The sequence below is a fragment of the Henckelia pumila genome, unplaced genomic scaffold (assembly GCF_033568475.1).
Source record: "Henckelia pumila isolate YLH828 unplaced genomic scaffold, ASM3356847v2 CTG_525:::fragment_3, whole genome shotgun sequence".
Lineage (NCBI taxonomy): Eukaryota > Viridiplantae > Streptophyta > Magnoliopsida > Lamiales > Gesneriaceae > Henckelia > Henckelia pumila.
Window position 1 is genome coordinate 29,708 of NW_027331857.1, and position 72,089 is coordinate 101,796.

At 36.5% G+C, this 72,089-nt stretch overlaps 2 protein-coding genes across 2 annotated transcripts; both read left to right on the top strand.

Annotated features, from left to right (window-relative positions):
- The first annotated feature begins 24,799 nt into the window (after positions 1–24,799).
- On the top strand, positions 24,800–25,327 carry LOC140873069 (uncharacterized). Its single transcript, XM_073276054.1, has one exon. It carries the CDS (start codon positions 24,800–24,802, stop codon positions 25,325–25,327), a length of 528 nt encoding a protein of 175 aa, XP_073132155.1.
- A 9,557-nt stretch (positions 25,328–34,884) lies between these two features.
- On the top strand, positions 34,885–35,881 carry LOC140873282 (major pollen allergen Bet v 1-G-like). The gene is made up of 2 exons (XM_073276369.1): positions 34,885–35,175; positions 35,445–35,881. Exons 1-2 carry the CDS (start codon positions 34,989–34,991, stop codon positions 35,744–35,746), a joined length of 489 nt encoding a protein of 162 aa, XP_073132470.1. The 5' UTR covers positions 34,885–34,988; the 3' UTR covers positions 35,747–35,881.
- Positions 35,882–72,089: the final 36,208 nt, after the last annotated feature.

Below are 72,089 nucleotides of genomic sequence, written 5' to 3' on the forward strand. Positions count from 1 at the left end.
TTCTTTACGCTTGTAGTCCAACTGAAGTCGAACATAACTTTTGTTTGTCAGTTGTCACCCTCTTTGTGAACATATCAGCTGGATTTCTTCTTCCAAGAATCTTCTCAAGCCTCAAGATTTCATCTTCCAAAACTAATCTGATGAAATGGTACCGAACCTGTATATGTTTCGTCCTAGCATGATAAACAGGATTCTTTGCCAAATGAATAGCACTCTGACTCTCACAGTGTAATGTGCTATCCTCAAGCTTCTGACCCAACTCCTCAAGGAATGATCTTAACCATATCATCTCCTAGCTAGCTTTTGTCACTGCAACGTACTCAGCTTCAGTAGTCGAAAGATCAACAATCTTTTGCAACTTGGACACCCAGCTTACTGTTGTACCACCCAATGTGAAAACATATCCAGTAGTACTCTTCCTGCCATCTAGGTCACCACCCATGTCGCCATCTACAAAACCTTATAAGCCTGAATTTGTCTTTCTAAAGCATAGAGATGAATTAACAGTACCTTCAAATATCTGAGAATCCACTTCACTGCTTCCCAGTGTTGTTTCCCTGGATTGCTCATAAACCTACTCACAAATCCCACTGCATGTGCTATGTGTGGTCTGGTGCACACCATTGCATACATGAGGATTCCAAAAGCAGATGCATAAGGAACTTTATTCATATAAGCATTCTCCTGCTCCGTCGATAGTGATTGGGCTTTGGTTAGTTTGAAATGACTAGCCAAAGGAGTACTCACCGATTTAGCTTCATCCATGTTGAATCTGCTAAGCACCTTTTTCATGTACTCTGCCTGAGATAGCTTCAAGACTCTGTTCACCCTATCTCTCAAGATCCTCATACCAAGAATTTGTTTTGCAGCTCCCAAATCCTTCATATCAAATTATTTTGATAACTCTCTCTTGAGCTTATCAATCTCTTCCAGACACGCTCCTGCTATCAATATGTCATCCACATATAACAGTAAAATGATATAGGAACTATCAATATTCTTCACATAACAACAGTGATCCAACTGGCACCTCAGGAAACCGTTGTTATTCATGAATCCATCAAAATTTTTGTACCACTGTCTTGGAGCTTGTTTGAAATCGTACAAGCTCTTCTGAAGTTTGCATACTATTTTCTCCTCACTCGTACTTCAAATCCCTGTGGCTGCTTCATATAAATTTCTTTATCCAAGTCACCATGAATAAACGTCGTCTTTACATCCAACTGCTCCATATACAAATATTCCTTAGCCACTAGTCCAAGTACTGTTCTGATAGTGGTTAACTAAACCAGTGGAGAGAAAATCTCGGTGTAATCAACGCTTTCTCTTTGTTGAAAGCCTTTTACAACAAGTCTTGCCTTGTACCGTTTGCTGCCATCAAATTTTTCTTTGATCTGGTACACCCACTTGTTGTGTAATGTCTTCTTACCTTTCGGAAGTTTTGTCAACTCCCAAGTTTTATTGGAAGACAGTGAATCCATCTCGTCTTTCATGGCTAACTCCCACTTGATTGAATCATAATTTTTCATCGCCTCTTCATAGGTCTCCGGTTCACCTTTATCAGTCAGCAAAATAAAGTGAAGTGCGGGGGAGTATTTCTGATGTGGTCTGATTGTTCTAGAAGATCTCTTAAGTTCAATTTCCAAAGTTTGCGGGTCATCATCTTGTGCAACGGTTTCTTTATCCTTTAGGTTACTGGTTTCCGACTCATTCGCAGGAATATCCATCAATGGTACTTCATCCGTCTTCTTGACTTCAGTACATTCATCACCAGCTCCAATTTTTGACATGACCTTATACATCACATACTCATTGAAGATTACATCTCTGCTTCGAATGATCTTCCGATTTTGGTCATCCCAGAACCAATAACCAAACTCATTATCTCCATAACCAATAAAGAAACTCTTCTTGGATTTAGGATCAAGTTTTGTTTTGCTAGTTGAATCAATGTGAACATATGATAGACATCCAAACACTTTCAAGAAAGAAAGGTTTAGTTCTTTTCCGCTCCAGACTTCTTCAGGTATTCTGTAACCAAGCGGTACCGAAGGTCCTCTGTTGATCAGATATGCTGCAGTGTTAACTGCATCATCCCAGAATGATTTCAGCAGTCCAGCGTGCAATCTCATGCTTTTGGCATGCTCATTCACGGTCCTGTTCATCCTCTCAGCTATACCATTCTATTGAGAAGTACCGGGAATGGTTTTCTCCATCTTGATCCCGTTCAGTGCACAATACTTCTTGAACTCATCATCTTCATATTCTCCTCCGTTATCAGACCATAAGCACTTCACCTTCAAGTTGGTCTCATTGTCCACCATGACTTTCCACTTCTTAAAGGTTTCGTAAACATCAAATTTATTTTTCAAAAAATAAACCCAAACTTTCCTGCTCAAATCATCGATAAATGTGACATAATGTCGTGAGCCTCCAAGGGATGTCACAGGAGATGGCACCCATACGTCAGTATGAACCAGCTCCAACTTTGATGCCTTTGGTTCTCTGCCGCCCTTTGAAAAGCTCACCTTTTTATGATTTCCAAGTATACAACTTTCACATAGCTTGTGTTCGACGGACTTTAATTCCGGCAGCTTCCCATTTGATAACAGCAACTTCATTCCCTTTTCACTCATATGTCCAAGTCTACAGTGCCATAAACTTGAGTTAGTTCCAGCATTCACAGCTGCTAACGTATCTCTGCAACTGGAAGTCATGTAGAGGGTTCTAGTTTTCTGTCCTCGAGCAACAATCATGGCTCCTTTGCTCACTTTCCAGGAACCATCACCGAAGGTAACATATGGCCTTCGTCATCGAGCTGTCAAACTGAGATCAGATTTCGCGTCAGTCTTGGTACATGTATGACTTTATTGATTTTCCAAACAGATCCATTTGAAATCTTCAACCGGACATCTCCTATACCAACAATCTCCAAAGGTTTTCCATCTGCCAAGAAAACTTTTCCTTAATCGCCAGCAATGTAATTATCGAATACATCGCGATTACCCGTGGTATGAAACGAGGCTCCAGAATCCATAACCCAAGAGTCAACAGGGCTTTCCATGGATAACACTAAAACATCGTGTACTTCCTTAGCTTCAAGATTTGCATTGTTTGTTGATTTGCAGTTTCTTTTCAGGTGGCCAATCTCACCGCAGCTCCAGCACTTCAACTTTGTTTCAAATGTGATTTTATCTTTACCATTCCTTGCATTGGACCTGCTCTGCCATTTGTTAGAATTATTTTTGACATTCCTGCCCCTGCCTCTTTTATCCAGATTAAGAGCAGAACTCGATGATGCTTTTTCACTAGAATCCATCCTGCGAACTTCTTCGGCAAGAATCTGGTCTCTGACATCATTGAATTGTAATTTTCCTTTGCCAATAGAATTGCTAACTGCTGCCCGCATCGGCTCCCAAGTATTTGGAAAAGACGCCAAAAAAATAAGTGCACAAATTTCATCATCGAAATTTATTTCAACCAATGTCAATTGAGAAACAATCGTGTTGAATTCATTGATATGTGCTGCTATTGAACCGTCTTCGCTCATCTTCAAGTTAAATAATTTTTTCATCAGATGTAATTTATTATTGGCTGATGGCTTCTCGTACATGTCTGATAAGATGGACATCATCTCCTCCGTGGTATTTTCCTCCGCCACATTATGTGTCACGTTCTTTGTTAGGGTCAATCGAATAACCCCTAACACCTGTCGGTCAAGAAGCTCCCACTCATCGGCCTCCATTTTTTTTGGCTTTTTTCCCATTAGAGGTTGATGTAGCTTCTTGATATACAGATAATCTCTAATCTGTAAGCGCCAGAACTTAAAGTCTGAACAATCAAACTTGTTGATGCCAGGGCCATATCCATCATTTTCGATCATCATTTTGCCTTAAAAAAATTTCAAAAAATCTTTTCTGATGTGTAATTAAGTTCAGACAAAGCTGCAACCACAGAGCATACTCAGAATTTAGGAAATTTTACACCAAGGCTTTGGTACCAGTTGTTAGAGATTACAGCCCATAATATCCAATGACCGACGAATAATAAATTCCCAAATAATTGCGGAATAAAGTAATCAACAAGAAAACGATATTTTTACGTGGTTCACCCAATATAGGCTACGTCCACGGACCTGCTGCAAATATTTATTACCGAAGAAATATTACAAGTGTATAAAAAATACTATATCTCTCACCACACCCAAACCTCGAGTATTACCAAGAAAACAATTCTCTAACTCACACAAGAGAAACACTCAATAAACTCAAGAAACTCTTTTCCTTTCTTTTTCTTTTTTTTTTCTCTCGCTTTGGAATGGGATGGTATGAATGGGGGAGAGGAGATCAATTTATAGAGCTCCTCTCCGCGTTCAATTAAGTGCAAGTGCATTTAATTGACTTCCCAACTAGGAACCCTCCATCTACCAACCAATAGCCACCTAACATTTGGCATCAAAATTTCCAAGAACTCGTGAGTTTAAGCTTGAGTCTATCGCCCCTGTTTTTGTTAAAGCTGCGCGAGCTCTTGTTCTTCGATTTTTAGGTGATTTTTATTTGATTATAGGCTGTGGTGATTTCTTGTATTAAAATTATTTCATCTTTAACTATATATGCATCTGTTTCTTCAAGTCGTAATGCTTTGTTCCTGGGGGAGAGAATAATATGTTATGTCTTCCTCGGCATCTTCAATCTGCAAAGCTCTTTATTGTGTTTAACAATTCAAGTTTCCTGGTAGTTTTTTTGAATCATGGTTGTTTTTTTTTGTCTAATAATGGGGTTTCTGCTGCTAGGACTATCGTAGGATTGGTTGAGGTTTGATTTGTTAAAGTTAGGTTTGGTGATCAATAGTTGGTGTTATATGTATGGCTTCTGGCTCCTCTGGGAATTTCAGTTATAATTATTCGAAGTGGAGTACTATTTTATGGCGTGACATGCTACCTATAAAATTGTTGGATTCTTACATTATTATTGTTTTGTTCATATTCCTTAACATTGATATTTTTGGAACTTTGGAGCTTGTGTTGTGCATATAGCACCCAGTATTTTTTCTACGTAAATTCGCATGCATAATTAAGAAATTAATTATTTAAAAATTTAGAATTTGGGTTAAATGATGATTATGTGATATTATGTGAATTATGTGCATGGTTTAAAGTTTATTTTAGCATTTAACCCGTAATTATTGAATTATTAGATTTGAGAGTAAATAATTTATTTTATCACGTAGACGGTACCGTGGACGAACGAGATGTTGGATTTTTTGCCCAAAATATTTTATGAGATTTTTATAAGCCTTAAAATATTATCTTAAGGTATTATTTCATAACAAAAATTAGTATTTATTAGTATATATTTTTATATGTCAATTTTTATAAAAACAATAAGCCATTTTAATGACTTTTAAAGACCTTTTTAAATCCCTTAAATCTTCATTTTGGGATTTGGGAATTTTTATTAGATTTATATTTTTAATTATGAGTTTTAAATGTATTTTAGGGTATAATAAATTAATTAGCTTGATTTATGTAATTACCCTTAATTATATTAAAATTTCTACCCTAAACTCCTGCCCTAATCTCACGTCTCTTTCCCCTTGGCCGACACCCCACTTCTTTCATCACCTTCCCCATCGTTTTCCAACAGTAAACCAACCCCATAGCCGAAAGCTTCAAGTTTTTTTGAGTTATTTTGGAGATCCGTCGTTCCGGAGCCCGTACACGCGATTAAAGCTTCAAAAAAATTCGTATCTCGGTGAAAGGCATGTCGAATTCTCTCTTTCAACACCATATAATCTATGTACACATTTTTATGTCAGACCCATTAAGTTTTATACTGACCTTTGTGAATTCATAAGAGATATTGGTTTTTATTGTTGAGTACCTCACGTTTTCCATGTTATATGTCATTTTCTCACGTTTTTCTTGGCATGGGACGTGCATGGCTGCTGGTTCGAGGTTATGGGGTGTGTTAGGGTCCTTTTTGGGGATTAGATGGTCTCATAATTTTGATAAAGCAGGAGGCCAAAGCGTTGGGCTGTGTGGTGATCGGTTGGGACCGTGGTTGGTCTCGTTGGAACCACCTAGACGTGGGTTACGTCTGGGAGGTGGAGCTCCGGCCGGGGGGTGGCCGGAGCTGGCTGGCAGCAGGACATAAAGCCTACTGCTCATGGCCGAGAGGAAAAGAAGAGAGGTGATTGGATGTGCAGGTTTTAGGCGTGCCGGGTTGTTTATTTCGGGTCGGTCGGGTCAAATTAGTTGGGTCCGGGTTCGGGTTGTATTATTCGGACTCGATTATTTTATTTTTAATTTAATTAATAGTTTAAGAGTATTTATGGGCATAAATTGGGTTAATTAATTTATTGGGCTTCATGGGTTTAATCTATTGGGCTTAAGTAATTAATTAAGTATGTTTAATAATTTTTATGGGCCTGGGGCCTATGTAAATTATTGGGCCAATTTTGGGTAATTGGGCTCATTGGGTCAGTCTAGGTGATTAATGGGCTTGAGCTTCGATATTGGGCCAGATATGTCTTAATGGGCTTGAATAAATTATTTGGGTTTAAATGTAAGTTAATGGGCTTAAGTTAAGTTATTGGGCACCTAATTAATTTATTTTGGGGCATAAATATTTATTTAAGTGAGTCCAATAATCTTCATGGGTTTGGGAGCCCATGAGAATTGTTGGGCCAGTGTGTGAATACTTGGTCTAGGCAGTGATTATATTGGGTTTGGGCTAGTTATTGGGCCAAGAGTTAAGATTAGGACTTAAATGTGTTAATTGGCTTAAATTATGATATTTGGGCTTAAATTAAGCTAATGTGTCAGTCTTAGAATTTATTGGCTTAATTTTAGGGGACCAGCAGTCTGGACAATCCCATGAAAAATCAATAAGTCCGGAATGTATATTTAAATTATTTTATGCATGACATTTATTTTATGTACAAGTATTAATATTATGAAAATTATTTAAATATATATTTCGGGCCAAATTTTTAGTACATGCATACAAGAAATAATTTTATGATGAATGATATGTTTAATGTGGAGCATGAAAAATATTTTATGAAAATTGAAGTGATATGGCAGCATAGAGGTGGTTTACCACCGAGCACAGAGGTAGTTTACTACCATCATAAGGGTGGTTTTACCACCGAGCACAGGGTAGTTTTACTACCAGCATAGAGGTGGATTTATCCACCGCCACGTACGATGATTCTTAGACTGATCAATCACTCATGATTACGAGTCACACTCATGGATATAATCTACAATGTTCTTTATGATTATGGCATGCTCAAATTATGTTATCTATTATATGATATAGAGAATGGATATTATTTGATGATGAAATTTATGACATGGAAAACTTTATTACGATGCATTATTTTAAGATCATGCATACATGTTCATGATGAATATATGTATTACTATGATTATGTGCTTATGTCTCCTTCAAAGGGAGCTATTCGATTTTCAATAAAGCACAAACAAGGTACTAGGGATAAAATAGTAGTAGGTAGCTTGAAAGGCTCAATCGAATTCAGAAAAATCGCCTAAATCATTCCTAATCTCAGTTTTGCCCGTATTTCGCCTCGAATAGTGTCCGAACTAGTTCTAGACAAGTCTCAATCCACAATTAAATCATACAAATTTAATCAGTGCAGAAAAAGAATAATCATCAGCAGTTAAAGATGATTTTCACAACCAATTCAGAATTTTCGTACCTCAAAGTACTAATATACGTGTAGCTCAAATGGGCAACTAAAGATAAATTCAATGAAAAGTAGGCCCAAAAATTTCAAACAATGCCTCAATCATATCTATGTCTGTATGTTTCAAAAATCAGATTCAAGCATTAATCACAGAGTATATAAGAAATTGTTCATCTAATTGGTTCCATTTTTTCAAAAATATTTGTCAGATAGGTAGACAATCATGGATTTCAGTTATAGCACAAAAATATTTTTCATTGGCCATGCATCCATTTCTTTCTCAACTCAACTCAATTCAACTCAACTCAACAAAAACAACAATTAAAAATTTTATCTATAAAGCACACAATAAAATTCAACTACTCAAATGTCAACCAAACAACTAAATCACTAAATCAAAAACTAATTCTCCCCCCAAACTTAATGTAATCATTGTCCCTAATGATTAAAAACAATAAAAAGAACAAGGGACTCATACCTTCGACACCGAGCATCAGGACTCGGCGTCATCATCATCATCTCCATGGAACGAAGGTGCAGCAGCAGCAGTGTCATCAGAAGACCACTGCGGAGGAGCTGGATAAGGCACAACAGTGGGCGGATAATTCTGGGCAAGAGCGACAGTGAAGTCATGCATATATGTCATATGTGCTCGCATCATCCTCCACTGCTTCTTCATCTGAGAAAGCACGGCCGTAGAATCATCACGAGTAGAATACTCAGGGGCCGGATGTGTCGATAGTGACATAAGTCCTTCCAAATGGGAAGGTGCTGGCTCAAAGTGTGGTAGTTGCTCCGAGGGTTGCGGTGGTTCAGCTGCCTGTTCAGAAGTACTGGCTACTTTCTTTTTCTTGTCCCGTCTCAATGCACCAGTAATTCTTATAGGACCTCAAATTGGAAGAATTTGCTCTGTATCATCCCACACAACACCAGCTAACCGGCAAAGTTGAGTAATCAAGGACGAGTGGGGTAAACTGATAGTCGAGGAACCCCTAACTGCAGCAATAATAGACTCCTGAATTACTCTCCCAGCATCAACGGATTTCCCTGTCACAATGCAGTACACCAATCCAGCTCTAACCTTAGTCACATCGGATGTATGCCCAGATGGCAACATCCTGGCAGCCACAAACTCATGCCAATTATTCGCTTCTCGTCGAAGAAATATGGATGGAAATGTAACAACTTCATCCTTCGCATTCTTCTTCCATTCCGCCCCATCCTTACACAAGGTCTGAAGTAAAATGTTATCTGGATATGACTGATTCTTAAATACCTCATACTCATCATCTGCAATGTCCAGATCCGGCATTTCATAGAGACGGTTAATTGTACTCTTATCAAAAGGCACCAATTTCCCTCGAACTCGAACTTTCAGATTCACGTCTTTGACCATCAAATTTGCATAAAACTCATGAATCAATGATATAAGAGCATCTGGTGGACTCCTAACAAATGTCTCCCAACCTCTTCTCTTTGCTTCAATTAACGCCGGTGCACTATGCTCTCTCAAACTCATTCCTCTTTCTTTGTGCATCCCTCGCTCCATTACATCAAAACAATACTCCTCCGCTGTGGCGTTCCAAAATCTATGTCTATCGTATGAAGCAGCAGAGGACGACGAAGAAATTGCTCCTTTCCCTTTGGTTTTCGGTGGCATTGTAACTCAATAATTCAACTCACTTCAAATCAAATGCCTCAAACAATGCAATAAACTCCCAAAAATTCCAGCAACCAACGTTCAAATATAACCCCAGCAATTCAACAAAGTTCAAATATAACCCAAGCAATTCAACAAACACTTGGTAGGCACTAATACAATGATATAGAATTTCACTGCCACAAACGTACTCCAATCTACAACTCAGACAAAACTCAGACAACCCAATAGCCTCAAATCACAACATTTATCAAGAATCAAATATAAGAGATAAAATTCCAGCTTTTGTACCGTTCACGAATACATTTTCCAAATTCTTCAATTTCCCCTTTCTCGTCAAGCTTAGATGGAGCAAGACCAATTTTGAGAATCTCTGGCTTGTAATTAAGAGCACAATCCTTGAGAGGATGATATTTTGTTGAGTAAAAGATTTATGATGATCGTGCCAGTGCGTGAGATTTAAAGGTAGACTCGAACGAGGGATCGTGATTTTAGTCTGGAGGAAGACTCTGGAATGGCTTTTAAACTCCTGAAGTCATGCGTGCGCGATAGCGCTGTTCAATCGCGCGTTAGCGCTTGATGTTGCGCTAGTGAAGAGCGTGATAGCGCTTATGTGGTGGTAAAACGTAGCGCGATAGCGCTTGATGATGGCGCTATAAAGGAGCGCGTTAGCGCTTGATTGGAGGGTGAAGGAGCGCGTTAGCTCTTAAGATAGCGTTGTTGGTGAGCTTGGAGCGCGTTAGCGCTAAGTGAGGCGCTAATGGGTAGTGCGATGGCGCAAGGCGTAGCGATGTTCGTGTAGCTTCAGTGCGTAGAGTGGAGGCGGGCGCGCATAAGCCTCTGATTTCAACTCCCAAATCTTGAGCGGACGCCTCCAATCTTGGGAGAGCGCCCATAATGCGCTGCAAGAAGACCAAAATCCTGAAAAATAATTCAACAATTTTAAAATTAGGCCTCCAAAATCATCAAAAATCATAAAATTAACTAATGAGCAAAAAAATAAAAAAAAAATTAAAGCAGAAATTTAAATAAAAAAAAAATTAAAATAAATAAAAAAATAAAACAAAAATTTTGGGTTGCCTCCCAAAAAGCGCTTGGTTTAGAGTCGCCAGCCCGACTTTCAAAGTATTAATTCTTCCCTTTCTCTTTCATGCGCCAAATAAATTCCACGAACCGCCTTTTAAATTTTGCTTTTTTCGTGGCCTTCTTTGGTGGTTTTGGCGCTCTCTCATTCGATGAATCAACCGCAAAATCAGATCTTTTACAGTTCTCCCGGTTCATAACCGGTTCAATTGAGCATAAGTCTTCGATGGATGGATTAGATGTCTTCATGAATAAGTTGAACATCACTCTCTCGCCTTCCACACCCATCGACAACGCACCCTTCTTCACTTCTATCTTGGCATCAGCCGTGGCCAAGAATGGTCTTCCAAAAATGAGCGGAGCACCATGATCTACTTCTATATCCAATACCACAAAATCCGCTGGGAAGATGAATTTATCCACCTTAACTAGAACATCTTCAACAATTCCTAGTGGATATTTAATGCTCCGATCCGCCAATTGCAATGAAATCTTAGTCGATTTCATGTCTCCCAACTCCAAAGCCCTGTAAATAGATAATGGCATTAAATTAATACTGGCCCCTAAATCACAAAGTGCATTATTAAAATGAGAACCACCAATAGAACAAGGAATAGTAAAACTCCCTGGATCCTTAAGTTTCTGTGGCATCTTCTTTTGTAGCACCGCACTGCACTCTTCCGTCAGATTGACCACCTCGTTCTCTAGCAGTCTCCTTTTCTTGGACATCATCTCCTTGATGAATTTCGCGTAGTTCGGCATTTGTTCCAAAGCATCAGCAAAGGGGATGTTGATGTGAATTTTCTTGAAAATCTCCAAGAATTTGGAAAACTGCTCGTCCAATGTTTTCTTCTTGAACCTCTGCGGGTAGGGAAGTGGAGGCTTATACATCGGTTTTGGATCCTTCTCCTCAACTTTTTCCTCAATTTTCTTCTCTTCAACAGTAGGAATTTGGACTCCAACGTCTTTGGCACTCCGCACTTTGATGGCATTGCACTGCTCCTTGGGATTCACCTCAGTATTGCTAGGGAACTGGCCGCGGTTGTTGTCTTTCAGTACATTTGCCAACTGCCCTATGCTGGTTTCCATGGATTGCAACACAGCACCCATGTTGGCCATGTGCGTCTCCAAACTGTCAAGTCGAGACTCAGTTCTCGCCATCCTCTTACCTGATTCCTGCACAAAAGTACTAACCACATCCTCCAACGACTGCTTACCCTCATCCTTGTTTGTATTGAATCCCGAAGTATTCAGCACATTTTTATTGTTAGCATACGAAAAATTTTCATGATTACGCAAGCTAGGATGATAAGTATTTGGGACAGGGTTACCTCTATAGCCTCCATATCCTCGGTAGCCATTTGGATTTATATAATTGACTTGCTCTATGGTCGATGATCCTTCAACTCCATTTGAATCTGCAACATTAATTTTATTCAAAGAAGCTACCTGTGTAGTCAGTGCAGATAATTGAGCAGTGATGGACGTGAGAGGATCCACTGCATACACTCCAGCTGGCTTCTTGACTCCCACACGCTCAGATGGCCATTGGAAACTATTGACCGTCATCTCCTCCAACATATCATAAGCCTGAACATGATCCTTCGCAAATATAGTACCTCCAGCCGCTGAGTCCACATTCATTCTCGTAGGCGCATTCAGTCCGTTGTAAAACCACTCAATCTGTTCCCAATCTGCAAAATTGTGGTTAGGACAACGTCTTAATAATTCTTTATACCTTTCCCATGCCTCGTATAACTGTTCAGTGTCCATCTGCCGGAAGGTGCTGATCTCGATCTTCAGTTGGGTGGTTTTGGTAGGAGGAAAATATTTTGCAAGAAATTTTTCTGCCATCACCTCCCAAGTAGTGATGCTTCCAAGCGGCAATGATTGCAACCAACTTCTGGCTTGATCCTTGAGAGAAAACGGAAACAAGCGTAAGCGTATAGTATCTTCAGACACACCATTAATTTTTACCGTATCGGTTATCTCCAAAAAAATGCGTAGGTGTAGATAAGGATCGGCAGTGGCGCTCCCATTAAATTGGTTCTGTTGAAGCATGTTGATCAATGCAGGCTTCAGCTCAAAATTGTTTGCATTGATAGTTCCTCGAGCGATTCCAGAATAGTGAGCCTGGATCGTTGGTCTGAAGTGATCTCTAATAGGCACTATGGGAGCTTGGTTTACTTCTTGTTCAGCCATTCTTTCAAGTTCTTCTCTTCTCTCTCTTCGCAAAGCACGTGCAGTGTGCTCGATCTCCGGATCAAAAAGTAGAGAATTAGAACTTTGAGATCGTCGCATAGACTGCAATTAAAAATAAGAAGAAATTAATTAGCAACTTAAAATTAAAATAAAAAACTCTAAATTAAAATCTAGACTAATTGGTAACAAGACTAAAAATTAATAAAATTTACTCCCCGGCAACGGCGCCAAAAACTTGTTGTGAAAATTTCTCGCAAGCGTACGAGTGTCAAGTTTTAATATAGTGATAAAATCAAGTATCGATCTCTCAGGGAGTAAAATGAAAATAATAGTGCTTGTAATTAGAATAGTCCAAACTTTATCTAGAAAATCAATAATCAAGAATTTTGCAATTAAAATAAATAATTAAGAGATTTAAAAACACGCACACAACTTTCATATTAAAAATCAATCAGAGAAAAATGGTCTAGAGGTATAGATTTCACCTGGTTTCAACAACAATCAATCCTAATTAATTAATCTTCATGAATTTCAAAAAATTAATAGCCAAGAACACTTACGTGTATTATTCCCTCTCCCGAGTGCCGAATAAAATATATCAACTACAATTGAATTCCAATATCCCTATTAAGAATCTACTTGCAGTGATCAATTCAAAACTATGTTCTCTTTAAAAGCTCTGTTAAAGTTATAAGCTCTCCCGAGTCAGATAAACAATTAACAGTGTATTTTCCAATGGTCCTATTCAAAATCTCCTCTCCCGAGTGCCAGATTTCAAATAAATATTACAAATCAATTATTGATCAGATAATTGAAAAGACAATAAATTCTAGAAAAAACAAATAATCTAGAAGAAATTCAATCCAATAAAATCAAGAATTCAAGAAAGTGTCTACACCAGGTTCCATCCGACCTCTAGACTATAAAAATTAGTTCATAATAAAATTCTGAATAAAACAATAATCCATAAATTCAAACATATTCAGAATAAAATAAAAGATAAAATAAACAAATCCGTCGTCGACGCCGTGTCCGGTCGATCAAACTCCGTCTTCGTTATTCACGATGAAGCTTCAGAAAATCCCAGAAAAATGTCACGATCAACTCTCTGATTTCTCTTCTGTACGTGTGTGGCGCCTCTCCCCTTTAATCTGATGAAAAATTGCCTTTTATATCGTCTCCCAAAGCCCACTCAAAAGCCCACAAAATATAGAAGTTTCCTTCCGATAAAATATTTCCAAGTTCAGAAATTCGCGACAAGCGCCCGCTCATCAGTCCACACGCCCGCGTATAACCCTCTGATCTCAAGTTTCTCACCTTCATGTGTGTCTTGAGCGATAGCTCTTCTTTGAGCGCTAATGGGAAGCGCTGATCTTTTGGCCCAATAGAAGCCCATCACTGTTCCTTTCTTTATTGTCTGATCATTTCTTTTCTTTTCTTTTCTTCTTTCTCTTTTAAACTTCTTATTTTTCTCCTCAAAATTCCATAATTCACAAAATCTCCATAATTTTCTACAATCACAAAAACAACACAATACCCACATAAATCTGCTTGAAACAAATATTTAACAATTAAAATCATATATAAATTAAGTGTATAAAATACACTTATCAATCATACTACATTCCTTATGTTATAAGTGTTTTATCAAAAGAAAATAATCCTAGTCATAACACCCAAAGGTAAAATATCACCAAACAATTTTATGTCCACACGGCCCTTTCAATCCAAACATTAGGATCCAAAGAAAATTGACTTAAATCTCAAAAACGATCACTCAATTCAGTAAAATAAAATCCTCCTCTTAACCCAAATATGAAAAGAACTCCAATCTCAATCAATACTTTTGAACAATAAATCATTCCTTCTTGAAGATGCTCTTAAACCGATCAAATCCAACATAGTCTCAAATCCAAAACCCATTCGCACAACACAACATATTTTCTTTTTCTAGATCATGCATAGTCATAACTGTAAAAAAAATCATAACTTTAACTTTAAAACATAAACCTTCCAGTCATGGAAGCTGAAGCATACGAATCCTTGGCGAGATTGCATGCACGAACTGGCTCACAAAAACGACATCTCTGATACCAACTGTGACGTCTCGTATTCTTTGACATTTTCAAGAATTATGATGCAAAAAAATGTGGAATACTTTTTTTTGTAAACATGAATCGTGCTCGTAGGTACAAAGTAACATGCGTAGAAATTATGTTCGAATAAATTAAATCAAAATCTCATGATTCAACACTTGTTTAAACTATCATTGACCAAAAATGATTCTAACTCATACGAGCATGAAAAAACATCCTCATACAAGCAAAACTTAAAATTTTAAATATGATATATCAAAATAATGTATTTAAAACATGATTTGATCTTAAAATGACCTGCTACAACACGAGTTCAAAAAACATGCATAACACTAATAAAATGACTAAGCTACGTGGATATGTTTGACATCAAAACTTGAAACTTTTTGCATACAACATCTTAAAAATGTTTAAAATACATAAAAGACCATAAAATTGAATTTAGAACCTTAAATTCAAAAAAATTTATAAAATTGTTGCCCAACCCACACAGGGGGCACGCTTGCGTGCCTCCTGGCATGGGTGCTGCATAAATTTTTCTACAATACTAGCTACGATTCTGCATGCACAAAACTCTTTCAAATGCATTCAAATTGACATCCAACCATGAAAAAAAAACTTGAAAACACATCAAAATACAATTTTAAACAATCACATCCCAAGATTGAAAACAAAAACACATCAAAACTTCGATCATCAACAAAAATCATATTTGGACTCTTTGAAACCCTTAAAAAGATGCAAGTCCTCAAAACATAATCAGAAACTCGAAAAGGATTCATCAAAATGAATCATCTTCAAAATATTTGAATCAAGACTTTGCATTCAAACTACAAACACCAAAATACTCAGATTCTAACATCTTTTCTGATCAATCTCAAAAATATTTTCATAAACGTCAAGAACGATTCACGTTTCATAGTTATACCTCATGATCTTAAAACCTGTTAAAATCAAAACAATATATATTACATACACATCAACATACAATTTTTTCATATCAAAATACATATATTTTGGAACGTTTTTTTTAAAAGAGTTTAAGACTTGCCTGATCGTTGTAGGTTGGGGATAATCGACACTTTGGTAGCGATTCTCACCTCGAACGGACGAGAACAGAGGTTTTTGCTCGCCTTTGGTGCAGTTTTTTGAACGTGAAGAAGGAGAGGGAAAATTTCACCAACATTAAACTAGAAAATAAATATAAAATTATTTTATTAAACTCTTCGTAGGCTAGTCTCATTTTCCTCAGTCTAGAATTAATTTCAAACCTGAAGACAATAAAACTAAGTTGCAACCATTAAACACCAGACAAATTACATAACATTAAACCATTTAACAAAACATTTAAACATGTATTTTAACATCCCAAATACTCAACGTTGAAACATGAAATCTCATGCAATATACATAGCACAAAATCTTTTAAACACACCTTTTAAATCATTAATGCATCACAAAAAAACATTTAATTAAACTAAATTTTAATTCATAAATAAATAAAATAAAAATCATTTAAAATTCATTTAAAATCCCTTTAATACTCGTGAGGGGATTTACGGATTTTTCAGGCGTTACAATCTACCATTATTAAAAGAATTTAGTTTTCAAAAATTGACTTATCAAACTCCAATAATAGAGGATCTCAAAAATATTATCTACTAAATCCACGCTTACATGTAGAGCTTCCAAATATCAGTGTCTCAATTACCATGCTTCCGCTGCACGCTCTACTAAAACAAAATATTTCCAAATATCAGTGTCTCAATTACCATGCTTCCGCTGCACGCTCTACTAAAACAAAATATTTTATCAGTCTCATGTGTCATTCTCATCTCAATGAAGCATACCTTTATAAACTTTTTTTTGTTAAGCACAACTTTAAGCGAATTATTGCAACTTACACATGTATCACTTTAACCCATATTCTAGATTTTTATACAATTTTTAGTACCATAAGTGAAAGTTCAACCACATGCTTACATTCCACTCATACATAAAACCCAAATATTAACTCAAATATTCATATCTCATACACAATAATTGTATTATACCAAGACTTGACTAATTAGACATGCTTGTACAATCCACTTATCAATTCTCGAATACTTATGAGCCAAATTTTATGTTCTCAATTTTTTTTATTTAAACATGGCGATTAAAATATCAAATCCAATAATAACTTAATATAGTAACACTTAACCATGCGAACCCAAAAGTCACATCAAATATCAACTAAGATCCTTGTTAAAACTATAAATCCATAATTATTTTTCCTAGAGATCAAAACAACAAACACAAGACACAATCTTTATCAACTTACATATCCCATACAACAAAGGCATTCAAGAAAACAATCAACCATCATACTACATTCGTTATAATTCAAGTGTCTTATCAAAAGAAAATAATTCTAGCCATAATGTCCAAAGGTAAAATTTCACCAAGCAATAATATGTCCACACGGGACCTTTCAACCCAAACAAGAGGATCCAAAAAAAAATTGACTTAAATCTCGAAAACGATCACTCAGTTCAGTAAAGTAAAATTCTCCTATTAATCCAAATAGGAAAATAACACCTATCTCAATCAATAGTTTTTAAGAATAAATCATTTCTCCCCAAAGATGCTCTTAAACATATCAAATCCAATAGAGACACAAATCCAAAATCCATTCGCACAACACAACCTATTTTGTTTTTAAATCATGAATAGTCATAACTATAAACAATCATAACTTTAACTTTAAAACAGTAACTTTTCAGTCATGGATGCAGGAGCATTCGAGTCCTTGGCGAGATTGTGTGCACGAACTGGCTCATAGAACCGACATCTTTGATACCAACTGTGACGTCTCGTTTTTTTGATATTTTCAAGAATTATGATGCGTAAAAATGCAGAATACTATTTTTGTAAACAAGCATCGTGCTCGTAGGTACAAAGTAACATATGTAGAAATTAATTTTGACCAAAATAAATCAAAATCTCATGATTCAAAACTCGTTTAAACTATTGACCAAAAATGATGCAAACTCATACGGGCATCAAAGCTTCCTCATACATGAAAAACTTGAAACTGCAAATATTTCATCTCAAAATAATGTATTTAAAACATGATTTGATATTAAAATGACCTACTACAACATGATTTCAATAAACATGCATAACATTAATAAAATGGTGAAGCTTCGTAGACATGCTTGACATCAAAACTTGATACTTTTCGTATACAACATCATAAAAATGTTTAAAATACATTAAAAGATCATAAAAATGTATTTAGGACCTTAAATTCGAAAAACAAAATTTATAAAATTGTTGCCCAAGCCGCTCGGGGAGGCACGTGTCTTGGGTTGTGCAGAAATTGTTCTGCACGACCAGCTCCAAATCTACACGCACCAAAATCTTTTAAATGCATTCCAATCAACATCTAACAATAAAAAAAACTTAAAAACACATCGAAATACTCTTTTAAACAATCACATCTCAATATTGGACCCAAAAACACATCAAAACTTCTATCAACAACTAAAATCATATTTGGACTCTTTCAAACCCTTAAAAAGATGCAAACTCTCAAAACATAATCAGAAACTCGAAAAGGATTCATCAAAATCAATAATATTCAAAATATTTGCATCAAGACTTTACATTCAAACTACACACACCAAAATACTCAGATTTTAACAACTTTTCTCGTAAGACGTCAAGAACGATTCACGTTTTACAGTTCTACCTCATGCTCTTAAAAACCTCTTAAAATCAATGCAATATATATTACATACACATCAACATACAAGTTTTTCATATCAAAATACATATATTCTCGAATGGTGGTTTCAAATGCATTTAAGACTTGCCTGATCGTTGTAGGTTGGGGATAATTGGCACTTTGATAGCGATTCTAGCCTCGAACGGACGATAACGGAGGTTTATTCTTGCCCTTGGAGTAACCTTTTGAATGTGAAGAGGGAGAGGGTAATGGGAGTAGTAGGCGGCGGCTAGGAGAGAAAGGGTAGGGAAATAAGGAAATAAAAGTTTTTGAGCCAGTATAAGGAAATAAAAGTTGACGCCTACTGAATTTTAACTAATGCGCTTGAAAGTTGGCTCATTAGTTGCAAATAATGACTTTTAAAATTTCCTCCTCTAGATTTTGAAATAAAAACTGGACCAACATTAAACTTAAAATAAATATAAAAATATGTTCTTAACCTCATCGTAGAAGTCTCGTTTTCCTCAATCCCGAATTAATCTCAAACCTGAAAATAATAAAACTAACTTGCAACCATTAAACACCAGAAAAATTACATAACATTAAACCATTTAACACAAAATTTAAACATGTATTTTAACATCCTAAAAACTCAACGTTGAAACATAAAATCTCATGCAATATACATAGCCCAAATTATTTTAAACACAGATTTTAAATCATAATGCATCACATAAAAGCATTTAATTAACATAGATTTTAATTCATAGATAAATTATATAAAAATCCCTTTAATACTCGTGAGTGAATTTATGGATTTTTCAGGCGTCACAATCTAACATCCTTAAAAAGAATTTCGTCCTCGGAATCGACTTATCAACTTTAACATTAGGGGCTCTCAAAAATATTATCTACTAAATCCATGCTTACATGTATAACTTTCAAATATCAGTGTCCTAATAACCATTCTTCCGTTGCGCGCTCTGATAAAACAAAATATTTTATCAGACTCATGTGTCTTTTTCATCCCAATCAAGCCTAATTTTATAAACTGTAGTTGCTAAGCACAAATTTAAGCAAATTATTGCAACTTACTTATGTCCCACTATAACCCAAATTTGAGATTTTTACACAATTCATAGTACCATAAGTGAAAGTCCAACCAAATGCTAACATTCTACTCATACATAAAACCCAAATATTAACTCTAATGTTCTTCTCTCAAACACAACAATCGTATTCTACCATGACTTGACTAATTAGACATGCTTGTACAATCCACTTATCTATCCTCGAACACTTGTAAACCAAACATAATTTTTCCAAATTTTTTTATTTAAACATGGTGATTAAAATAACAAATCAAATAACTTAATTTAGTAACACTTAACCATGAGGACCCAAAAGTGACATCAAATATCAACTAAATTCTTTTTCAAAACTAAATCCACAATAATTTTTCTTAGAGATCAAAACAACAAACACAAGACACAATCTTTATCAACTTACATATCCCATACAACAAAGGCATGCAAGAGAACAATCAACCATCATACCACATTCCTTATGATGCAAGTGCCTTATGGAAATAAAATAATCCTAGTCATGACGCTGAAAAGTAACATTTCACCAAACAATTCTATGTCCTCACGGGACCTTTCAACTCAAACAAGAGGATCCAAAGCAAATTGAATTAAATATAAAAAAAGATTACTTATTTTAATAAAGTAAAATTTTTCTGTTAACCCAAATAGGAAAATAACATCAATCTCAATCAATATTTTTTAACAATAAATCATTCCTTCCCAAAAATGGTCTTAAACAAATCAAATCCAACATCATCATAAGTCCAAAATCCATTCGCACAACACAACATGTCTTCTTTTTGAATCACGCATAGTCATAATTGTAAATAAAATCATAACTTCAACATTAAAAAATAAACCTTCCAGTCATGGAGTAGGGAGCATTCGAGTCCTTGACGAGATTGCATATACGAACTGGCTCACAGAACCGACATATCTAATACCAACTGTGACATCCTGTATTTTTTTATATTTTCAAGAATTATGATGCGAAAAAAATGCGGAATTATTTTTTTTTTGTAAACATGCTGCTCGTAGGTACAAAGTAACATATGTAGAAATTAAGTTCGACCAAAGTAACTCAAAATCTCATGATTCAAAACTCGTTTAAACTATCATCGAACAAAAATGATGTTAAATCATATAGGCATGTCAAAAATTCCTCATACATGAAAAACTTGAAACTGTAAATATGCGATCTCAAAATAATGTATTTAAAATATGGTTTGATCTTAAAATGTCCTGCTACAACATGAGTTCAATAAACATGCATAACATTAATAAAATGACTAAACTTCATGGATATTCTTGTCATCAAAACATGAAACTTTTTTCATACAACATCTTTAAAATGTTTAAAATACATTAAAAGACTGTAAAATTGAATTTAGGACCTTCAGTACGAAAAAAAAAATTATAAAGTTGCTGCCCAACACACGCAAGGGGCACGCTCGCGTGTCTCCTTGCGTTGGTTGTGCAGAATTTTTTTTGCATGACAAGCTCCGAATCTGCACGCACCAAACTCTTTTAAATGCATTTCAATCGACACGCAACCATGAAAAAACACTTGAAAACACATTAAGATATCCTTTGAAACAATCACATCCCAAGATTGAAGCAAAAAACACATCAAAACTTCGATCATCAACCAAAATCAGATTTGGACTCTTTGAAACCCTTAAAATAGATGTAAACTCTCAAAACATAATCTGAAACTCGAAAAAGATTCATCAAAATCAGTCATCTTTAAAATATTTGCAACAAAACTTTGCATTCAAAATACACACACCAAAATACTCAGATTATACCATTTTTTCTCATCAATCTCAAATGTTTTTTCATAAAACGTCAAGAACAATTCACGTTTCACAGTTCTACCTCATGCTCTTAAAAAATCTCTTAAAATCAATGCAATATATATTACATACACATCAACATACAACTTTTTTATATTAAAATACATATATTCTCAAATGGTGGTTTCAAAAGAGTTTTAAGACTTGTCTGATCATTGTAGGTTGGAGATAATCGGCACTTTGGTAGCGATTCTAGCCTCGAACGGATGAGAATGGAAGTTTCGGTTTGCCCTTGGTGCAACTTTTCGAACGTGAAGAGGGAGAGGGGAATTGGAGTAGGCTGCGGCTAGGAGAAAGGGTTGGGAAAAAAAATTCACCAAAATTAATATAAAAATATTTTCTTAACCCCGTCGTAGGCTAGTTTCGTTTTTCTCAGTCCAGAATTAATTCCAAATCTGAAAATAATAAAACTAACTTGCAACCATTAAACACTAGACATATTACATAACATTAAATAATTTAACACAATATTTAAACATGTATTTTAACATCCCAAAAACTCAACGTTGAAACATAAAATCTCATGCAGTATACATAGCACGAAATCTTTGAAACACAACTTTTAAATTATTAATATATCACATAAAAGCATTTAATTAAACATAAATTTTAATTGATAAATAAGTAAATAAAATAAAATCATTTAAAATTCATTTTAAATCCCTTTAATACTCGTGAGTGGATTTATGGATTTTTTGGGCGTTACAGCAGGTTTCAGGTTGGAAGAGACAGGAAGTTCAAGGCATGAATAGGCGCAGGACCAGTGACCACTTGGAGGTGTTGTTCTGTTTTAGTAGGTTTTGGTTACAATAATTCGATATGGTTATATTATATTAATGTTTTGGGTTTTAATGCCGGTTGTATTCCGCCGGCTTGTGTTGTAAACTTGATTTAATTTTCTGCTACTTATTTGTTTTGATTAAGTTTTTAATTTAATGCCTTAGAATTTAAGTTAGTAGGTAATTCGGGTAGGAGGACTGAATTTTGAATAAGATCAAAAACATAAAATATTTTAGAATAAATTTTTGAACGAAAATCAATGTAATGCCCCGAAAATTATCTTATTGAGATTATTATTGATATTCTGAGATTATGAAATTCGAGGGCTAAATTGATATTTGAACAGGGACTGAATTGCAAGTTTTAAATAATTCAGAGACTAAAGTTCAATTGACCTATTTTGACTAAGACTTGCACTTGATATTTATTGATGAGTGGGTTATCTTATTCAATCATTTTTCTCTTCTTCCCCAACGAGATATACTCCATGGCCGCCTCTTTGAGCTTTTGATTTCTTCGATCTGCACGATCCGCTTGATAGAAATTCGATTTGAATATATATTTGCGATCACGACTTAGAGGGCTTCGTTTTACCGTAAGTATTTCTTCGATCGGTTATACTTTATTTTTCGGATGTCGATGGATTTTAATTATCTTTGGATATAACGTGCTTGAGCTAGCATATATCGTTTATTCGAAGTCGAATCGGAAAAATAACGACGTACGGATTTGTTATGAATTTTTGAGTTATTTTCAAAATATGGGCTGTTGGTCTTTGTTTATATTGAATTTATTAGGTTGAATTGATTTTGATATGGGTTGAGTTTCAAGATTATGGAATTGTTGTTGATTTTCGATAAGCCGATTTCTAGCCATTATGTCATTGATTCAAGTTTTGGAATATTGATTGGTTTGGTTTGATAGAGTCATATTCGATTAAGTTTATTTGATTGATATTGAGAATGAAATATTTCCGTACAGATTTGATTAAAGACTTTTGAAATCGGAGTTATCAGAATTCGAAGCGATAGACGAGTTGATCGAGTTGGTAATGAGTTTTACCTTGAATATTTGTTTTGAGATTGAAATAGATTTTGATTGAATATTTGATGTTGATTTCCAGATTTGGAGCATCAAACGAATCGAGAAAAGGTATGAGTTGACATCGAATCGAATAGGGATGAATACTCGAATCTGAGTTGATTTTCGAGTTCCCTGAAATCACATACTTGCATGTTATATGATTACTTGAATTATGTGTTTCAAATGACTTTTGATTTACATATGCATTCATACCGAATTAAATGATTTGATTGCATATCGAATTAGACGATTTAAGAACTATAATCGAGTGACCTTGGATTTTGAGTTTTTCCAAGAGCTGGAATGCTCCTTATAGTTGCTCCAAAGTCTAGAGGATCGAGATATACAATCTTTCACCACGAATGAGAAAGTAGGTTAGTTGTTGTGATATCTTGACCTCAGGATCCCAACCGACGAAACGAAGAAATGACGAAATGAATTGATTATCTGATTTAGATAATCAAGATTTGAAAGACATACATTGCATTTTATTCATTTTGAATATGTTGTTATATATATATATCATGATTTTGATATATTATCCGATATTGCATGTTATGTTACTTTTACTGGGAATATTATTCTCACCGGAGTTATCCTGCTGTTGTCTTGTTTTGTATGTATACTTGGCAACAGGTGGGGCAGGATCGAGCCAAAGGCAGCTTGGCTAGATCGGGATTGTTAGAAATAGAAGTGAGGGCTTGGTTTAGAGTTGATTATGTATTTGAACTCGATTTGTACTTTGTATTGTAACAATTAGAACTGATGCATGTTCTACCTTTCAAATACTCGAACAACTTTAGGCGTATCATGTATTGTCTTACACGAGTTGATTGTACTAATGCATGTTGAAATTTAGATTTTAGGTGGTTATTTCGAGTTTTGCCACGTTTGAGTTGAAGAGCCAAAGAGAATGAAATTTTCTGCCTTTTTTTTAGCGCACCCAAGCTATGGGAGCAAAATTTTTCTACCAAGTTGGGCGCACCCGCACTCTGGGCGTGGAAATGTTTCTGCCCAGTTGGGCGCACCCGCGCTGTAAAAAAAATTTCTCGGAATTTGATTCTTTCTAAAAGATTTATTCTCGATTAGTTGATTTGAACCGAGTCTCACATTAAGTGGTATCAGAGAGATAAGATCTTGTATTGAACTAGAAGTGAGCGAGGTAGATCGAGTCCACTTGAATTTTAATTCCTCGTATGCGATTGAATTCGTTATTTGATTATTTTGGAATTCCATGCATGCATGCTTTATCATTTGAGAATTTTTTGAATTGCATAATTTTGTGATTTAAATTATAAAGCATGAGGTACTTGAGATACGAATTGTGAATGATTTTTGATTTGAATCCGAATTCTCTCGAGGTGAATGAGTAAGCCAAATAGAGATTGTTGGACACCGAATTGTGATTATGAGATCTATGTGTCCTAATATTTTGAATATCAGATATGGAAACTCGATGAGTTTTGAACAGAAATACACCACCGGTCATAACTCCTCAGAATGAGCAGGCTAGTACTGATACTGATGTGATGGATGCCACTGCGACACCGATGGAAACCTTGCTGAAGAGGTTTCAGTCTTTTAAACCACCTACCTTGAAGGGTACCGAAAATGCAGTCGACTGTGAGAGTTGGTTGGAAGACATCGATCAGTTATTTGATTCTCTGGATTATACAGATGACCGCCGAATCAGGTTAGTTGTTCATCGACTTCATGGTGTTGCAAAGAGTTGGTGGATCATGACGAAGAAAGAGATTGAGAATCGAGGTACGGTTATCAATTGGAATCTTTTTAAGACTAAATTTTATAAGCGGGTTTTCCCAGTTTCGTACAAAAAGGATAAAGGGGCTGAGTTTGCTACCTTGAAACAAGGGAATTTGAATATTGAGGAATATGTTACCAAATTTGATAGTCTGTTGAAGTTTGCGCCTCATATTACCGATAACGAGAAAGCTAAAACTGACCAGTTCATAAATGGTTTGAATTCCGATATCTTTGTTTTTGTGAATACTGGTAGACCTGATAATTTTGCTGATGCTATGAATCAAGCCAAATAAGCCGAAGCAAGTCTGTTGAGACAGAGAGGAAATCAGTTTGTACCGCAGCAACAGAGACAGTTTCAGAATCAGTCACAGAGGTATGAGGGAGGAAGCAGTAGCAATTATAGAAGAGATAATTTTTGATCGAAAGGAAAACAATTCAAGAGGTCTGGAAACAGTGGTTCTAATTCTAGTGGCTCGAGACAGTTTAGTATAGGACAGAGTTCTGGCTCTTCAGGTATGACTTGTAACAAATGTGGAGGTCTGCACTCCAGTGATCAGTGTCGTGGAGTTTTTGGAGTATGTAATATCTTCCAGCAACCAGGACATTTTGCTAGAGTTTGTCCTCAACGTGGTCCTGAGTGATCACAGGGGGAAGTTCCTTTAGACAATAAGCTCAGTCTGAGAGGAAAGTTTCTGTAGTTCACTCTTTTCAGCCACCGCAACAGAATAGGCAGGGAGGTAATCAAAACACAAATCAACCTCCGAGACAACAAGCACGAGCCTTTGCACTTACTGAGGATCAGGCTCAGGCAGCACTTGATGTTGCCATAGCAGGTAACTGTTTGATTTTTGGTTATCCTGCTATAGTATTGATAGATACGGGTTCATCGCATACTTTTATATCTGAGAAATTTGTTACGTTGCATGCTTTGCTTTTTTAGCCTTTGCCTCCTGTCGTTGTTGTTACTTCACCTTTGAGTGGAAGAATTGTTTCTGTGAATTGGTTCGAAATTGTGAAATTCGATTTGAAGGGAATAAGATTGCAATGGACTGTATTGTACTACAATTATCATATTTTGTCTGCATCGTTGGTATAGATGCTTTAAACAAGCATAGGGCTACTGTCGACTGTTTTCAGAAAGTAGTCAGATTTCGACCAAAAATGGCAGACGAGTGGAAATTTTTCGGTAAGGGTTCTCGATCCAAGATTCCTTTGATATCTGTTTTGTCGATGACTCGTTTGTTACAGAAAGGAGCAGAGAGATTTGTTATTTATGCAGTTGATGTACTGAAATTTATGTCGTTTGGATTGACGAATGCTCCGGCAGTGTTTATGGGTTTAATGAATCGAATTTTTCAGAAATATCTTGATGAGTTTGTGATTATATTTATCGATGATATTCTTATTTATTCGAAGAGTCGTACTGATCACGCAGAGCATTTGAGGACCGTTTTATAGATTTTGCGGACTGAACAGTTGTTTGCCAAACTATCGAAGTGTGAATTCTGGTTAGATCTAGTGATTTTTCTCGGTCACATTATATCGAGAGATGGTATTTCTGTTGACCCTAGTAAGATTGAAGCAGTTATGAATTGGATTAGACCGAAGTTTGTGCTTGAAATTCAAAGTTTTATGGGTTTAGCTGGTTATTATCGCAGATTTATCGAGGGATTTTCATCTATTGCAAAGCCGATTACTCAACTAACTCAGAAAAAAGCACCTTTTTTCTGGACCGAAACTTGTGAAGATAGTTTTATCGAGTTGAAGAAAAGATTGACCAGTGCTCCAGTGTTGTAGATTCCTTTAGGTACTGGTGATTTTACAGTTTATTGTGATGCTTCTAACAGAGGTTTGGGATGCGTTCTTATGCAGAGGAAACATGTTATAGCTTATGCATCGAGGCAGTTGAAACCGCACGAGACTCGTTATCCGATTCATGATCTTGAGCTTGCAGCAATTGTTTTTGCTTTGAAAATCTGGCGTCACTATCTTTACGGTGAGAAATTCAAAATATTTTCTGATCAAAAAAGTTTGAAGTATTTGTTTTCGCAGTCAGAGTTGAATATGAGGCAGAGAAGATGGTTAGATTTGTTGAAAGATTTTGATTGTGAATTCAAATATTACCCGGAAAAATCGAATGCAGCAGCTGATGCTTTGAGACAAAAGATTTGTTCTTTATCTTTATCGACTATTAGTGTTTCTCATTTGATTAATGATTGTTGTACTTCTGGTTTGGAGTTTGAAACAGATAGAAGATCTATCCGAGTTTTTGCTATGCAAGCCGAACCAGAATTATTTATATCGATTAAAGAAGCACAGAAATCTGATCCGAGTATTCAGAGTTCGATAGAGAAAGTCAGAACGGGACACCAGTCTGAATTTCAGGTCAGTGATGATACATTGTTTGTGAATAATCGTATTGTTGTGTCAGATGTTTCTGAGTTGAGACAGCTTATTTTGCGAGAGGCACATTGAAGTCAATACAGTGTTCATCCAGGTGGCCGAAAAATGTATAAAGATTTGAGGAATCAGTTTTGGTGGAAAAAAATGAAAAATGATGTTACGAAGTTTGTATCCCGATGTTTGAACTTTTAACAAGTGAAAGCAGAAAGAAAAAGACCGGGTGGTTTGTTACATAGTTTATCTGTTCCTGAATGGAAATGAGATCACATTTCGATGGATTTCGTCACAAATCTACCGCGATCAGTTCGAGGTTTTGATGCTATCTGGGTAGTGATTGACCGATTGACGAAGTCTGCTTGTTTTATCCCATACAGAATGACCTACAAACATGATCAGATGGCCGATATTTATGTCAGAGATGTCAGATTGCATAGTGTGCCGAAGTCGATTGTTTCAGACAGAAATCCTAGATTTACTTCTCACTTTTGGCATAGTCTTCAAGAGGTACTTGGTACTAGATTGCATCTAAGTACAACATATCTTCCTCAGACCGATGGGTAGTCAGAGCGAATGATTCAGATATTAGAGGATATGTTACGAGCCGTAGTGCTTGATTTTAGCACTAGTTGGAAAGATTCATTACCTCTTGTTGAATTTTCGTACAACAACAGCTATCAGGCTAGTATTGGTATGGCACCTTTTGAAGCATTATACGAAAAGAAATGTAGATCTCCATTGTACTGGGATGAAATTTTTGAGTCGCCTGAGTTGGGGCCAGATATGATTCGAGACATGGCTGAACAAGTGAAGATTATTCGATTAAGAATGAAGACAGCCCAAGACAGACAGGCTAAATACGCGAATATCCGACGTAGACCTTTGAATTTTGAACAGGGAGACCGAGTATTTCTGAATATTTCTCCTTTCAGAGGTACAGTCAGATTTGGAAAGAGAGGGAAGTTGTCTCCGAGATTTATCGGTCCGTATGAAATTCTTGAAAAGATAGGCGATCTTGCCTATCGACTTGCACTTCCTCCATCTCTTTCTGGTATTCATGATTTTTTCATGTTTCGATGTTGCGAAAGTATCACCCAAATCCTTCTATGTTCTTCAGCTAGACGAGGCAGAACTTGATGAGACATTGAGCTATTTCGAACGACCGATTCAGATTCTAGACCAAAAAGAGAAACAACTCAGAAACAAATAGATTCAATTAGTGAAAGTTCAGTGGAACCGACACGGAGTTGAAGAAGCAACTTGGGAAACAGAATCCGATATGAGACAACGATTTCCAGATTTATTTCTATGATGTGAGTTTTTATTCTGTCTTTGATTCTATTTTCTATCTTATGTGATCGATTTGTATTCGATTTTGAGGACGAAATCAATTCTTAGAGTAAGAGAATTGTAATGCCCCAAAAAATATCTTATTGAGATTATTATTGATATTCTGAGATAATGAAATTCGAGGGCTAAATTGATATTTGAACAGGGACTGAATTGCAAGTTTTAAAGATTTCAGAGACTAAAGTGCAATTTACCTATTTTGACTAAGACTTGCACTTGATATTTATTGATGAGTGGGTTATCTTATTCAATCATTTCTCTCTTCTTCCCCAACGAGATATACTCCATGGCCGCCTCTTTGAGCTTTTGATTTCTTCGATCTGCACTATCCGACCGATAGAAATTTGATTTGAATATATATTTGCGATCACGACTTCGAGGGCTTCGTTTTACCGTAATTATTTCTTTGATCGTTTATACTTTATTTTTTGGATGTCGATGGATTTTAATTATCTTTGATAACGTGCTTGAGCTAGCATATATCGTTTATTCAAAGTCGAATCGGAAAAATAACGACGTACGGATTTCTTATGAATTTTTGAGTTATTTTTGAAATAGGGGGCTGTTGGTCTTTGTTGATATTGAATTGATTAGATTGAATTGATTTTGATATGGGTTGAGTTTGAAGATTATGGAACTGTTGTTGATTTTCGGTTAGCCGATTTCTAGCTGTTATGCCGTTGATTCAAGTTTTGGAATATCGATTGGTTTGGTCTGATAGAGCCGTATTCGATTTAATTTATTTGATTGATATTGAGAATGAAATATCTCCGTATATATTTGATTGAAGACTTTTAAAATCGGAGTTATCAGAATTCGAAGCGATATACGAGTTGATCGAGTTGGTAATGAGTTTTACCTTGAATATTTGTTTTGATATTGAAATAGATTTTGATTGAATATTTGATGTTGATTTCCAGATTTGGAGCATCAAACAAATCGAGAAAAGGTATGAGTTGACATCGAATCGAATAGGGATGAATACTCGAATCTGAGTTGATTTTTGTGTTCCCTGAAATCACATACTTGCATGTTATATGATTACTTGAATTATGTGTTTCAAATGCCTTTCGATTTACATATGCATTCATACCGAATTAAATGATTTGATAGCATATACAATTAGACGATTTGAGAACTATAATCGAGTGGCCTTGGATTTCGAGTTTTTCCAAGAGGTAGAATGCTCCTTATAGTTGCTCCAAAGTTTAGAGGATTGAGATATACAATATTTCACCACGAATGAGAGAGTAGGTGAGTTGTTGTGATATATTGACCTCGGGATCCCAATCGACGAAACGAAGAAATGACGAAATGAATTGATTATCTGATTTAGATAATCACGATTTGAAAGACATACATTGCATTTTATTCATTTTGAATATGTTGTTATATATATCATGATTTTGATATATTATCTGATATTGCATGTTATGTTACTTTTACTAGGAATATTATTCTCACCGGAGTTATCCGGCTGTTGTCTTGTTTTGTATGTGTACTTGGCAACAGGTGGGGCAGGATCGAGCCAAAGGCAGCGTGGCTAGATCGGGATTGTTAGAAATAGAAGTGAGGGCTTGGTTTCGAGTCGATTATGTATTCGAATTCGATTTGTACTTTGTATTGCAACAATTAGAACCGATGCATGTTCTACCTTTCGAATACTCGAACAACTTTAGACGTATCATGTATTGTATTACGCGAGTTGATTGTACTAATGCATGTTGAAATTTAGATTTTAGGTGGTTATTTCGAGTTTTGCCAAGTTTGAGTCGAAGAGCCAAAGAGAATGAATTTTTCTGCCTTTTTTTTAGCGCATCCGCGCTGTCTGGGCGCACCCGCGCTACGGAGCAAAATGTTTCTGCCAAGTTTGACGCACCCGCGCTGTCTCGGGCGCACCCGCGCTCTGGGCGTGGAAATGTTTCTGCCGAGTTGGGCGCACCCACGCTTTAAATAAAAAAAATTATCGGAATTTAATTCTTTTTAAAAGATTTATTTTCGATTAGTTGATTTGAACCGAGTCTCACAATCTAATTGTTTTAATGACTCTATGTAAAACAATCTTTTGTTTAATATAATTTATACTTTTATAATGGCATTGACTTTATCTTTCTTCATATTGTTATATTATGATATACTATTGTTGTTTTGATAAAGACCTTGAATATACTATAGTGTATGTAAGATGTGGTAGCACATGGGGATGGCTATCATGAAACACATCTTATAGTCACTGTATATTCTAAACTGTTCCTAGTCAATTGAGCTGTCCGCAAATAAGGATAAGGATCGCTCGAGATTGAGACTAGCATTTGTGATGCCGAGTACCACGTTTCATTGGTATGGAACATAGAGATGTTCAAAGCATGCAAATGGATATTCATATGATGAATGATCGAACTACCCTATTCGGACTTTCCAAGTGGTTATCACTTATCGAGTGGATAAAGTCCGCGGTTTTGGTTGTACACCATTAGTCCTTATTACTTGAAACATCATTGAGACTCTATATGCTAGTACTGTACTTTGACTCATTTACCGACTCTATTGGGGTCATCAGGTGTCGGGATTGGGCACAGTTACGACACATATAGGAGTCGATGCTTTGTTGTCAAGGATTCACCACATACTTGCGAGTGTGGATATCCTATGCGATCTGAGGAGATATTAATGTGACGAATCTCTGGCCAGAGTACATGATATGTTTTAGGTTAATGGGTTTTCCTAGTAACACATGCGATGTCACCAATGGTTGTTGATTCGATCGGGATATATGGATGAAGGGACCGTACTGTACGCTAACCAAAATCTACTGGTTCTTGCAGACACTATCAGTAATACCTAGGGAATCATGGGGCGATGTTGCTAGGCGCTCTTACCATGATTCGATGGGTAAGTCGGAAATTGTTGTTCCGAGTCACAAGGAGTTGTGAGCCCACGGCTAGCTGTATTCCTGAACCATTGAGGGTTACACAAGTAATGGATTACTAAAACCCCGTAGAGATAGTTAAATTTAAAGAGTTAAATTTTATGAAAGAGAAGTTGGACTTCTTAACTAAAGGGAGTGGGATTTCCTAAAATGACATAGGGATGGGCATTTTTGGAAATCACTGAATTCGGATTCAGAAAAATTATCTTGACTCTAAAAGATGCAGAAATGGTTTCTGTGCACATTGGTGAAATCAGTTTATCAATCGGAGTCACGATAAATTTTATATTAATTTCTATAACAACATGCTTGGTTTGTTGGGCTTAAGTTATGGATTGTGGGCTTTAAGGAGTTAGAGTCCTGATACAATTATAACTAGAAATTATCTATAAATAAAGGTGTTGGGTTCAAAAATTTGACACATTGAATACTGCAATTTTCGAAATTCACTCTATACTATTCAAGAGGATTTTTCGAAAAATTCCTCTGTCCCTTTTGAGTAAATTCGGACTGTGATTTTTGTGAAAAATTACAATTCGAATTAACAGATCAAATCTGTTTATTCTCTACGTAAAACTTCTGATTGATTTCTAGTGCAGTCAATCAGAGGGTTTCTGTTTTTCATTCGTGGACCTAATTCCGGAGTTAGATCGTGACTGTCATCGGTTCCCGGGATTTACAAGAATAGCAGATTAAATTCTGTTGGAGTCCACGATCAAGCCTTTGCTTGACGAGGTAAAAATTTAACCGTGTTTTATTTTTACTTGAACAAATTTAATCGTAAAAGTTTTGATACCCATATATGAAATCGTTCCATATAATAAAATAAAATTTTAAACTTCCGCTGCACCGAGTATCAATTCTTAATTGATCTGAACACCGATTTCCAATACTTCGTTGGGCAATTTGAAAGATTTATCTAAAACATGAAAAAGGAGCTTGGTTTATAATTATTTTCGTTTATTTTAGAATTAACTCGCTACTTAAAGATTTTAGAAGTTGATCGATTGTTGGTGATTTTGCCGTAGTTTCAAGAATTTTAGTCAACACTTATTAAAGACACAAAAATTCATGTCATATTATCTCAAGAGTCAAATTGTGATACAGATATCTTGTTTTGGTCACTAAGGAAAAATTATTATTTTTTATTTTTAAAGTATTAATTTTATTTTTAATATAAACATGTTTGACTCGTCTCACGGATAAAGATCTGTAAGGCTGTCTCACAAGAAACCTACTTTAATGACATTTATTTCATTGAAATTGTAAACCCAAAAACATTGCAAGAATCATCTCTCTCGACTGTTTTTGAAGAATTTCTATACAATATAATAGTCTTTGAAGTTTATATATATGTACGTTTATGGGAAAAAGGATAATAATTAAACAAGTCTTTGAAGTATCCGATAACAATTTAAATATTGCTGCCAAAGTTGAACCACTCATTTCTAGTCTTAAAGTCAAAGTTGAATTGTCCCATGTCGACGAATAAATTAATAAAAACAAAGGTGCATGTACGGTTTTACTGTTTTTATATAATATCATGAAAATATACAAAAATAATTAATATAAAGTTAGATATTGTACATTATTTTATTATAATGAGGTGTCATAAACTTTTTTTATATAATAGCATGAACTTATACAAATATATATGTTAGTATGAAGTCAGATATTATATATCACAATATAGTATTATAATAAGGTGTCATAGATTTTTTATATAATAGTGTAACATTATATAGATATAATTAATATATTATAATATATACACAATAAAAATATATAAGTAGTAATATATAATTCACATCACATTTATAATAAGGTATATACACTCATTTTATATAATAATATGATGTTATATATTAAAATATATACATTATAAAAATATATAAACAGTAAAATAAATATATATTCTTACTTGTTGAATATTTTTGTCTTTTCTTTGTGTTTTCGAGCTTTGAAAATTATAGAGAATTTTCGAGTGATCGTGCTGATTACGTGTTGTAAAAAGTAAATATTTATGATAAAAATGTAAAAACTCAAAAACTCAAAATTTATCAAACTCCACATTTTATAAAATTTCTTCTCCCGATTGATTTGTGTATTTCATCAAAAATGTTGAGGTCTATTTATAGATCCTCGTTTGAGATTGGTCCAAAAATAAATACATCATCACACACTAATAATTTTCAACATTCAACTCTAATAATTTTCAGCATTCGACTCTAATAACATATTTTAACATATACAATATAATAGTGGCTAAAATTTTCCATTTACGGGAAAAAGGAGATAATTAATTAAATTAGTCTTCGAAGTATCCGATAACAAATTAAATATTGCTGCCAAAGTTGAACAACTCATTTCTAGAATCAGCTTAAAGTCCAAAGTTGAATTGTGCTCTTGTCTACGAATAAATTAATAAAATAAAAAATAAAAATAAAATTAAAGGGTGCATGTACGGGTCTGACTGTTTTTTAAAAAAAAATAAAAAAGAAACATTGACTATATATAAATTTCTAAAACTAAAGAAATTGGTATATTTCAATCAGCGAAACCCAAATATCAATATTAACTTTGGTACTAATACAAAAATTGTATGTTTATTTATCAAAACTTTTTTAAAACTTCTGGAGTATTACATTTATCAAAAATCATAAAATAATTTCGAGTCCCTCCAATAATTTTAACTAGCAAATTTTTGAACGCAATCAATAAATAAAATTCTAATTTTGTCTGATTTTGGTTTTCCATGAAAGAACATGAGCTAAAATTCTCTTAAAGTTTATATGTACGTGAAACCCACGACCGCTATTTTTCAGTAGGTACAGGGTAACTCTCTGATATAATGGAATACATATCCTACAAATTAAACCCCTCTAGCAATGTAAATCGTATTGGACAAGCTTTGCACGACACAATTATCCGAGAAATTGTTGGCAGAGAGAATCGAATTGTTGACCATTGATCAAACACTCATGTACTTTATTAACTCGAATACCCCCATTGCCCAATGTATTATATATAGATTATTGCTTCAGGCCTTGTCAAAAATTCAAATTAAGACAAAGTACACATGGGATGATTGTGTTATATCTAACTTTTACAGGGGAAAGTTGCAATTATCTCCAAGTAGCCTCAACATTTTTTTCCTATAAATTCCCATCGCATTCATTCAGAGGATTACCACACCATCTAAATATCTCCTTTCAAGACATTAATCCTTGGTATCATCCACCTTTGTGCTCCTGATTTCTTTCGAGCTTGAAAACATGACCGTCGTGGAATTCTCAGAGGAACTCAAGGTGAGTATCACCCCTAAGAGGATGTTCAAGGCAATGGTGACCGAGGCCCACAACCTATTACCGAAAATAGTCCCCCACATCTTCAAGAGCATCGACATTCTCGAAGGCGAAGGCGGCACCTCCGGATGCGTTAGGCGAACGAGTTTCCCTGAAGGTAACATATATAAATTTCATTTTTCGAATAAATATAAAATCCAAAACTTAATTATAATTGATTCATGCATATATATCAAGCAAGCTAAATTGTATCTGCTCCGATCCATACATTTGGTGTAAATTAAATATGCATGTAGACAATTGGAACAACAAGCATTGTATTTAATTTACTCTGAAACATATATGTAACAAATATATATGGTATTAATTAAAAGAATAGAGTAGTATTAAATAATAGCTAGTATCGATTTTGAATACGACGTACAGGGGCCCCTTTGCCTTACCTGACAGACAAGTTTGAAGTGGTGGACACCGAAAACTTGGTGGTGAAGGTGGTTGTGATGGAGGGACCAATATTCGGGGAGAAATTGGAGGCTTTACAGTCTGAGAAAAGATTCGTGGACTCGGGCGACGGAGGATGCATAATCAAGTGGAAGACTCAGCAGCACTTGAAGCCTGGCCACACCCATGTCTCCGACGAAGAAATCAAGAGCCTAAAACAACTCAGCGTCTCGTTCCTAACCGCGGCCGAGGCATACCTTGTGGCTCATCCTGATGTTTGTGCTTAGAGAATTTTAAATCTAAATTTTCAATAATATATATATTAATAAGTCCTACCATCGATAGGACTTACTTTATATATTAATGTCTACTTCTGGTTATTAATTAATTACTTTATATATTGTATGAGAGCTTCAGCCTGACTTGTGTTTTACTACAGAATCAGATTACAATATAATATTTCCAAGTTGGATTATGTACTAGCTTAATTACGACATATTATATATATATATGGGATAATTCCCAATTTGGTCACTCATTTTAGACCTCGTTCCTAATTTGATCCTCCATTTTTACATCGACCCAATTTAGTCCCTCGATTTTTGTCGTTTTTCCGCAATTGGTTCATCTGTTTAATTAAACGTCAAAACGAACGGAATGACCTGCTAAGCCGAGGGACTAAATTGGGTCGATGTAAGAACGGAGAACCAAATCAGGAATGAGGTCTAAAATAAGGGACCAAATTGGGAATTATCCCCCCATTCTAGCATTACTTTTGACTAAAAATGATTTTTTTATAAGTTATATTTATAAAAATATTGTTTAACTAAATAAAAATATTTTATAAAAATTCAACACATGCCATATTAATATTATTTTTTAAAATTTAAACAAATAAGAAAAATTCTCGTTTATATATAATTAAAATGCGAAAGTTTAATTTAAAATTTAAAGTATACTTAGTAAAAATAAATAAATATTTGTTAACAAAAATCAAAATTTTACAAAATAAATATTATTGATGACAATATGTTTTAAATATACATTTTTTTCAAACATAAAATATTTTCGGAATGAACTCATCTAGGTTTGTTAATATAATTGAAAAACCTTCATAAAAAATAATAAAAAGATATTTTTATTTATGTTAACCAATATTTTTATAAATATAACTGATCAAAAAAATTTCATTTAATGACTTTACTTTTTTATTTTCGTCTCCTTAATAATTTTTTTGATGGACATCAAAAACGAAATTTAAAATTAAAATTTATCAATTTTGAGAAACAAAATTCCACATTTATAATAAATAAATTATAAGTTTATAAAAATATTTTTGTGGATTTTTTTATCTCAAAATTGATAAATTTTAATTTTAAATTTCAATTTTGATGTCCATTTTAAAAATTATTAAAGAGACGAAAATAAGAAAAGTAGAGTCATTAAATGAAATTTTTTTGATCAGTTATATAAATATTTATAATAATATTGCTTAAAATAAATAAAAATATATTATTATTATTTTTTATTTTATTTATTATTAATTTTTTTAATTACAAATTTGTTATATCAGTTGTTGACTTATTTTAATTTGTTTGGATTTATGAAGGTTTTTCAATTATATTAACAAACCTAGATGAGTTCATTCGAAAAATATTTTATGTTTGAAAAAAAAATGTATATTTAAAACATATTGTCATCATTAATATTTATTTAATTTTGATTTTTGTTAACAAATATTTATTTATTTTTACTAAGTATACTTTAAAATTTTAAAATTAAACTTTCACATTTTAATTATATATAAACGAGACTTTTTATTATGTGTTTAAATTTTAAAAAATAATATTAATTTGGTATGTGTTGAATTCTAATAAAATATTTTTATTTAGGTAAACAATATTTTTATAAATATAACTGATAAAAAAAATCATTTAGTCAAAAGTAATGCTAGAATGAGGGATATTTCCCAATTTGGTCTCTCATTTTAGACCTCATTCCTGATTTGGTCCTCCGTTCTTACATCGACCCAATTTAGTCCCTCGGCTTAGCAGGTCATTTCGTTCGTTTTGACGTTTAATTAAACAGATGGACCAATTGCGGAAAAACGACGAAAATCGAGGGACTAAATTGGGTCGATGTAAGAACGGATGACCAAATCAGGAATGTGGTCTAAAATGAGGGACCAAATTGGAAATTATCCCATATATATATATATATATATTAAAAAAAGTGGCATCAATCGGTTGATTCAAGTTCAAAACAGGACTTGATATATATATACATATATATATTTTAATCGTATGGTTACGTATTAACAATATTAATATTTTTGGTTTATTTTTAAATAATTTTTTTTTTTGTTTTCAGCCAACGTGTTAAGGATTTTCATGAAATTTATGATATGTTTGCTTCATGGATTCATAGCAATAGTTTTCGTAAAGATATCTCGATTATTATAATTTAAGATAAACATATTATGATTTCGTCAATATACTATAATTTTAAAATTTTTATATTTGTTTGTAGATATTTGACTATCATCATTTTCAAAATCGTTCAAGTTATAAAATCTATAGTATTCCATTTAAAAAATAATCAAAAAAGTATACAGAAATCTCAGAATTCTCGTTACAGTTCAATGACAAAATTCAATAAAAATCTATCAATTTTACAAAAGTATGTCATTTTAAAAATTCAATAAAATTCATTAAGTCTGAATTGAATACAAAAATTTTGATATAATTTTAATAATAAATATAGAGATAGGTCTGCTTGTAATGTTTGGCGAAATAAATAATAATAATTTATAAAAGTTTTTTATAATTAGAAATCTCTACAAATCTTTGGTATAGTGGTGGAGAATTTTTAAATTTTCATAGTTGTACCTAAGTTTTCAAATTTTGTACTAAAGAATTTAATAGTAGTTAATGGAGATTTATTGACATTTTGGATATCTATCTATAGACTTTTATAGAGTTTTAAAAAGTCAAGTTTGAATACCACTTGACTTTTTAAAACACTATAAAACTCCATGTTTAAATTTTAATACCACTGGACTTTTGTAGAGTTTATAAAAATTTAGATTGAATAACTTTAGACTTTTAAACTCTACAAAAGTCATTAAAAGTCATTGTTTCTTTCTCGTATTAACTTGTCCATTTTTTGTTTTGGTTCATTAACATTGCAAATTTTTTTTCGATACGCTAACTTTAATTTTGGGCTATTTTGGTCCAATATTTAACATGACACCAAAAAAAAAATACTATGTAAGGCCCGAGATTAATTAGAAATTAATCCGAATTTAATTTGATTTTAATCCGAGTATATTTAATTTGGAAATATTTAGAGTTTTTATTTAAATTCTAATATTCTTAAATTATTTAGGATTGGAATTGAATTAAAATAAGGGCTGAGGACCAAATTGCAATTATTGAAGAGTTGAGGGACTAAATTGCAATTTGTATATAACTTATCAGATTTTATTAGCTTACTCAGCATGAAACGTGTATCTTCTTTCCGAAATCAGAATTTTGAAGCAAAGAGCCGAGTTCTTCTTTATTTTTTTTGAAAGTTTGATATTCAAATTGTCGTAACTTTTGTTCCGGTTATCCGATTTTGATTCCGTAAATTGTTCTGGAATCCTTACGACGAGGGCTTCCATCTCGTGTAAGTTTTATGATGTTTTATATGGGTTTCAGAATCAGTTATTGAGCAGAGATCAGATTTTATGTGTTTGTTATGTTCTTAACATTCTATCGATTGTATATGCGCTACCGGATCGAAGTTGGATGATTGAATGGATTGGTTATGACTTCTAGCATGTATATCGATGAGTTTAGCTGCTAATATGATGTTATGTGACTGACTTTTATAAGATATATGCTGATATATGAATTTGAGTTACAAGTTTCGAAGTCGGGATTACGTCGGTTACCGATTTTGAATCGCTACGTCGTTTAATCGAGTTTTGGAACTGTTTTGATAGCCGATATTTGAGTTGAAGTTGTTGTTGAGATGTTTTGAATGTTATAGTATTTTTCTTATTCAGTTTCAGTGGAGTTTGAAGGCTAAACGACACAAGACGCCGACTTGAACTAACGAAGAAAGAGTTGAGGTTTGAAATGCGATTGATTGATGAATTCTTGATGGTTTTGACTCGTTTTTGATAGATAGATTGAAATGAAGTTTGATATATGTGTTATGGTTGTATCTTTCAGATTTGAAGAGTTCAGAATTGAGATAAACAAAGGTATAATGACGACATCGCGAAGTAGGGACTTTGAAACTCAAGAACAACTAACCTTGAGTTGGCCCGCATAAACCACATACTTGTTTATGTTTTTGATTTGATTGTGATGTTGTCGATCCATCTCAGGTAGTGGATCTTTATATTCGAGTTGATATGATGCTATATTGAATCGATTCTATGTCAAGGTTGCGGTTAACCTTATTTGCGAGTCGTTTACGAACTCGTTAGATGGATATCCATGTCAAGATCGTTTACGAATCTTGATGGCACGAAGTTATATGAATCAATTCTTATTCGAAGCGTTAATTTACTCTATTTGTTGAGTCGAGTTTAAATAGAGTCGATACGATTTATTTAACGCTTGCTATATGTTGGTTATACTAAGAATCGTTTCTCACCGGAGTTTATCCTACTGTTGTCTTGTTTTGTAAGTGTGCACGACAACAGATGAGGCAGGAGCTAGTCATCGACGTCATTGACATCTGGGAGAGAGTCTAGCACGTGAGGACTCGGGTTGTAGATGATGTCTTGAACTTTAGAAGCACTAAACCTTAGTTATGTTGGTTTTGGATTACATGTATGACACTTGAGATAATTTTTGTCGTTTATCGATCTTTAGCGACTTGTTTGATGTAATAAATGCATGTATTGATGTTCAAGATTTCAATTATGTATGTATGCATATTCCAGATTTTATAGCATGTGTAGAATCCATGTTGTTGAAGATTTATGCTTTGAACCAAGCCATGACAGCAAAAAACTCTTCTGCAGAATTTCTGAAATTTGGAGGCCGCTCGATCTGTAGAAGTTGACGGATCGAGCGAGCCTTGTAATTTTGCAAATAGAGGATTTTAGTTTTTGGCTCGCTCGATCCGCAGAAGTTGACGGATCGAGCGAGGCCAAATTGTGTTCCATCCGAGAGCTGAGCAATTGTGCTCGCTCGATCGGGTGTTTTTCACCGATCGAGCGAGACACTGATTTTTTTTAAAAAAAAAAAAAAATTTTACTTGGCTCTTGGTTTATTCAATTGATGTTTAATGAATGTTAATTGTTCATTAATTACCCTAAGATGAGATTAGCAACCCGAGGTCCCCACAACAGGTGGTATCAGAGCATAAGGTTCTTGGACTGAGATTAGATGAGCGGGGTAGATCGAGTCTTCTATTCTGATTTATTTATTGCTTTCATAATTGTATGGTATATGATTGATTGATTACAGATATTAAATTGTCACATGATGCTGTGATAATTTGCGAAGAATATGCTATACAATGGTTTGAATTACATGCTATCTGGTTATTTGATTGAAGTACTAACATGTATTATGAGGATGAATCGAAACTAGATCTTTTATGAAGGCAATGTGGACTGCAACAGACTTGTTGTAATTGAGATTTAACTGTACACTAATCTGTTTGATTATCAGATATGCCTCCCCGACCAGCACCGAGAGTTAGACAGACGTTGGCTACGAATCAGCCTGAACAGACAAATGCTGCACAGGTCCCAGTGACAGTGTCTGAACATGGACAGGGTAGTATGTCTACTGATGAGTTTAGTGATGCTAATCTGATGGAGAAACTTCTGAAACGATTCCAGTCATTCCAACCACCGAAGTTGCAAGGAACTGAGAATGCTGTGGAATGTGAGAATTGACTGGAAGATACTGAGCAGTTATACAAGTCTATTGACTATTCAGATGATCGTCGTGTGAGACTGATTATTCATCAACTGCATGGCCTTGCCAAGAGTTGGTGGATAGCGACGAAGAAAGCATTGGAGAACCAAGGTACTGTTATTACCTGGTCTGTATTTCGAACTGCTTTCTATCAGCGTTTCTTTCCTGTGTCTTATCGCAAGGACAAAGGAGCAGAGTTTGCGAGTTTGCAACAGGGACAGTTAAATATCGAAGAATATGTTGCCAAATTCACCAGCTTGTTGAAGTTTGCTCCACATATTGCTGTTAGTGATGAAGCTCAAGCCGATCAATTTATCAATGGCTTGAATCCTGATGTGTTTACAATTGTGAATTCGGGAAGACCGAATACCTTTGCTGATGCTTTGAATCGAGCATATGGTGCAGAAGCAGGGATACTGAAACAACGAGGAGCACAGTTTGTGCCACAGCCAGTGAGACAGTCCCAAGAATAGTCACAGATTCCACCGCCACCTCGATTTGAAGCTGGAGGTAGCAGTAGTGGAAAGAAGAACTTCTTCAAGGGCAAGAGTAAACAGTTCAAGAGATCTGGTGGTAGTAGCTCCTTGAGTTTAAGTAGTTCCCAACATTCTAGGGCTGGACAGAAGTCTGATGTGTATTGCACCAAGTGTGGTGGACGCCATACCAATGAACAATGCCGAGGTGTATTTGGAAGATGCCACATTTGCAACAAGATGAGACATTTTGCACGAGTGTGTCCACAACGAGGTTCTGAAGGTGCACAGGGTGCGGGATCATCGAGACCGATAGGTCAATCTACATCTTCTGTTCACTTTTTTCAACCACAGCCTGCAGCACCGAGTAGAGGAGGAGGTCAGACGGTGAATCAACCTCCGAGGCAACAAGCACGAGTGTTTGCATTGACAGAAGATCAAGCACAAACAGCACCGGACGATGTGATTGCAGGTAACTGTTTTTTTTCTGGTTATCCTGCCTATGTCTTATTCGATACTGGTGCGTCGCATACCTTCATATCTGAACAATTTGTTACGTTGTATTCATTGCCTGTTGAGTCATTAGCTATTGTAGTGTCTATATCTTCACCGTTGGGAAAAAGTATAGTATCAGTGAAGTCTGTACGAAATTGTGTACTATAGTACGAAGATAATGAAGTTGAGCTTGACTGTATCGTTCTTGGTTTATCTGATTTTGATTGTATAATCAGTATTGATATGTTAACCAAGTACAGAGCAACAGTTGACTGTTTTCAGAAGATTGTGCAGTTCAGACTGTTGGAAAACGCGGCGATCAGATCAATTATGATTAATACCCGGTGCAGCGGAAGTTTAAAATTTTGTATGGAACGATTCCATAATGGGTATCAACCTTACGATTAAATTGTGTGTGTAAAAATTAAATAACAATTATAAAATTTTTACCTTTAATCTCGAATCGAGATTTAGGACACCAACAGATTTCTCTGCTCTTGTTGTATATCCCTGGAACTGATGGACGAACTGTTCTTCAATCAGGTCCACGAACAGAGATTTAATCCCTCTGATAGATTGCACTAGAAAATCTATCAGAAGTTTTCTACGAAGAGATTAACGAATTTGATCCGTTAAACCAGACTGTAATTCAAAATCACAGGCTGGATTTTTCTGACAGAGAGAGGGAGGGGGCGGCCACCTTTTAGAAAAATACTTAGGGTTTTCGAAAATTGTGACCTGTTGTGTGTAATTTCTGTACTGCAATAACTTATTTATAATGCAGGCCACTAACAGCTTAGGGCCCATTAGTCATAAGTTCAAGCCCGACAAGCAAAGCCCGCATGTTCAGAAATTAATATAAAATTCATCGTGACTCCGATTGATAAACCGATTTCACCAATGTGCACAGAAACCATTTCTGCACCTTTTAAAGTCAAGATAAATTTTTCTGAATCCGAATTCAGTGATTTCCAAAAATGGCCATCCCTATGTCATTTTAGGAAATCTTACTCCTCTACTCTTAAATAAGAAGTCCAACTTCTTCGTTCATTAAATTTAACTCTTTAAATTTAACTATCTCAACGGGGATTAAAAATCCATTACACTGTGTGACCCTAAATGGTTCAGGGATACAGCTAGCCGTGGGCTCACAACTCCTTGTGACTCGGAACAACAATTTCCGACTTGCCCATCGAATCATGGTATGAGCGCCTAGCAACATCGCCCCATGATTCCCTAGGTATCACTGATAGTGCCTACAAGAACCAGTAGATTTTGGTTAGCGTACAGTACGGTCCCTTCATCCATATATCCCGATCGAATCAACAACCATTGGTATATCGAGAGTCGCTCGAGATTCGATAACTATGCAATGCATCTTGAAGATCAAATAGTGACATCGCATGTGCTACTAAGAAACCATTTCTTAAATCACATCATGTACTCTGGCCAGAGATTCGTCACACTAATATCTCCTCAGATCGCATAGGATATCCACACTCGCAAGTATGTGGTGAATCCTTGACAACAAAGCATCGACTCCTATATGTGTTGTAACTGTACCCAATCCCGACACCTGATGACCCCAATAGAGTCGGTAAACGAGTCAAAGCACAGTACTAGCATATAGAGTCTCAATGATGTCTCAAGTAGTAAGGACTAATGGTGTACAACCAAAACCGCGGACTATATCCACTCGATAAGTGATAACCACTTGGAAAGTCCGGATAGGGTAGTTCGATCATTCATCATATGAATATCCATTTGCATGCTTCGAACATCTCTATGTTCCTTACCAATGAAACGTGGTACTCTGCATCGCAAATGCTAGTCTCAAACTCGAGCGATCCTTATCCTTATTATCGGACGGCTCAATCGACTAGGAACAGTTTAGAATATACAGTGACTATAAGATGTGTTTCATGATAGACATCTCCATGTTCTACCACATCTTACATACACTATAGTATATTCAAGGTCTTTATCAAAGCAACAATAGTATATCACAATATCACAATATGAAGAAAGACAAAGTCATTGCCATTAATAAAAGTGTAAATTATATTAAACAAAAGATTGTTTATACAAAGAGTCATCAAAGCCCTTAGCCACAAGTTGGCTCACCGTGCACCCACTCTTTCAATCTCCCACTTGCCCTATAGCCAACTAGTCATACTACGTAGACCCATTGCTTCGCGATGTTTGTCAAATAATGGTCCTGGCAAGGGCTTAGTAAGTGGATCAGCGATATTGTCTACAGAGGCCACTCTTTCGACAGTGATGTCTCCTCTTTCCACAATCTCTCGGATGATGTGGTATTTCCTCAGTACGTGTTTGGATCTTTGATGAGACCTTGGTTCCTTTGCCTGAGCAATGGCACCCGTGTTGTCACAGTACACCGGGACTGGACCAACAACTTCAGGAATGACGCCCAACTCTTGGACGAAATTCCTCATCCAAACGGCCTCTTTAGCAGCAGCTGATGCTGCAATGTATTCAGCTTTAGTGGTGGAATCCGCTGTGGTGTCCTGCTTGGAACTCTTCCAAGAGACAGCACCGCCATTGAGCATGAACACAAATCCAGAGGTTGACTTCGAGTCATCCATGTCACTTTGGAAGCTAGAGTCGGTATAGCCTTCCAATTTTAGTTCTCTTCCTCCATATACCATGAACATATTCTTAGTCCTTCGTAAGTACTTAAGAATGTCCTTCACGGCTTTCCAATGCATTTGACCAGGATTAGCTTGATATCTGCTCGTGACACTCAGAGCAAATGCTACATCCGGTCTGGTAGATATCATCCCATACATGATACTACCTATGGCTGACGCATATGGTACATGTGTCATTTTCTCTATCTCTTCATCAGTCTTGGGACACATAGACTTGGATAGAGAAACTCCATGACACATGGGTAGATGTCCTCTCTTGGACCCATCCATTGAAAACCGTTTCAATATGGTGTCGATGTAGGTTGATTGAGTGAGTCCTATCATTCTTTTAGATCTATCTCTATAGATCTGTATCCCAAGAATATAGGATGCCTCACCCAAATTCTTCATCGAGAATCTACCTGATAACCATATCTTTGTTGACTGCAACATCCCTACATCATTCCCAATTAGTAGGATGCCATCAACATAAAGTACTAAGAATGTCACAGCATCCTTAACTACTTTCTTGTACACGCATGGTTCCTCCGGATTCTTGATGAAACCAAAATCTTTTATTGTTTCATCAAATTTTTGGTTCCAACTTCTTGATGCTTGTTTTAGACCATAAATTGATCTTTGAAGCTTGCATACCTTATGCTCGCTTCCCATGGATGTGAACCCCTCAGGCTGCTTCATATAGATCTCTTCCTTAATGTCTCCATTAAGAAAAGCAGTCTTCACATCCATTTGCCATATCTCATAGTCATACCATGCAGCTATGGCAATAAGGATTCTTATGGACTTGAACATTGCAACTGGTGAAAAGGTTTCATCATAGTCAACTCCTTGTCTTTGAGTATAACCTTTCGCCACCAATCGCGCCTTGTAGGTCAATACCTTACCATCAGGCCCAAGGTTTCTCTTGTAGATCCATTTACACCCTATTGGAACAATTCCATCGGGAGGATCTACTAAAGACCAAACTTGGTTTGTATGCATCGAATCTATTTCCGACTGCATAGCTTCAAGCCATAAATTTGAATCCGCATCAGAAATTTCTTCCTTGAAGTTTCTTGGATCACATCCAACATCGGGTTCATCTTGATCCCCTTCAAGAAGAAGACCATATCGAATAGGAGGTCTAGAAGTCCTCTCGGATCTTCTAGGTACAGGCGTGTCCAGCAATGGTTCCTGAGGTGTAGGATCGTTATTTTGTATTTCGGGTTCTTCTCGAATTTCTTCGAGTTCCATCATCTCGTCTTTCTTATCCAATAAGAACTCCTTCTCCAAGAAGGTGGCATTCCTTGAAACAAACACCTTTGTTTCAGCAGGATAATAGAAATAATATCCGATTGAATTCTTCGGATACCCTACAAAATAACATAAGCTGGATCGACTATCCAACTTATCTCCCACTGTCCGCTTCACGTAAGCAGGACATCCCCAAATCCTCAAGTACGAATACTTAGGAGCTTTGCCATTCCATAACTCGTATGGTGTCCACTGCTTTAGTGTGGACGTTGTTCAACAACAATACCGCCGTTTCAAGCGCATAGCCCCAAAACGAAGGTGGAAGCTCAGTGAAGCTCATCATGGATCGAACCATGTCCAACAAAGTTCGATTACGACGCTCCGATACACCATTAAGCTGTGGTGTCATAGGAGGAGTCCACTGAGAGAGAATCCCATTCTCTTTAGATAGTCCAAAAACTCGGTACTCAAGTATTCTCCACCTCGATCTGATCGAAGTGCTTTAATACTTTTACCTAGCTTGTTTTCTACTTTAGCCTTGAATTCTTTGAACTTTTCAATTGCTTGAGATTTATATTTCATTAAATATAAATACCCATACCTTGAATAATCATCAGTAAAGGTAATGAAGTAGGTGTGGCCATATTGAGTCCCAACTCTAAATGGACCACAAACATCTGTATGGATCAAATCCAACAGATTTTGACTACGTTCAGGTTTCCCCTTAAAAGGAGATTTAGTCATTTTTCCTTTTAGGCAGGATTCACAAGTAGGTAGAGAGTTAATATCAGACATATCAAACATGCCCTCTCCCACTAGCTTGTTCATCCTCCTTGAGGAAATATGACCTAGCCTAGCGTGCCAAAGGTTTGCCGGGTTTTGGCTATCGATTTTCCTTTTGTTTGTTGTTGCCGGTTTATCAGCATAATTTATTGGAACGTCTTTTAGTTTTAAGTTGTATAGATCGTTTTCAAGTTGTCCATTTTCAATCAAACATTCATTCTTGTAAATATTGCAAATCCCATTCACAAAATTGCAAGAATAACCATCTCTATCAAGCATAGAAACAGAAATAATGTTTTTAATCAAATCCGGAACAAATAAAACATCTCTTAAAAGTAACTTAAAACCGTTCTGCAAAATTAAATAAACATCTCCCACGGCTTTTGCTTCAACTCTGGAACCATTTCCGAGCCTCAGCTGGGTCTCACCCATCCTAAGCCTGCGACTTCTTGTCATCACCTGCAAATCATTGCAAATGTGAGATCCACATCCGGTATCCAATACCCAAGAAGTAGTATTAAGTGAAACATTTATTTCAATATAGAACATACCCTTTGCAGTTCGCAACTGCTCTAGATATTCCTTGCAGTTACGCTTCCAATGACCGGGCTTCTTGCAGTAATGGCAAACATCCTTGGATTTTTACATGTTTGAAGCCTTTGTCTTGTACTTCTTCTCGGGTTCGATTTTCTTGGGTGGGGCAGAACGTTTCTTACCCTTCGTACTTGGCCCCTTCTTAGCAGAAGAAGAGGAGCCCACCAAGAAAGCCGGTTTATCCTTCTTTAATGTGGATTCATATGTCACAAGCATATTGACCATCTCTTCAAGGGAGGCCTCTATCTTGTTTATATTGAAATTTACCACAAATCCGTCAAACGAAGAAGGAAGAGACAGAAGTAGTAAGTCCACGTTGAGTTCATGCTCCAACACCAAATCAAGGGTTACCAACTTCTGCATGAGCCAAATCACTCGTACCCCATGATCACGGACCGAAGTCCCTTCACGCATGCGACACGTCATTAGCTCCTTTACAGTAGCGAACCTTTCAGCCCTCGATTGAGCCCCAAAAAGTTCCTTTAGTTGAACGTGAATGTCAGCAGCATTCACGGTGTCCTCAAATCGCCTCTGGAGTTCATCAGACATCGAGGCTTGCATATAGCATTTGGTCTTGATATCATGGTCCCACCATGTATCAAGCTTGGCTAACTCCTCCGGACTTATGTCAGCTGGTGCTTCCTTCGGAGGAGATTTCTCTAACACGTAGAGCATCTTCTCCGAAGTCAAGACAATCTTCAACTTACGGAACCATTCCGTATAGTTTGCGCCAGTCAACTTATTTTGTTCGAGGATCAAGAAAAGTGGATTACGCGAATTCATCGTATGAAATACTGAAAAGAAACAGATAAATATCAGTGATTGTTTAAGCAATTTACTAAGACATAAAATAGGCGAAATTTATTCTATGAATCTCACTCCCACTATTTTAACGATTTCACTACCCTCTAGTGAAAACGGGAAACTGTTTTCCTTAGTGAGAACATGGAGTCCAATTGACAAACTTATGGTCCCGAATAATATCAGCCAACCATAATTTTCAAATGGTAGAGCCCAATTGCTTGCAAAGCAACCTCCATGTTTTTACCTCATGTCCAATAAGGGCCCAATAATATGACGCCGTTTATTGTGACATGTCAAGATGACCCATCAATATTAAGTTGTGATGGACGGTCGCCATGTGGATCCCCCAATAATATGAGCCGATCCCATGGGAGTTCCACCCAATTTACAACATGTGTCGATCCAATGTACAGCTTTCCGACGAACGGGCCCCCCCAATAATATGAGCCGGACCGTATCCGCGGGTAGCATCTCATACATTGATCGTTGATGGAAGGTAGGAACATTTAAACAAATTTAAATTTCCTTTATTTATCTTGATATCAATTTTAAATCATATTTAAAATGAGGGATTTTAATTATAAAAATTTGTCTCATCATTTCTAAAATTTTGTATGCTTGTCGGATTCACACAATTATGTCTAAAACATGCATACAACTATAATATCACATATTATATAGGATGATCGATTCATTTCTAATCGACCCGTGGTTGCCAATCACGAGTCTTAGTCCAATCCTAGGTAATATGTAGTATGCAATGCAATCCTATTACATTTGCTTCCAATTTACATTTCTTCTGTCTTTATTGTCTGCTGGGCCCACCTCCATCTTCATATCTTGATCTCCCACTAAATCTAATGTATTTACAATAAATAACAATGACAAGTAGGGGATACATTTTTAAGGGGTGGGAACGGGCCATAAACCAAGCCCACTTTTATTACATATGACATTCATATTGGGCCATAAACCAGGCCCATTAATAAAACCAACAACAATAAAACAAATGTAAATTCCTAACATACACCTACAAAATTGGTCATGACAATCGATCATCCTTATCCAATAACATTTAATTCAAAATTAATTTATTGGATAACATGCAATGACAATTTAAATTTAAAAAAGATAAAATCATATCTCATACATAAAATCTTATTTTACATATAAAATCATATTTTATCTTTTTATCAAGTAAAATCATATTTTATCTATAAAATCCAATTTTATACATAAAATCATATTTTACTCAATATATCCATAAGATCATATCTTATCATCAATTGTACCAAAAATTAATTAATTTCAAAATTCAATTAAAGGATAAAATATTAAAATTTTCCAAAAATTCAAATTTATCCAAAAATCAATTTTAAAATTTTCGGACTCGAACAATTCGATCCGACGCCTCGTGGACCAATCAAAACAATTTTCGATCGGACCAAAAATAGAATTTTAACATATTAAAATTTAATTTAAAAAATTAAAAATAATTTTTCCCGCGGGCCGCCCGGGACGTTCCCGGGCCGGGCAGCGCCGAGCGCCGCCCTGTGCAGCGCCCAGCGCTGCCCGGGGCAGCGACCATCGCTGCCCATCCCGGGCAGCGATCCAATCGCTGCCCGGGTTTTTGCCCGAAATTTTTTTTTTTTAATTTTTAAATATTTATTTTGTTTCAAAAACCGAGGCCTACAAAAAATTTTGTACAATCGATTAATTTAATCGCTTGATCTGAGCAACCTGGCTCTGATACCACTGTTGGAAAATGCGGCGATCAGATCAATTATGATTAATACCCGGTGCAGCGGAAGTTTAAAATTTTGTATGGAACGATTCCATAATGGGTATCAACCTTACGATTAAATTGTGTGTGTAAAAATTAAATAACAATTATAAAATTTTTACCTTTAATCTCGAATCGAGATTTAGGACACCAACAGATTTCTCTGCTCTTGTTGTATATCCCTGGAACTGATGGACGAACTGTTCTTCAATCAGGTCCACGAACAGAGATTTAATCCCTCTAATAGATTGCACTAGAAAATCTATCAGAAGTTTTCTACGAAGAGATTAACGAATTTGATCCGTTAAACCAGACTGTAATTCAAAATCACAGGCTGGATTTTTCTGACAGAGAGAGGGAGGGGGCGGCCACCTTTTAGAAAAATACTTAGGGTTTTCGAAAATTGTGACCTGTTGTGTGTAATTTCTATACTGCAATAACTTATTTATAATGCAGGCCACTAACAGCTTAGAGCCCATTAGTCATAAGTTCAAGCCCGACAAGCAAAGCCCGCATGTTCAGAAATTAATATAAAATTCATCGTGACTCCGATTGATAAACCGATTTCACCAATGTGCACAGAAACCATTTCTGCACCTTTTAAAGTCAAGATAAATTTTTCTGAATCCGAATTCAGTGATTTCCAAAAATGGCCATCCCTATGTCATTTTAGGAAATCTTACTCCTCTACTCTTAAATAAGAAGTCCAACTTCTTCGTTCATTAAATTTAACTCTTTAAATTTAACTATCTCAACGGGGATTAAAAATCCATTACACTGTGTGACCCTCAATGGTTCAGGGATACAGCTAGCCGTGGGCTCACAACTCCTTGTGACTCGGAACAACAATTTTCGACTTGCCCATCGAATCATGGTATGAGCGCCTAACAACATCGCCCCATGATTCCTTAGGTATCACTGATAGTGCCTACAAGAACCAGTAGATTTTGGTTAGCGTACAGTACGGTCCCTTCATCCATATATCCCGATCGAATCAACAACCATTGGTATATCGAGAGTCGCTCGAGATTCGATAACTATGCAATGCATCTTGAAGATCAAATAGTGACATCGCATGTGCTACTAAGAAACCATTTCTTAAATCACATCATGTACTCTGGCCAGAGATTCGTCACACTAATATCTCCTCAGATCGCATAGGATATCCACACTCGCAAGTATGTGGTGAATCCTTGACAACAAAGCATCGACTCCTATATGTGTTGTAACTGTACCCAATCCCGACACCTGATGACCCCAATAGAGTCGGTAAACGAGTCAAAGCACATTACTAGCATATAGAGTCTCAATGATGTCTCAAGTAGTAAGGACTAATGGTGTACAACCAAAACCGCGGACTACATCCACTCGATAAGTGATAACCACTTGGAAAGTCCGGATATGGTAGTTCGATCATTCATCATATGAATATCCATTTGCATGCTTCGAACATCTCTATGTTCCTTACCAATGAAACGTGGTACTCTGCATCGCAAATGCTAGTCTCAAACTCGAGCGATCCTTATCCTTATTATCGGACGGCTCAATCGACTAGGAACAGTTTAGAATATACAGTGACTATAAGATGTGTTTCATGATAGACATCTCCATGTTCTACCACATCTTACATACACTATAGTATATTCAAGGTCTTTATCAAAGCAACAATAGTATATCACAATATCACAATATGAAGAAAGACAAAGTCATTGCCATTAATAAAAGTGTAAATTATATTAAACAAAAGATTGTTTATACAAAGAGTCATCAAAGCCCTTAGCCACAAGTTGGCTCACCGGGCACCCACTCTTTCACAGACCTGATATGACTGATGAATGGAAATTCTATGGTAAGGGATCACGAGCCAAAATTCCTTTGATATCTGTTATTTCTATGACTGATTTGTTACAGAAGGGAGCAGAGGGATTTTTGATCTATGCAGTTGATATGCTGAAGTCTAGTTCGAAATTAACTGATATACCGGTGGTGAGTGAGTTTGCAGATGTATTCCCTGATGAGATTCCAGGATTGCCACCGTATAGAGAAGTAGATTTCGGTATTGAATTGATGCTAGGTACACAGCCGATATTGTTGGAGAATGCGGCGATCAGATCAATCAGAATTGATACCCAGTGCAGCGGAAGTTTAAAATTTTATATGGAACGATTCCATAATGGGTATCAAAACTTAACGATTAAATTGTGTGTGTAAAAATTAAATAACAATTATAAATTTTTACCTCCAATCTCGAATCGAGATTATGGACACCAACAGATTGCTCTGCTCTTGTTGTATATCCCTGGAACTGATGGACGAACTGTTCTTCAATCAGGTCCACGAACGGATAATTAATCCCTCTGATAGATTGCACTAGAAAATCTATCAGAAGTTTCTACGAAGAGAATTAACGAATTTGATCCGTTAAACCAGACTGTAATTCAAAATTCACAGACTGGATTTTTCCGAGCAGAGGGGAGGGGGGGGGGGGGGGGGCGGCGGCGGCCACACTTAATAAAATTAGGGTTTTTCGAAAATTATTTTGTGACCTGTTGTGTGTAATTTCTGTACTGCAATAACTTATTTATAATGTAGGCCGCTAACAGCTTAGGGCCCATTAGTCATAAGTTCAAGCCCGACAAGCAAAGCCCGCATGTTCAGAAATTAATATAAAATTCATCATGACTCCGATTGATAAACCGATTTCACCAATGTGCACAGAAACCATTTCTGCACCTTTTAAAGTCAAGATAAATTTTTCTGAATCCGAATTCAGTGATTTCCAAAAATGCCCATCCCTATGTCATTTTAGGAAATCTTACTCCTCTACTCTTAAATAAGAAGTCCAACTTCTTTGTTCATTAAATTTAACTCTTTAAATTTAACTATCTCAACGTGGATTAAAAATCCATTACTCTGTGTGACCCTCAATGGTTCAGGGATACAGCTAGCCGTGGGCTCACAACTCCTTGTGACTCGAAACAACAATTTTCGACTTGCCCATCAAATCATGGTAAGAGCGCCTAGCAACATCGCCCCATGATTCCCTAGGTATCACTGATAGTTCCTGCAAGAACCAATAGATTTTGGTTAGCGTACAGTACGGTCCCTTCATCCAAATATCCCGATCGAATCAACAACCATTGGTATATCGAGAGTCGTTCGAGATTCGATAACTATGCAATACATCTTGAAGATCAAATAGTGACATCGCATGTGTTACTAAGAAACCATTTCTTAAAACACATCATGTACTCTGGCCAGAGATTCGTCACACTAATATCTCCTCAGATCGCATAGGATATCCACACTTGCAAGTATGTGGTGAATCCTTGACAACAAAGCATCGACTCCTATATGTGTTGTAACTGTACCCAATCCCGACACCTGATGACCCCAATAGAGTCGGTAAATGAGTCAAAGCACAGTACTAGCATATAGAGTCTCAATGATGTTTCAAGTAGTAAGGACTAATGGTGTACAACCAAAACCGCGGACTTTATCCACTCGATAAGTGATAACCACTTGGAAAGTCCGGATAGGGTAGTTCGATCATTCATCGTATGAATATCCATTTGCATGCTTCGAACATCTCTATGTTCCTTACCAATGAAACGCGGTACTCTGCATCGCAAATGCTAGTCTCAAACTCGAGCGATCCTTATCCTTATTATCGGACGGCTCAATCGACTAGGAACAGTTTAGAATATACAGTGACTATAAAATGTGTTTCATGATAGACATCTCCATGTTCTACCACATCTTACATACACTATAGTATATTCAAGGTCTTTATCAAAACAACAATAGTATATCACAATATAACAATATGAAGAAAGATAAAGTCATTGCCATTAATAAAAGTGTAAATTATATTAAACAAAAGATTGTTTATACAAAGAGTCATCAAAGCCCTTAGCCACAAGTTGGCTCACCGGGCACCTACTCTTTAAATCTCCCACTTGCCCTAAAGCCAACTAGTCATACTACGTAGACCCATTGCTTCGCGATGTTTGTCAAATAATGGTCCTGGCAAGGGCTTAGTAAGTGGATCAGCGATATTGTCTGCAGAGGCCACTCTTTCGACAGTGATGTCTCCTCTTTCCACAATCTCCCGGATGATGTGGTATTTCCTCAGTACGTGTTTGGATCTTTGATGAGACCTTGGTTCCTTTGCCTGAGCAACGGCACCCGTGTTGTCACAGTACACCGGGACTGGACCAACAACTTCAGGAATGACGCCCAACTCTTGGACAAAATTCCTCATCCAAACGGCCTCTTTAGCAGCAGCTGATGCTGCAATGTATTCTGCCTCAGTGGTGGAATCCGCTGTGGTGTCCTGCTTGGAACTCTTCCAAGAGACAGCACCGCCATTGAGCATGAACACAAATCCAGAGGTTGACTTCGAGTCATCCACGTCACTTTGGAAGCTAGAGTCGGTATAGCCTTCCAATTTTAGTTCTCTTCCTCCATATACCATGAACATATTCTTAGTCCTTCTTAAGTACTTAAGAATGTCCTTCACGGCTTTCCAATGCATTTGACCGGGATTAGCTTGATATCTGCTCGTGACACTCAGAGCAAATGCTACATCCGGTCTGGTAGATATCATCCCATACATGATACTACCTATGGCTAACGCATATGGTACATGTGTCATTTTCTCTATCTCTTCATCAGTCTTGGGACACATAGACTTGGATAGAGAAACTCCATGACACATGGGTAGATGTCCTCTCTTGGACTCATCCATTGAAAACCGTTTCAATATGGTGTCGATGTAGGTTGATTGAGTAAGTCCTATCATTCTCTTAGATCTATCTCTATAGATCTGTATCCCTAGAATATAGGATGCCTCACCCAAATCCTTCATCGAGAATCTACCTGATAACCATATCTTTGTTGACTGCAACATCCCTACGTCATTCCCAATGAGTAGGATGTCATCAACATAAAGTACTAAGAATGTCACAGCATCCTTAACTACTTTCTTGTACACGCATGGTTCCTCCGGGTTCTTGATGAAACCAAAATCCTTTATTGTTTCATCAAATTTCTGGTTCCAACTTCTTGATGCTTGTTTTAGACCATAAATTGATCTCTGAAGCTTGCATACCTTATGCTCGCTTCCCATGGATGTGTACCCCTCAGGCTGCTTCATATAGATTTCTTCCTTAATGTCTCCATTAAGAAAAGCAGTCTTCACATCCATTTGCCATATCTCATTGTCATACCAAGCAGCTATGGCAATAAGGATTCTTATGGACTTGAACATTGCAACTGGTGAAAAGGTTTCATCATAGTCAACTCCTTGTCTTTGAGTATAACCTTTCGCCACCAATCGCGCCTTGTAGGTCAATACCTTACCATCAGGCCCAAGCTTTCTCTTGTAGATCCATTTAAACCCTATTGGAACAATTTCATCGGGAGGATCTACTAAAGACCAAACTTGGTTTGTATGCATCGAATCTATTTCCGACTGCATAGCTTCAAGCCATAAATTTGAATCCGCATCAGAAATTGCTTCCTTGAAGTTTCTTGGATCACATCCAACATCGGGTTCATCTTGATCCCCTTCAAGAAGAAGACCATATCGAATAGGAGGTCTAGAAGTCCTCTCGGATCTTCTAGGTATAGGCATGTCTATAAATGGTTCCTGAGGTGTAGGATTGTTATTTTGTATTTCGGGTTCTTCTCGAATTTCTTCGAGTTCCATCATCTCGCCTTTCTTATCCAATAAGAACTCCTTCTCCAAGAAGGTGGCATTTCTTGACACAAACACCTTTGTTTCAGCAGGATGATAGAAATAATATCCGATTGAATTCTTTGGATACCCTACAAAATAACATAAGATGGATCGACTATCCAACTTATCTCCCACTGTCTGCTTCACGTAAGAAGGACATCCCCAAATCCTCAAGTACGAATACTTAGGAGCTTTGCCATTCCATAACTCGTATGGTGTTTTATCCACTGTTTTAGTGTGGACGTTGTTCAACAACAATACCGCCGTTTCAAGCGCATAGCCCCAAAACGAAGGTGGAAGCTCAGTGAAGCTCATCATGGATCGAACCATGTCCAACAAAGTTCGATTACGATGTTCCGATACACCATTCAGCTGTGGTGTCATAGGAGGAGTCCACTGAGAGAGAATCCCATTCTCTTTCAGATAGTCCAAAAACTCGGTACTCAAGTATTCTCCACCTCGATCCGATCGAAGTGCTTTAATACTTTTACCTAGCTTGTTTTCTACTTCAGCCTTGAATTTTTTGAACTTTTCAAATGCTTCAGACTTATATTTCATTAAATATAAATACCCATACCTAGAATAATCATCAGTAAAGGTAATAAAGTAGGTGTGGCCATATTGAGTACCAACTCTAAATGGACCACAAACATCTGTATGGATAAAATCCAACAGATTTTGACTACGCTCAGGTTTCCCCTTAAAAGGAGATTTAGTCATTTTTCCTTTTAGGCAGGATTCACAAGTAGGTAGAGAGTTAATATCAAACATGCCCTCTCCCACTAGCTTGTTCATCCTCCTTGAGGAAATATGACCTAGCCTAGCGTGCCAAAGGTTTGCCGGGTTTTGGCTATCGATTTTCCTTTTGTTTGTTGTTGCCGGTTTATCAACATAATTTATTGGAACGTCTTTTAGTTTTAAGTTATATAGATCATTTTCAAGTTGTCCATTTCCAATCAAACATTCATTCTTGTAAATATTGCAAATCCCATTCACAAAATTGCAAGAATAACCATCTCTATCAAGCATAGAAACAGAAATAATGTTTTTAATCAAATCCGGAACAAATAAAACATCTCTCAAAAGTAACTTAAAACCGTTCTGCAAAATTAAATAAATATCTCCCACAGCTTTAGCTTCAACTCTGGAACCATTTCCGAGCCTCAGCTGGGTCTCACCCATTCTAAGCCTGCGACTTCTTGTCATCACCTGCAAATCATTGCAAATGTGAGATCCACATCCGGTATCCAATACCCAAGAAGTAGTATTAAGTGAAACATTTATTTCAATATAGAACATACCCTTCGCAGTTCGCAACTGCTCTAGATATTCCTTGCAGTTACGCTTCCAATGACCGGGCTTCTTGCAGTAATGGCAAACATCCTTGGACTTTTCCATGTTTGAAGCCTTTGTCTTGTACTTCTTCTCGGGTTCGATTTTCTTGGGTGGGGCAGAACGTTTCTTACCCTTTGTACTTGGTCCTTTCTTAGCAGAAGAAGAGAAGCCCACCAAGAAAGCCGGTTTATCCTTCTTTAAAGTGGATTCATATGTCACAAGCATATTGACCATCTCTTCAAGGGAGGCCTCTATCTTGTTCATATTGAAATTCACCACAAATCCGTCAAACGAAGAAGGAAGAGATAGAAGTAGTAAGTCCACGTTGAGTTCATGCTCCAACACCAAATCAAGGGTTACCAACTTCTGTATGAGCCAAATCACTCGTACCCCATGATCACGGACCGAAGTCCCTTCACGCATGCGACACGTCATTAGCTCCTTTATAGTAGAAAACCTTTCAGCCCTCGATTGAGCCCCAAAAAGTTCCTTGAGTTGTACGTGAATGTCAGCAGCATTCACGGTGTCCTCAAATCGCCTCTGGAGTTCATCAGACATCGAGGCTTGCATATAGCATTTGGCCTTGATATCATGGTCCCACCATGTATCAAGTTTGTCTAACTCTTCCGGACTAATGTCAGCTGGTGCTTCCTTCGGAGGAGATTTTTCTAACACGTAGAGCATCTTCTCCGAAGTCAAGACAATCTTCAACTTACGGAACCATTCCGTATAGTTTGCGCCAGTCAATTTATTTTGTTCGAGGATCGAGAAAAGTGGATTACGCGAATTCATCTTTATGAAATACTGAAAAGAAACAGACAAATATCAGTGATTGTTTAATTAATTTACTAAGACATAAAATAGGCGAAATTTATTTTATGAATCTCACTCCCACTATTTTAACGATTTCACTACCCTCTAGTGAAAACGGGAAACTGCTTTCCTTAGTAAGAACATGGAGTCCAATTGACAAACTATGGTCCCGAATAATATCAGCCAACCATAATTTTCAAAAGGTAGAGCCCAATTGCTTCCAAAGCAACCTCCACGTTTTTACCTCATGTCCAATAAGGGCCCAATAATATGACGCCGTTTATTGTGACATGTCAAGATGACCCATCAATATTAAGTTGTGATGGACTGTCGCCATGTGGATCCCCAATAATATGAGCCGATCCCATGGGAGTTCCACCTAACTTACAACATGTGTCGATCCAATGTACAGCTTTCCGATGAACGGGCCCCCCCAATAATATGAGCCGGACCGTATCCGCGGGTAGCATCTCATACATTGATCGTTGATGGAAGGTAGGAACATTTAAACACTTTTAAATTTCCTTTATTTATCTTGATATCAATTTTAAATCATATTTAAAATGAGGGATTTTAATTTTGAAAATTTGTCTCATCATTTTTAAAATTTTGTATGCTTGCCGGATTCACACAATTTTGTCTAAAACATGCATACAACAATAATATCACATATTATATAGGATGATCGATTCCATTTCTAATCGACCCGTGGTTGCCAATCACGAGTCTTAGTCCAATCCTAGGTAATATGTAGTATGCAATGATATCCTATTACATTGTGATTCCAATTTACATTTCTTCTGTCTTTATTGTCTGCTGGGCCCACCTCCGTCTTCAAATCTTCATCTCCCACTAAATCTAATGTATTTACAATAAATAACAATGACAAGTAGGGATACATTTTTAAGGGGTGGGAACGGGCCATAAACCAAGCCCACTTTTATTACATATGACAATTCATATTGGGCCATAAATCAGGACCATTAATAAATCCAACAACAATAAAAACAAATGTAAATTCCTAACATACACCTACAAAATTGGTCATGGCAATCGATCATCCTTATCCAATAACATTTAATTCAAAATTAATTTATTGGATAACATGCAATGGCAATTTAAATTTAAAAGGATAAAATCATATTTCATATATAAAATCTTATTTTACATACAAAATAATATTTTATCTTTTTATCAAATAAAATCATATTTTATCTATAAAATCAAATTTTATACATAAAATCATATTTTACTCAATATATCCATAAGATCATATCTTATCATCAATTGTACCAAAAATAATTAATTTCAAAATTCAATTTAACGGATAAAATATTTAAATTTTCAAAAAATTCAAATTTATCCAAAAATCAATTTTAAAATTTTCGGACTCGAAAAATTCGATCCGACGCCTCGTGGACCAATCAAAAACAATTTTCGATCGTACCAAAAATAGAATTTTAACATATTAAAATTTTAATTTAAAAATTAAAAATAATTTTTCGCGGGTCGCCCGGGACACTCCCGGGCTGCCCGCGCCCCAAAAGGGCTCGGGCCGGGCAGCCCGGCTGCCCCTAGGGCAGCGACGATCGCTGCCCATGGGCAGCGCCCAGCGCTGCGCTGGGCAGCGATCCAATCGCTGCCCGCGTTTTGCCCGAAAAAATTTTTTATTTTTAAAATATTTATTTTGTTTCAAAAACCGAGGGTTAAAATTTTTGTACAATCGATTAATTTAATCTCTTGATCTGAGCAACCTGGCTCTGATACCACTGTTGGAGAACGCGGCGATCAGATCAATCAGAATTGATACCCAGTGCAGCGGAAGTTTAAAAATTTTATATGGAATGATTTCATAATGGGTATCAAAACTTAACGATTAAATTGTGTGTGTAAAAATTAAATAACAATTATAAATTTTTACCTCCAATCTCGAATCGAGATTATGGACACCAACAGATTGCTCTGCTCTTGTTGTATATCCCTGGAACTGATGGACGAACTGTTCTTCAATCAGGTCCACGAACGGATAATTAATCCCTCTGATAGATTGCACTAGAAAATCTATCAGAAGTTTCTACGAAGAGAATTAACGAATTTGATCCGTTAAACCAGACTGTAATTCAAAATTCACAGACTGGATTTTTCCGAGCAGAGGGAAGGGGGGGGGGGGGGGAGGGGGGCGGCGGCCACACTTAATAAAATTAGGGTTTTTCGAAAATTATTTTGTGACCTGTTGTGTGTAATTTCTGTACTGCAATAACTTATTTATAATGTAGGCCGCTAACAGATTAGGGCCCATTAGTCATAAGTTCAAGCTCGACAAGCAAAGCCCGCATGTTCAGAAATTAATATAAAATTCATCGTGACTTCGATTGATAAACCGATTTCACCAATGTGCACAGAAACCATTTCTGCACCTTTTAAAGTCAAGATAAATTTTTCTGAATCCGAATTCAGTGATTTCCAAAAATGCCCATCCCTATGTCATTTTAGGAAATCTTACTCCTCTACCCTTAAATAAGAAGTCCAACTTCTTTGTTCATTAAATTTAACTCTTTAAATTTAACTATCTCAACGAGGATTAAAAATCCATTACTCTGTGTGACCCTCAATGGTTCAGGGATACAGCTAGCCGTGGGCTCACAACTCCTTGTGACTCGGAACAACAATTTCCGACTTGCCCATCGAATCATGGTAAGAGCGCCTAGCAACATCGCCCCATGATTCCCTAGGTTCATTGATAGTGCCTGCAAGAACCAATAGATTTTGGTTAGCGTACAGTACGGTCCCTTCATCCAAATATCCCGATCGAATCAACAACCATTGGTATATCGAGAGTCGTTCGAGATTCGATAACTATGCAATACATCTTGAAGATCAAATAGTGACATCGCATGTGTTACTAAGAAACCATTTCTTAAAACACATCATGTACTCTGGCCAGAGATTCGTCACACTAATATCTCCTCAGATCGCATAGGATATCCACACTCGCAAGTATGTGGTGAATCCTTGACAACAAAGCATCGACTCCTATATGTGTTGTAACTGTACCCAATCCCGACACCTGATGACCCCAATAGAGTCGGTAAACGAGTCAAAGCACAGTACTAGCATATAAAGTCTCAATGATGTTTCAAGTAGTAAGGACTAATGGTGTACAACAAAAACCGCGGACTTTATCCACTCGATAAGTGATAACCACTTGTAAAGTCCGGATAGGGTAGTTCGATCATTCATCGTATGAATATCCATTTGCATGCTTCGAACATCTCTATGTTTCTTACCAATGAAACGTGGTACTCTGCATCGCAAATGCTAGTCTCAAACTCGAGCGATCCTTATCCTTATTATCGGACGGCTCAATCGACTAGGAACAGTTTAGAATATACAGTGACTATAAAATGTGTTTCATGATAGACATCTCCATGTTCTACCACATCTTACATACACTATAGTATATTCAATGTCTTTATCAAAACAACAATAGTATATCACAATATAACAATATGAAGAAAGATAAAGTCATTGCCATTAATAAAAGTGTAAATTATATTAAACAAAAGATTGTTTATACAAAGAGTCATCAAAGCCCTTAGCCACAAGTTGGCTCACCGGGCACCTACTCTTTCAGATATCGAAAGCACCTTACCGAATGGCACCGATTGAACTGAAAGAATTAAAAGACCAACTTGAAGATTTGTTGGCCAAAGGATATATCAGACCGAGTGTATCCCCATGGGGTGCTCCGATATTATTTGTTAGAAAGAAGGACGGATCGATGAGATTATGTATTAACTACCGGTAATTGAACAAAGCAACGGTAAAGAATCACTATCCTTTACCTCGTATCGATGATTTATTTGATCAATTGCAGGGATTGTCAGTATATTCGAAGATTGACTTACGATCCGGATATCATCAGTTGAGGTTTAGAGACGAAGACATTCCTAAGACTGCATTTAGAACCAGGTATGGCCATTATGAATTCATAGTCATGCCTTTTGGTCTAACAAATGCACCGGCAGTTTTTATAGGATTGATGAATAGAGTATTTCAAAGATATTTAGATAATTTTGTGATTATCTTTATCGATGATATTTTGATATACTCTAAGAATCTGTGTGAACATGCTGATCATCTCCGAACTGTATTGAGAATATTAAGAGAAGAGAAATTGTATGCCAAGTTATCCAAATGTGAGTTTTGGTTGCAGCGAGTTGTTTTTCTTGGTCATGTAATTTCAGGAGATGGCATTTCAGTGGATCCGAGTAAGGTTGAAGCTGTGATCAGTTGGCAGAGACCGACATCTGTGCCAGAAATTCGAAGTTTTATGGGCTTGGCAGGTTATTACCGTCGATTCATTCGAGATTTTTCCTCGATAGCAAAGCCTATTACACAGCTTACACAGAAGAATGCACCATTTCTTTGGTCTGAGGCGTGTGAAAGAAGTTTTATCGAACTTAAGAAGAGATTGACGACAGCGCCGATTTTAATAATCCCTACAGGTACTGGTGATTTTGTTGTTTATTGTGATGCTTCTCACCACGGTTTGGGATGTATTTTAATGCAGAAAGGACATATTGTCGCTTATGCTTCTCGACAACTGAAACAACATGAAGTCAAGTATCCGATTCATGATCTTGAATTGGCTGCAATTGTCTTTGCATTGAAGATCTGGAGACATTACTTATACGGCGAGAAGTTTGAAATCTTTTCTGATCACAAAAGTCTGAAGTATCTGTTCTCACAATCTGAATTGAATATGAGACAACGACGATGGCTTGATTTGTTGAAGGATTTTTATTGTGAAATCAAATACTATCCGGGAAAATCTAATGCAGCAGCGGATGCCCTAAGTAAAAAGGTATGTGCTTTATCCTTGTCTACGATAGGTGTATCTAATTTGATTGAATATTGTTGTATTTTGGGGTATGTATTTGAGACAGATAGAAGGCCGATGAGAGTGTATGAAATCAGTGCTGAGCCAGAATTGCTAATTCGTATCAAAAAAGCACAGAAAACCGATCAAAATGTGCATAAATCGATTGAAATGATCCGATCAGGACATCAGTCTGAGTACAAGGTTAGTGACGATGATATCTTGTATGTGAATGACCAAATAGTTGTTCCCAATATTGCAGATTTGAGACAGAATATTTTGAAAGAAGCCCATTGCAGTCGCTATAGTGTTCACCCTGGAGGCAGAAAGATGTACAACGACTTGAAGAGTCAGTACTGGTGGAAACAAATGAAGTCTGATGTGACTGAATTTGTATCTAAATGTTTGAATTGCCAACAGGTGAAGGCTGAAAGAAAGAAACCGGGTGGCTTATTACAGAGTTTATCGATTCCTGAATGGAAATGGGATCACATTTCCATGGACTTTGTAACGAAGTTACCACGATCATCTTGAGGATGCGATGCTGTTTGGGTGATCATTGACAGATTGACGAAATCTGCGTGCTTTATTCCTTATCGAATGACTTATCGTCATGATCAAATGGTGGATCTCTATATTCGAGAAGTGGTAAGATTACACGGTGTGCCAAAGTCGATTGTATCTGACCGAGATCCGAGGTTTACTTTTCACTTTTGGCATAGCCTACAGGAAGCTCTAGGTACGCGTTTACATTTGAGTACCGCTTATCATCCTCAAACTGACGGTCAATCTGAACGAACTATTCAAACGCTTGAGGATATGCTCAGAGCTGTAGTACTTGATTTTGGTGTTACATGGCAAAATTCTATACCACTTGTGGAATTTTCTTATAACAACAGTTATCAGACGAGTATAGAGATGACACCATTTGAAGCATTATATGGAAAGAAGTGTCGATCGCCTTTGTATTGGGATGATGTTTCTGAGGTACCTGATTTAGGGCCAGATATGATCAGACAGATGACTGAGAAAGTAAAATTGATACAGCAGAGAATGAGAACAGCGCAACATAGACAGACTAGATATGCGAATGTACGACGACGGCCGTTATCTTTTGATCAGGGAGATAGAGTGTTTCTGAAGATTTCACCGTTCAGGGGCACAGTTCGATTTGGAAAACGAGGAAAATTATCTCCGAGGTATATTGGGCCGTATGAGATTCTCGAAAAGATAGGCAATCTTGCTTATCGACTCGCTCTTCCTATGTCTTTATCTGGAATACATGACGTCTTTCATGTATCGATGTTGAGAAAGTACATATCTGATGCATCTCATGTGATTCGCTCCGATGAAGCTGAGTTGGATGACACTCTTAGATATTTCGAGCAACCTATCCAGATTCTTGATAGGAAGACAAAGCAACTCCGAACGAAGACCATTCCTTTGGTGAAGATTCAATGGAGTAGACTCGGAGTTGAAGAAGCAACGTGGAAAGTCGAAGAAGATATGAAGCAACGATTTCCTTATCTATTTCACTGATGTGAGTTCTTATTTAGTTTTAAGTATTCTTTATTCTTATGAGCATGCGGAATGCATATCTATACTGTTTATGAATTCGAGGACGAACTCATGTCTTAGTGGGGGAGAAATGTAAGGCCCGAGATTAATTAGAAATTAATCCGAATTTAATTTGATTTTAATCCGAGTATATTTAATTTGGGAATATTTAGAGTTTTGATTTAAATTCTAATATTCTTAAATTATTTAGGATTGGAATTGAATTAAAATAAGGGATGAGGACCAAATTGCAATTATTGAAGAGTTGAGGGACTAAATTGCAATTTGTATATAACTTATCAGATTTTATTAGCTTACTCAGCATGAAACGTGTATCTTCTTTCCGAAATCAGAATTTTGAAGCAGAGAGCCGAGTTGTTCTTCATTTCTTTTGAAAGTTTGATATTCAAATTGTCGTAACTTTTGTTCCGGTTATCCGATTTCGATTCCGTAAATTGTTCTGAAATCCTTACGACGAGGGCTTTTATCTCGTGTAAGTTTTATGATGTTTTATATGGGTTTTAGAATCAGTTATTGAGCAGAGATTAGATTTTATGTGTTTGTTATGTTCTTAACATTCTATCGATTGTATATGCGCTACCGGATCGAAGTTGGATGATTGAATGGATTGGTTATGACTTCTAGCATGTATATCGATGAGTTTAGCTGCTGATATGATGTTATGTGACTGAGTTTTATAAGATATATGCTGATATATGAATTTGAGTTACAAGTTTCGATGTCGGGATTACGTCGGTTACCGATTTTGAATCGCTACGTCGTTTAATCAAGTTTTGGAACTGTTTTGATAGCCGATATTTGAGTTGAAGTTGTTGTTGAGATGTTTTGAATATTATAGTATTTTTCTTATTCAGTTTCAGTGGAGTTTGAAGGCTAAACGACACAAGACGCCGACTTGAACTAACGAAGAAAGAGTTGAGGTTTGAAATGCAATTGATTGATGAATTCTTGATGGTTTTGACTCGTTTTTGATACGATAGATTGAAATGAAGTTTGATATATGTGTTATGGTTGTATCTTTCAGATTTGAAGAGTTCAGAATCGAGATAAACGAAGTTATAATGACGACATCGCGAAGTAGGGACTTTGAAACTCAAGAACAACTAACCTTGAGTTGGCCCGCATAAACCACATACTTGTTTATGTTTTTGATTTGATTGTGATGTTGTCGATCCATCTCAGGTAGTGGATCTTTATATTCGAGTTGATATGATGCTATATTGAATCGATTCTATGCCAAGGTTGCGGTTAACCTTATTTGCGAGTCGTTTACGAACTCATTAGATGGATATCCATGTCAAGATCGTTTACGAATCTTGATGGCACGAAGTTATATGAATCAATTCTTATTTGAAGCGTTAATTTACTCTATTTGTTGAGTCGAGTTTAAATAGAGTCGATACTATTTATTTAACGCTTGCTATATGTTGGTTATACTGAGAATCGTTTCTCATCGGAGTTTATCCGGCTGTTGTCTTGTTTTGTATGTGTGCACGACAACAGATGGGGCAGGAGCTAGTCATCGACGTCATTGATAGCTGGGAGAGAGTCTAGCACGTGAGGACTCGGGTTGTAGATGATGTCTTGAACTTTAGAAGCACTAAACCTTAGTTATGTTGGTTTTGGATTACATGTATGACACTTGAGATAATTTGTGTCGTTTATCGATCTTTAGCGACTTGTTTGATGTAATAAATGCATGTATTGATGTTCAAGATTTCAATTATGTATGTATGCATATTTCCAGATTTTATAGCATGTGTAGAATCCATGTTGTTGAAGATTTATGCTTTGAACCAAGCCATGACAGCGAAAAACTCTTCTACAGAATTTCTGGAATTTGGTGGCCGCTCGATCTGCAGAAGTTGACGGATCGAGCGAGCCATGTAATTTTGCAAACAGAGGATTTTAGTTTTTGGCTCGCTCGATCCGCAGAAGTTGACGGATCGAGCGAGGCCAAATTGTGTTCCATCCGAGAGCTGAGCAATTGTGCTCGCTCGATCGGGTGTTTTTCACCGATCGAGCGAGACACTGATTTTTTTAAAATTTTTTTTTTTTTTTTACTTGGCTCTTGCTTTATTCAATTGATGTTTAATGAATGTTAATTGTTCATTAATTACCCTAAGATGAGATTAGCAATCCGAGGTCCCCACAATGTTTTCAATTATTATTTTAAAAAAATAATGTGAATTATAGACTGAATTTTCAATGGTCAATTAACTTTCCGTCATTTTTATATATACTATGTAAATTATTTGAGATTGTTTAGCCAGAAAATAAAATTATTTTTGAAGCCCAACAAGAAAAGGCAATCAGAGCCCAATCCATTCGGCCCATCAGTAATGAGGAAGTCCAAAGCCAAAAATGGTAGCGAAAAAGTGGGAAATAGAAATCTGATTCAAAATGCAAAGACCAAGTCAAAGTAATGGGAGAAAGAAGTGGTATACGTTGGCCAATCACGAACAAAATAGAGTAATGGGAAGTTACAAAAAGAAATCCATCGGCAGAGGAAACAAAGGAGGAAACAAACAATTATCAATCAAAACACAGCTCCAAAAGCTTGATCTTCTCAGCAATATTTCTACATTTTATCGTCTTCATCTTTTAGAATTTATCCAAAAATTTCAGCGTACATATTTAGATTGTTTTTGCGGGGTTCCTTGAACTGTTATAGCATTTTGTTTATGTTTTTATGGCCTTAAAGTGTCATTTTGAATTTTCAATAGCAAGGATGATGAATTCGATTGCTATTAATAATTCTTCTTCTACATTGCTTGTGTTCCTTAGCGTATAACCGGTGGATCTGAAACCGACGGTGAAATCGGGGCTCATTTTCGCTTGATTTTTAGAAGTTAGATTTTTATTTTGTTTCTTATTTTCATTTGGCACTCACGTTCCTGTCACGCCTGCAGTCTACCCGCTCGTGCCATTTTTGTGTGCTAACATAATTTTGGCACGCCCGGTGAGACCAATGCCGCCGAGGAACCGTAAAGATCAGGAGAAAGGCGACGAAAATTCGTCGCACGAGGATGGTGCTGGAGGCTCAATTTCACATGTTGATGGTGCTGAAATTGTTGTTCATGCAGAGGCTGAACATGTTGAAAAACCACCACAAACTGGTGAAGGTGGTGGACATAGTGAGATACCAGAAATGATATTGTTTCCTTCTGAACACTTTGATTCCATGATTTCAATAAAGTTTAAAGATATGGATATGATGGTTGCTAGCACCATGGATAGTTTGGAGGAGGCACATAGGCTTGTGATTTCGGCCATGGGCTTCATGCGATGTGAGATGAGCAAAATCACTTCTAGCGGAGAATCGGTTCCTAAAGTCACCATTTCGCACGGACAAACATTTAACCCAAAGAAAACTGCTGAGGAAGGTAATAAATCTAAGGAAGGTGGAGGATCCAGTGGAGGTTCCCCGGCAGGTGATCTTCGCTGCCCTGGACACTCTGGTTTTGTTCCTTCGAGTGAAAGGTACACTCCTCCTCATAAAAGAGAAGAGGAATTATGGGAAAGAATTCCACCAAATCAAAAAGCCAGTGGTAAAGGACCAGTAGTTCAAAGTTTTGCAGTCACCAACCCGGGAGCGCAACCAGGTTTTTATGAGGAACCATTTGCTTGCCCATATCCTATGCTGAACACTCGGGGGGTAACCACTTATCATCATCCCCTGAATGGACCAGCACCAGTGGATCAGGAACTACTGAGAGAGATGGTACAAGATTTATATGGACCAGGGATTAGGCCAATGACCAGGCCAGAGTTCCACAAGCCATACCCAGAGATCATTGACATTAATAATACTTATCCCAAGGGTTTCAAGGTACCTGACATTACATTGTTCTCAGGGGATGTTGATCAATCATCTATAGAGAATGTAGCACGGTTCACTATTCGATGTGGCACATTGGCCAATTATGAAAATTTTTCATTCTTCAAGATGAGACTGTTCTCAAACACCCTTACTGAAACATATTTCACATGGTACACTCAGTTGCCAAGGAACTCTATTTTCACTTGGCATGAACTGGAGAAGTTGTTCCACACTCAATTCTATCGAACTGAACCAGAGACTAGTATTGCTGACTTGTTTAGATTGACTCAGAAATCTGGGGAAACATCATGGTTGTTCATTGAACGATTCAAGAAGTTAAAAAGCCATTGTAAGGTATTCCTTCCAGAACCTGAATTTGTCAAATTGGCTCAAAGAGGTTTAGACTTCGAGTTGAGGAAGAAGTTCCATGGAACTGATTCCGTGATTCTATGAAATGGCCGCGAAAGTGGCTGAATATGAGTAACTCTTACAAAAGGAGTCACTTAGAAAGAAAACCACTGTTGGTTCTTATTATCAGGACGTGGAAGATGTTGCATTAGCAGAAGTTGGGAAATGAGGTTCCTTTATATGCCCATCTCTGAAACGTAAAGCTGGAGAGCCAATGAAATCAGGTTCATCATTGATGCAAGGCCAGAGTATCATTCAGTACACGTTTGATGTTTCAAAAATAGAAGATATTTTCGATTTTCTTGTCAAGGAGAAGTTTGTCTGTGACGCCTGAAATTCATAAATTAAATTCCATGCCTAAATTAGTTTATGGTAATTTAAATGATTTAAATCTCCTTATAATTTATTAATATGGTATTGAAGATTTAATTGCTTAAATTGCTTGTATTGATGACTTCCGGCTTCGGCGCCGGCAAAGGCAAACACGGCGAAAAAAATCCTTCATTTTAAATTTAGGTGACCTAAATTTCTTGAGAGGTGAAGAAAATAAAATAAAATCTTTATTTTTAGATTTATCATTTAAGAAAAATCGCGTAAGCGCATTTTCGCGCGTAATTCTTTAAATTTCCCAAACTAGCCTTTTTGGACCCGGACAAGTGAAATTTCATTCTTGTCATTTAAAATTTAAGATTCTAGACTTAGAAATTTAAATTAGGGGCAATTCTACAAGCTAAAATTTGTAAAATCAAAACTAGCACTTTTATTAGTCAAAGAGCACTTTTTGATTTGCCCTACTCTCACACACTCACACCTATACATACATATACATATTATAACATACCACAACTTAAAACCCTAGCTTTCTAATTCTACCTAGCCGCCATTCACCCTCATTTTTCTCCCTTCTCTCACGCCTTCACACATTTCACCCAAGGTAACTCACGGCCACTTCTCCTCCTTCTTCCCCTCGCCGCCGGCCGCCCCTCCCTGTCTTCCAGCCGCCATGTAGCCACCATAAGTAGCTGGCCTAGCTCCAACCGTGTGTGTGTGTGCCTAGATATCTCACTCCCTTGTTCCTCTTTCAAGATTTAAGGAAAGATTCCCTTGTTTCTTCTTTTAAACCCAAGCATAGGCTATATTTTATTGGTTACCTTGTTGCTTTGGTGTTTTTGGACAAACAATTTTGTATATTATGTATGTATGTGTTCGGTTTTGTGGGGTTTCAAGTGGTCTTGGGGTTGGCTTTGTGTATTTTAAATTCTAGCTTGCTTTTTGAGCTCATATGAATGATTTACAAGCTCTTAAATGAAGTTTTGCATGAAGTGATAAAAATAATCAGAAATGATATGTTGATTCCAATCCATTTTCATGTGTGTATGGTGGGTTTTAAGCTTCATGTGTTGTTGGCCAAGTTAAATAATACATGTGCTTTGAAAGGTTGTGAAAAATATTGAGTTGTGGCGTTTGAATCGAAAGTTTTGTTCGAATGGATGAATGGAGTTGAGGGGCTGCCATGGGGTGTTTTTGAGGTTGTACATGTGTATTTGGATGTGTTTTAGGAGGGCCATAGGGCTGGTCATGGAACTAGTAGGTTGGGTGGTCGCTTGGAGGAGTTTTGACGATGTTGGGCTAGTGCTTGGGTCAAAAAGGGAGAGGTAAAGTAGTGATGGGCTAGGGCTTTGTCCAAGGGCCCTAGCTGGTTGTATAGGCACGTCAAATAGTCATGTACATGGGTTTTGAGGTGCAATAGTGTGAGGTCTCGGTTTTAATCCTCTAATCTTAAGATAATGTAAACGATAATCAACAATAATTCAAAAGTTAAGGCAAGACAAAAAAAAAATTTTAAAAGGGTTGCGCTCGATCGCATGTACTCGTGCGATCGAGTGCACCATCCATGCCTCAAGTACTTCCAAAGAAGTCTCAAGTGTTGCGCTCGATCCTATGAACTCGTGGGATCGAGCGCACCATTAAGGGTCTCGCTCGATCCTCTGAACTCATGTTGTAGAACGCGGCGATCAGATCAATTAGGATTGATACCCGGTGCAGCGGAAGTTTAAAAATTTTGTATGGAACGATTCCATAATAGGTATCAACCTTACGATTAAATTGTGTGTGTAAAAATTAAATAACAATTATAAAATTTTTACCTTTAATCTCGAATCGAGATTTTGGACACCAACAGATTTCTCTGCTCTTGTTGTATATCCCTGGAACTGATGGACGAACTGTTCTTCAATCAGGTCCACGAACGGATATTTAATCCCTCTGATAGATTGCACTAGAAAATCTATCAGAAGTTTCTACGAAGAGAATTAACGAATTTGATCCGTTAAACCAGACTGTAATTCAAAATCACAGGCTGGATTTTTCTCGAGTAGAGGGAGAGGGGGGGGGGGGGGGACGGCCACCTTTTGAAAATTAACTAGGGTTTTCGAAAAATCCTTGTGACCTGTTGTGTGTAATTTCTGTACTGCAATAACTTATTTATAATGTAGGCCACTAACAGCTTAGGGCCCATTAGTCATAAGTTCAAGCCCGACAAGCAAAGCCCGCATGTTCAGAAATTAATATAAAATTCATCGTGACTCCGATTGATAAACCGATTTCACCAATGTGCACAGAAACAATTTCTGCACCTTTTAAAGTCAAGATAAATTTTTCTGAATCCGAATTCAGTGATTTCCAAAAATGGTCATCCCTATGTCATTTTAGGAAATCTTACTCCTCTACTCTTAAATAAGAAGTCCAACTTCTTCGTTCATTAAATTTAACTCTTTAAATTTAACTATCTCAACGGGGATTAAAAATCCATTACACTGTGTGACCCTCAATGGTTCAGGGATACAGCTAGCCGTGGGCTCACAACTCCTTGTGACTCGGAACAACAATTTTCGACTTGCCCATCGAATCATGGTATGAGCGCCTAGCAACATCGCCCCATGATTCCCTAGGTATCACTGATAGTGCCTACAAGAACCAGTAGATTTTGGTTAGCGTACAGTACGGTCCCTTCATCCATATATCCCGATCGAATCAACAACCATTGGTATATCGAGAGTCGCTCGAGATTCGATAACTGTGCAATACATCTTGAAGATCAAATAGTGACATCGCATGTGCTACTAAGAAACCATTTCTTAAAACACATCATGTACTCTGGCCAGAGATTCGTCACACTAATATCTCCTCAGATCGCATAGGATATCCACACTCGCAAGTATGTGGTGAATCCTTGACAACAAAGCATCGACTCCTATATGTGTTGTAACTGTACCCAATCC

Coding starts and splice junctions, on each gene's coding strand:
- LOC140873282 (XM_073276369.1), top strand. CDS start 34,989: ATGACCGTCGTGGAATTCTCAGAGGAACTCAAGGTGAGTATCACCCCT. Junction 35,176..35,444: donor GCGAACGAGTTTCCCTGAAG/GTAACATATATA, acceptor TACGACGTACAG/GGGCCCCTTTGCCTTACCTG.
- LOC140873069 (XM_073276054.1), top strand. CDS start 24,800: ATGGATGCCACTGCGACACCGATGGAAACCTTGCTGAAGAGGTTTCAG.